Source organism: Tyto alba, unplaced genomic scaffold (genome assembly GCF_018691265.1).
Source record: "Tyto alba isolate M040663 unplaced genomic scaffold, T.alba_DEE_v4.0 Super-Scaffold_2, whole genome shotgun sequence".
Classification (NCBI taxonomy): domain Eukaryota; kingdom Metazoa; phylum Chordata; class Aves; order Strigiformes; family Tytonidae; genus Tyto; species Tyto alba.
In genome coordinates this window covers 27193032-27253979 of record NW_024881282.1, presented here as the reverse complement: position 1 = coordinate 27253979, position 60948 = coordinate 27193032, and the positions used below count along the sequence as shown (strand labels likewise).

General features: G+C 35.9%; 1 protein-coding gene across 10 annotated transcripts; it reads left to right on the top strand.

The window, feature by feature from the left end:
- Positions 1–4559: 4559 nt before the first annotated feature.
- On the top strand, positions 4560–42018 carry POSTN (periostin). 10 transcript variants are annotated; one of them, XM_032982891.2, is made up of 24 exons: positions 4560–4718; positions 6248–6346; positions 13040–13104; positions 14322–14479; positions 15112–15276; positions 16111–16257; positions 18810–18951; positions 20156–20368; positions 20528–20662; positions 21526–21674; positions 21986–22122; positions 22871–23001; positions 25834–25964; positions 26134–26236; positions 26605–26672; positions 27241–27286; positions 29468–29515; positions 32965–33060; positions 33670–33759; positions 35411–35488; positions 35900–35980; positions 38103–38189; positions 40203–40244; positions 40805–42018. In XM_032982891.2, exons 1-24 carry the CDS (start codon positions 4597–4599, stop codon positions 40837–40839), a joined length of 2568 nt encoding a protein of 855 aa, XP_032838782.1. In that variant the 5' UTR covers positions 4560–4596; the 3' UTR covers positions 40840–42018. The 10 variants fall into 10 exon arrangements, with proteins under 10 accessions (XP_032838782.1, XP_032838783.1, XP_009961776.2 ...); XM_032982892.2 differs by having other exon boundaries at positions 4572–4718; positions 35930–35980; XM_009963474.3 differs by lacking the exon at positions 29468–29515 and having other exon boundaries at positions 4572–4718.
- The last annotated feature ends 18930 nt before the right edge of the window (positions 42019–60948 follow it).

Genomic DNA, 60948 nt, shown 5'->3' with positions numbered 1-60948 from the left:
TGATAGGTAAGTGTCAAAAGGAAAGAAGTAGTTGAGATCAGCAAATATTTGCCAGGCAGTGATCTTGCCTTCAGTCACACCAAGCTTGATTTTATTCCTTTAAAAACTTTCTCTTAAGTTATTATTATCACTATCATTAATCACCATCACTATCACTATTATTATTATTGCTATTATTATTGTTATATATTATTAGGTATTTATAGCTCTGGATTTCTGTGTATAGATGTAAACATCAAGCCATTTACCCTCTACTCAATGTTTAAAACCCCCACATATTATATGAGTTTGTGTGGAAACCAGGCTGCATACGGTCTAAGCACTGCTGGGTCCTTCACTACACCAGGGGAACTCCCTTCTCATGGTATTTTGTGTCGGTAACCAGGCTTACCATGCTCTGCGGTTTTTGGGTTTTTGTTTTTTTTTTTTTTTTTGAAGTATCTGGTCCAAATCCCCATCAGGTACAAATTCTTACTGAATTAAACTGTTTACGCTTTACATCTTTATCTGCAGTGATTCTCTGTTAGATATTCTCAAGGAAACAGAAGATTTTCTACATGTTTTTTTCATGCTTTACTTGATGGGGTTCACAAGTGGTGCTGCAGTAAACCACCAGGTGTTAAATATTTTTTTTGCTGACTGCAGCTCCCTTACAACAATCCTGTAAGGCATATATGCAGAAAAACCACATGCCCTGACTGTGACTGGCATGGAACTCTTTTACAACTAAACCATTTACTTCTAAGGTGTATCACCTTGCACTTACAAACATTAAATTTCTTATACTCCTGTTAGCATCAACCTATTAGTTTGTCCAAAACAACAACGGGTTTCTTGGGTTCTTCTAGTACATATCAATGTCATTGCTAAAAACAAACTGAAGGTTACTCCAGATACAAATTGCTAATCTAAATGAAGTTAATGACACAAGTCCCAGATTTTCTGAATCAAGGTTTCCAAGGAAAACTAAGGATCAAGCAACAGCTGCAGTATAGAGGGAGTCTCTCTTTTAACCTTAAAAGTTTTTTGCCCATTTGCTCTTTCCACTGAGACCACATACACTCACACAACAGAAATGTAAGCACATAAACTAGTTATAAAATAAAGAAGCAGAATATGTATAAGAGATGACACACATTGTAAGTGATCTGAAATATCTGCAGGTTTTAACTGGGAATAGAGTATTTGAAGAATCTTTAATTTCTTTCCATTCTTATTTGCTAAATTTCTGCACATCATCAGTAGAATTACCTACAAGTGACTAGTAGATACTTCTGTTACTTCAATTTGATGTAAAGACACTTATTCAAACCCCTAAATATTTCAGTGCAAGGAGTCTTACATCATATAATTAGACTAATCTTCTTTAGAAAAAATAAAACAAACTGCTTTATCATAAAATAAATTCTTAGTGTAAACACAATGCAGCTTTGAAAAGACTACTTTTACAGAGTTTTCTCCACTAGAGGTCTCTAGAGAAATACAAGAAACAATTCAGAATAACAGATACCTTTAGAATTTTCTTTCTGACACTATTTACTTTTTGTGGAAGATGAAAATCAGCACTTGTTCTATACTTGTACCATGTATTTCTTTGGAAATGCTTCTTCTGCTGTGGATAAGAAAAATATCTGTTATTACAATAATAATTCACAGCCATTAGGTGTTTTATTGCATTTTATAATTAGCTCTTCAATATTTATAATTAGAATTTCAACATCACATTCCTTAGGAAGTGTAATATTGCACAAAGTATTTAGCCAAAGGGAGAAAAAACTTAAGGTGGCTACTTGGTGGCATAGATGCCTTGCTAAATAAAGAACAAATTAAAATAAATAAAGTAGCAATGAGCACAAGTGAATAAAGTACTGATTAATCAGAACAGTATTTTAGTTGGCAAATTAGAAAATTATTACTCTGGTGTGTTGTTCAGCATGCCATTATATCACAGGCAAAACAGAACCTGGCTTCATTATTTGTTTTTATATCCAGGCTAATGAATCATAAATTTGTGCAATTTCTATTGGGACGATAATTTTTCAAAAACTAATTTCCAGTTAAAGATGAGCTTTATCAATTTTAGGATCTGTGTATTTTTACACCACTCACCAGAACAACTCATTCAATGATTTAGCGATTTTTCAGAAAGTCAAGCTTATGAACATTTTTTTCTTCATGCTATTTTATTTCAGTGAGCTTTGTCTGCACTGACTATTTTTTACTAACATTTTCCTCATCAAATATGATGATGTCACCAGGGTTGCTATAAGATTTAATGTTGATAATCATTTCATTTTGTTAATTAAGATGGCTTTATATCTGCATATTTCTTCATCACTACTTTCTGTGCTGTCCTATTACCTCTGTCACCATGTTTGATATTAATTTTGACATATAACAATCACTCAGATCTTTTCTTCTATACCTCTGTAGTGGAAAGGGGAATTTTATAACATTAATTACAGAAGTGGGAAGCTGAATGGGCTTAGGATCATTATTTACTGCCATTATATCCTGCTCCTATCACAATCAAAGACAGGTGGAAACAGAGAAGAGTAAGGTATTATTAATAAGAACTACCAGTTTAAGAATTATAGCCTACTGTACTCTATGCAGAGAACAAATGGGGTTCTCTGTGATTTGAGAGTGGGTCACTAGTAAGAAAGCTGGAAAAATGTGGAAATAAAAATACTTGCCCTGCCCAGATTGCTCCTTTAATTGTCATGGATAGCTCTTTAAACAACAGGACCTCAGCAACAACATTAATTTCTACTAATTTTTTGATGCTATGTGGTAAGTGTGGAAGAGAAGAACATGAGCTATGCTAGGAGTTGAGAGACTCAGGAGGGAAGCACAGAAGACAGGTTACTGGGATAGTTTTGAGACTTTCTGAAGTTTGTCGAGTTACTTTAATAAAAATATTTTCTATTTTTTTTTATATCTGTAGATTGAGAACTGCAAAGTGCAATCAGCCGAGGCCAATTAGCAGCTTGAAATATCATAGCTAGACATTTAAGAATTTAGAAGTGATATTTCTCACTGTATCTCTTGCTGCAAAGACCAGAAATAGATAAAAAACTCTGAGAGTAGTAGGAGCTCATCAGTGACATTCTCCTAAAACTTGAAATACTGTATCACAGAGGTGACCCATCACCTCCATCAGCTGCTCTGATGGTGATAGTTTCAGGCATGGTGTTTTACTGAGTTCACACACAGTGAGTCTAGAGATGCTGATACTTCCATGAGCTATCTTGAGTCATTTGCAGGTAGGATGAGTGCAGGTTGCAGTAGAGAAGTCCACTGACCATTTAACCAAATGCCGCTGCTCTTAACCTAAGAAACCTTGAAGAGCTATGGTTATGTAGGACATGACCTTAATCATAAAATATAGTCTATATACCTAGTTACAATCTCTACCTATGGTGGTATATAGGAAATAGTCATTGTGTCTGCCTCCTCCATTTCTGTTTGTTCTATAGTGAGAGGCTGGTCCCAGTGTGTCAGTCCAATACTGCATCCATTGCCAGATATTCACATCATTACTCTCTCCGGTTTTGAGGAAGAAACTACAGCAAAGTACTGGCATTAGAACTCACCTTAATTTCATAAAGGTCTGAAATGACCGATAGGCTATACCCTGAAATTAGATTCATTTGCAAACACTTCTAAATAAATGGCAGATTTTTTCCTTGACATAAAAATTCCTGGATTATAGTCCGAGTGCAAACTGTTCCTGGAGCCTTAAACCTGCCACTTCCCTGGAGGCTTGAACCTGTCACTTCACCCTTCTGCCTCAGTTCCCTCATTTACAGCTCAGTGTTACATTTTCCATTTATTTCACAAGAGAGTCCCAAGGACTGTCTAATAAGTATAGAAAAGTATATATTAAAGTTTTCAGATACTCAGTGATTTTTATATGATTACATAAAGCTCTGAATAAAAGCATTATGTAATAGCAACTGTTATTATTATAATTAAAATTAACATTTAATCAAATACTGCATTTGATTGTGTAACTAATTCATAATTAGAATGTGTGTTAATACAGCTTTTTTTTCTCAAGACAAAATGCTATTCCAGGTTATTGACAACAGTATTGTTTGGAAATTTCATTAACTTCACTAGTCAAACAGCTCATAGCTGATAACTGTGAGGACATGGAAAACAAAGGAAACCAGTGCAGTTCTTAGGAGAACAAACAATATCTTCCTCTGGGTTTCAGCAAAACCACACGCAACAATCATGATCTCTGGATGCTTTAGTGCTATAAATATCAGATCATACTCATAGAAGTCTCAACTTCTCAAACTTTCTCTTCTGTTGTGTCAGCTGAATGAAATGTTAAGCCTTCTGTAATAAGGAAGAAATTAGTCAATTGGGGATTAAAAAAATGGTTTATATGGTTAACGTATGGAACTAATTTAGGTTACAGAAGCTGGCAGTGAAAGCTGCTGTTCTAAGGAGGGTGGTACGAAGTTTCAGGTTGATCCTGTGGTTCCCTCCCACCACCTTCCAACATGTATATAAATTGTCAGTTCTCCAGACCCTTTGCCAGTTCTCTCTCCTAGACTTGCCAGAAGCAACAGAGGACTAAAGATGAAGATCTTTTTCTTATTCGCCTTTTCAGGTTTTTTGTTGTCTGCTTTTGAACAAGCAGCTGCTTCTGCTCACTATGACAAGATTTTAACTCATAGTCGAATAAGGGCACGCGACCAAGGGTAAGTAACTAGGTTTTATTTCTATTTTAAAAGGGAGCTTGTTAATATTTATTCTCCCCTTTCTTGTCGCATTACATTAAGTGTGATTTTCCACTATGAATTCTTACTATCATTCGAGTAGAACTTTCCTTCTCAATTAATTTTACAAGAATTTTTCCTAAATAAAAAATTTTCCAGGGAGTTTCAAAAGGAGACGGAATAATGTTAAACTTAATAAAATGAGGAAAAATCTAAAATGACCACTTCTCAATGGATAAAACAGGCATTTTAGAATCACTGAAGTTAATTATAGTTCACAATTAATATATTGGGATATCAGATATGTTTAATATATGTTTTCAAATGTTTGAATAGAGTTGGCACCTATGACACAGTATTTGCTCACTTTATTCCATCCTGATGAAAACCATGAACTCCATTTAAATGCTTTCTAACATGGGAATATGTACTGCAAGCCCTTTGTAAAACTTCCATTCACACTAGAGCAATGCAGCAAGCTGCTCAGCAGGGTACCCAAAAGACAATGCTTAAAAGCAAGGCTGCTCAGAGATGTAGAAATAATTTGAACAGCTGGTGTCAAGGAGGCACATGTGTCTAAAGATATTTTCCTTCAGTCTTTTTAAGTAAAAAACATTTTGTGAATAAGAATTGTTTACCATCCTATCTTCCTTTTGTTAAATTCCCTCTGCCTGCTACACACACACACACACACACACACACACTGAGATTTTTCAAACAAAAAAGTTCCCTGGCTTCCCACTGATGTAAAATGTATGTTCTAACGTTTGAATTGATTAGTTTTTTTAATTGTAGAAGTATAAAAATTAGTGACAAAATGCCGTTGCTCTATGGAATTTGCCCTTAAGAAATTCCTCTTCTGTACACTACCATGCTAAGGAAAAAATATTCATCATTTGAAGTCTGTGACTCCTTTTATTTACATGACAATTTACCCTTTGGTCCCCAGTAATTCCGAGAATGTTTGCTTAGGTGTCTGCGGTACTCCAAACAGTTGGTAATAAAAATAGCTGATTGATATACAGAAGACAGGGTTTCCTTCTATATAAAGAACAAGGCACTTTTTCTTCCTCATCTCCCCATGACCTTCAGCTGCACAGATGTGTACAAGACAAAAACTTTAATGAAAAGAGCCTGATGGCATTCATAACGTGGTCTCTGGTGGCTGGTAATTAATTCACTTTGCAGGCGGAAGGGAGAAATACAAGACATGTTGAGACTTAACTAGGCACAGCTGGCGATCACTGCCCATCAGAGACAGAGGGTCAAACCAGAACTGAGGGGAATCTTCCATCCCTGCCGGGAGGGTGGCCTTGCCAAGGAACCCAGCTGGGCAGTCCCAGGATCATGCACTGTGGCTGCTTGAAAACACACCTGCCCTGGGAACTCTAGCCAGATGTTCATTTCTTACTCTCGCTCAACAGAAACAGTATTTGCTGCTATTTTATATAAAAGTTTTCCAAAGATGTACAGAAACTTATTTTTAAAATTTCTCTCACTCCCACCTATAGTCCAAATGTCTGTGCCCTTCAGCAAGTTATGGGAACAAAAAAGAAATACTTCAGCACCTGCAGAAACTGGTACCAGGGAGCCATTTGTGGAAAGAAAGCGTACGTATGCTCTGTTTCAAAACTATTTCTCTTTCATTGAGAAAATACAATGTACAATTAGAAAACTATCATTTTGTCAGAGAAAAACTGTTTCAAATGCAGACACAGGTAGAATTCCGTTCATAATTTTACAATGATACAGCTTCTCTTTAGCTGCTTCTAAAACCACCTGAATAACTGATCCAGTAACTGTTGCCAAAAAAATAATCACAAAAGGAGTGGAAAGTCTGAAAATTACAGCATAGTATATAATATTTTTTAAATTTAAGAGGTTTCAAAATATTAGTTTCAGCAATACTTCTCTGAGTTAAGTATTCATAGCTTTATCTTAAACACAGAGATAGGAGGTTAAGTGACCTATCCCAAAAAACAGAGGAACAAAATAGGCCAGTTGTGAAAAAAACTCAACACTACCCATCAGAGCTGTGTGCTCAGACCATACCTCTCCACAAGAAAAAAAAAATATCAAAATGTGGTTCTGGATACAGATTAAATCTGGGTGAGTTTGGCATTCTTTTGGAATCTGTGTGTATATTTCAATTGTCATTTCTCACAACGCAAGCAATTGTTTTCTCTGTGACAAAATGTCTAAGTCACTGCTGCTTTATCAGCCATAATGCAGCTTCAGAGTGTGAATACATACAAAACTCCCAGTCTTGAAATTTGTCTGCCTCACTTGTATTACCATTGTTTACCCAACACAATAAACTAATGCTTTTCTCATGTACCACATTTTCTCTTGCTCTTATACAATTACTTGGATAAATTTTTCAGCAGTTGTCACAGGAAATAGTTATTTTTATTTTCCCATTATTCTCTTACAGGGTCCAAATAGGTCTGAGGTAATGTTTTCAGAAAGGCTTGAGTGAACAGGGAGTCCAGGTTTCAACTGCAACTCTGTCTTAGGGTATTAGGATTCTCTCAGTGAAAGCCTATAAAACTCTTCCAAATGCCCAAGTAATATTTAAGCACACAACTCGAATAGTTACTGAGAGATTGCATGTCGTAAGACATAAAAATGTTAAGTTATATTGGTATCTGGTGCAAATTATGCGTTTGAGGAACTTAACTCCATTTAAAGTAAGATCTGTATTTAAAACTTTCCTAATGAACATCAACCACTGTTTTAGATGTCATTGTAATGTGGAATAGATATTTTTTATTTCTGTGACAAAAGCTTCCTTATCAGAGGTTAATATGGAAGAAAAATGTCCACAGTGGTAGCAGCATAAGCCAGTAGAAGATGACTCCCTTTGTAAAGAAACTTTAAATTCTCTTGAAAATGTTTTTCCAATCAACAGTAATTCACTAAATGGACTAGAAAGGAGAGCTTGAACAAGAAATGACTAATAATTTGAGATTAGTCATATTTTTATTCTCCTGATTGTCAAAGTAATGAGTAAATAGGATCCACATTTTCCAGTCCATTCTTCAAGCTTTAAAAAGTGTTTCTAAATGTAGAAACAATGATAAATTGAAGAAAAAAATAATAGATATATTTGACTTTAAACAATTTCACATAGCTCACATTGAATCCAAGTGAGCTTTTACAAACAGAATACTTTTAAGTTCAACTACAAGACTTTGTAAACTTGTATGAAATCAAGTCAGTGGTTCTTTACAGAAAGTCAAAGAATTCTGTTCAAAGAATTCTATGCTGACAAAAAGTTAGATGCAGTTGCAATCTGGGTTTGTTCCAGGGAATGGGGGGGAGCACAAAAAATCATGTAGTGTGCATGTATCACTAGCAGTGCTAATATGGCTACAGTCTCTCATGCTCCCTCCAGTCCATTGACAAATATGACAATTCATAATTAAAAAGTATTCCTTTCCTATTTATTTTTTTATTTTTCTTCAAATCCATCTTTACATTTTGTTTAGTTTTTTTTTAAATTAAAAAAAAAAAAAAAATAACTGGTTCAGCTGTCCTGGCTGACAAACAATTGTATTAATTGTTCTTCTTGAGCATGATCCTTATACTTACTTATATAAAACTGCTTAAGACTTTGAAATTATTATTTATGTGAGGAAAATGCCTCCAGTAATGGTTTTCACACTGTTAAAATGTAAATCAGATAGTAGTCAGGCAAGGACTTGAAATGGGCTTGAGTTGTGGTTTCTACTTCTGCTGTTGCATGTCAGAGGCTTTGCATTTTTTGAGATTCCTGAAAGATGCTACCTGTCATAACACAGTGTTGGAAAGGATCTGTAGGAAAAAGACAGAGGGAAGATGTAGTAGGAGGAAGTTTTCTTCCATTTTATTTCTGAGAAAGTGTTCTCAGTGCTCTGACAGCATACCATAAATTAATGGAGCTGAGTTACACTTCTGATACAACGAGACATTGATTCTAACACACAGTCTTGCCTTTCAAGCACTGCCATGGCTTTGACGTCTCAACTCTAAAGTCAGTCTAGACATGAAGAATGATAACATAACCCCACCAGAACCAAGGGGAAGACCTGATTTTCATGGGCCAACCTGTGACCCTAAGTTTTCTGCTATTGTGAACTTTATTAGTTACTAAATACTTATTTAAGGAGGTGGAAGAAAGTAACATCAGTAAGTTAGAGGGGGTGTAGCACAAATCGTAATGAACATCCTACCAAGACAAGAAATCTGATTATTCTAAATCTCCAGAAGGTTCTTTGGAATGTAGTTGACTGTCTGGAGTCATAAACAGTCTCTCGTTTTGATTTTGTCTTTATTTTTATAAGCAAATCCGGACATCTTAAAACTATTTTTTTTTATACAGATTGCAGATTTGTGTGCATTTGATGATGGTAACAATGATCAATTTCCATTCAGACTAGATTCTGTGTCATCATTTGCCCTACCTCTACCTTTAGTTTTTTCAGGACCTATAGGATTACAGTTTTTATCAGAATCTTTCCTTCTCCTCCAGGTGGCATTATAATATTGACTTCCTTTTTCCTTCAGTGTACATGCTGCAAGTCCTCCAAAATACTTCACCTTCTGAGTAAAGTCTGCCATACCACTGACTTCTTTGGCACTACAGAGTTGGGTTTTTTTCCCACTGCAGACACATTAGGAAGAAGGGTATTTCCTGAAAATAACTTAGACTGAAACTTGGATATTCTCAAAGTCAATTTTGGAAAACAACCTACTACTGTGGTTTTATTCCTAGATAGATGTCATGTCTTCCCATGAGAGAAAGTCTGTTCTCAGCACAGATCTGTCAGGGAATCAATTATTTTGAGTAAAATGAGTTATGCAGTGATAAATACCTTCCTGTGTCAGGAAAATAGTTTGAAATAATAGGCAGTCTGGACTCATTGAACTGAAGTCAGGTAGTGACTTTCTTCTCTTCGCTGAGTAGAATTTAGAGAAATGTAAGCTGTAAAACATTTTACAGAGCCCTTGTAAGGCCCTCAGCAAGAAGCTTGCTACAGTCAAACAGAGGAAGACATTGAGCAGTGGGCCTAGGTAGATTTGGGCATGAGACTCTATACAAAAATATGACCTGCCTTCTCCTTCTTCTTTTCACACTCCTACTATTGTACAAGCATTCAAAGGACAAGGCTAGAGGGGAAAAACAGTGTATACGAAAGTAAGTTAAAACATATAACTCCTGAGGATTTTTTGTGGCTGTAATAGAGGATCTGGTATAACAGTCTTAGCTGTTAATGGGAGTTTTACATTCTGTGTACTTAAAACAGAAATGTAGACATGACTAACGAGGTTACTATAATAAGAATGTTAAACTAAAAGACAATGTCTCTTCTCATGTTAATATCTCCATGTTAACAAGTCCTCCCTAACTTGCATATATGATCTATAAAATGATAATTTAACAATGTTTTTATTTTTCACAATTTCTATCCACTGCTGTAAATTTCCAATTGGGATGCAACTTAAAGATCTGCCAAAATCCAAGTCTATTTGACCAGAAGTCATTCCACTGTTTCTCTGTAATATTTGTTCTCCATGCCAGCAAGGAGTAGAAACAGATGAGTCACAGAGCTGATCTGAATAAACTGAAAACTGGGTCTGTCAGCCAAAAATAACAAGGATGTAAGGTAGTGTTTCTCTGCCCCTTTTTCCTTTGGAATATACTCCTATGGATGAGGTCAGAATAACTTTGTGCTAAAAAAAATCCAACAACCAACCAACCAAAAATACCCACCTCAAAACATAAAAAAAAAGAAAAACCACAAAAAACTTCCCCAAACTCAAGAATATATCATTGCTTGTTATCTGAGTAACTGCTTTCTTCACTTGGGCACCATCTTATGTTGAACTAGTAGGGACATACAGGTGAGGATAACTTATGTGTGAGATGGTACTTCTACTGTATACTGGTGTCTATACACCAGTGGTGCTGAGGAACTGCATCTTGCAGTTTTATTTGGTTCTCACCTTATCATGGGATCCTCCATACAAACACCTTTTCTCTCATTCCATCTTTCTCACTACATTTTGAATACAGCTGATACATGGATCTTCTAATTGCAGTGAACTGTAAGGGAACATGAGTACTGTAAGTAGGAACTTACAGTAACCCCCGATTACTGAAAAAAAAGCCCTGCCTGTACATAATAAGTTACATGGTAAAAAAGGCACTGATCTTGCAATGCTTGGCTGAAAAAGCATCTTCTTTCTTAACTATGTTCTCCAGCCAATTTTCTGCCTTTCATTAATTGTGTCATTGTTGGATATAGTAAGAAGACTAAACTTGCCATGTCTTAATCTATGCTTATAACAGCTTCCTTTTTCCTTTTCCCAAAAGCTAATTAAGACTGCAATCTTTCAAAACTGTTCATGGGGTGAGGGGGGAGAGATATTTTCTATTCCATGGAACAAAAAAGTATTTTCTCATGACAAAGCAGTTCACACAGTTGGGAGAACATTCTGACTCTTGTTCTGCTACAGAGTTTTCTTTAATCAGATTTTTTTTTTTTAAATTAGCTTCTGACAAGGTTTCAACAAGGAGGAAGACTATAAAGTTAATTTTCTTATTAGTTAGAAAATCTGTAGACTAAACTGTATGCTATTCTTTAATTCCCAATAAATAGTCATTCAGTGAATTGCTTTAAAGGAAGAGATATATTAAAAAGAACTATACAAATACTTTCAATATCTGGCTTCTCAGATGAAAAGATGCACATGGCAGAATATGCTGTCCGTGTATATGTATATGAGGGAATGGAGACAAAATATTTTAATAGCACAGAGAAATTAATGACTATGTGATTTTTAAAAAAACTCTAATCTTCACCAGCTCTATCAGATTGCTGTCAATTATGGAATTATAATCCTCACTTTTAAAAGCATGACTTGTAATGCTATTGTTCGTACAATCTACTTTAATTTTTTAATCTCTTCAAGTAGTTCGGATGTTGAAAGTCTTAAGTCCAAATTTTCATTTGAATGAGCTCTTCATTTTAATGTGTTTGTGGTCAACATTTTGTCATCTTTATGAAAAATAACAGAAGTGTACTCAGCTGCCACCAAAGAGTCAGCAAATTAAAAGCTGGAATGTAGTGGTAAAGACTCAGCAAAAACTTTCAAGGAATTAGTGTTCAGAACTCTAGCATTGCAAACATCAGCCACATCTATAAAAATAAATTTATTATGTAAAACCGTGATGGCAATGTTTCCTAGTCATTCACAGTGTATCATAATTCGAAAAGTAATATCTGTAGTCTAATGTCTTAAAGTTTATGTTTTAGACTTTGGTAAGGTTGTATAATTTGCTGTCATTCCCTCTCCCAAGGAGCCAAAATCAACTCTGATAACTTCAGTGAACTCTCACTTTTATGTAAGAGAGGAGAATTTGTCAAGAAGATCTATGGTAGAGCTTTTATTTCTCTCATATTAATTAAGAAGACAGTGTATATTATAAGACCATCAATGCTAAATTAAGTGTCACAGTATAGAATTATCAGTTAGCCTTGGTTTTCTCTTATGTATAGCTTACATGCATTCATGAATGATAAAATTTTGTTGACCTCATTATATAACAGTTCCTGGTATTGTTAAATTCAATATATGCTGTGATGACATACTCTTTTATCTCTGCTTGTGGTTTCTTGTAGTCTGTTTTATATCCTCATTACATTTACCACTGAACTTTTCGCTTGTGTCCATCCATCCAGTCTTTAGTGACTTCCTTCTCTATAACCTGCTTTATGTCTGTTCTTATTTTTTTTTCATTCTCATTCTTGAGCCTCTTTAGAGTCTTCCTTAAAAAATTGAGACTCTGCCATCTCACTTTCTATCACCATATAATCCACAGGACCTTCTCTTAAGTATTCATTTAGTTCCTATATCCAGTATGTAGGTGACCTCATGTAGTTTTGTCATTTTAATTTCTCTTCAGTTTTTTTTTTTTTTTTTTTCTTTTTCCTTTACAACCCTGCTGCCACCAGTTTCACTCAATGTCCTCACATTCTTTATTTTTTCCTTTCTTCAATCCAACCTAGTCTTTTCAAAATAGACCTGTTACATTTTTATTCAGCTGCTGCTCTAGTCACATCATGCATTTAGTAAAATACAACCAATTTGTAGTCTATATATAAAAGGTTGAGTGATAAAAAAGAGATGAAGATCTGGACAGTGTGTACTTAGCAATGAAAAATGAACAATAAAAAGATTAAAAAATAGACTCAGCTAAAATTATTATACACTTGTCCTGTATATTATTTAATTGTGCTTTTGTCTATAATCCACAGAACTGTCTTATATGAGTGCTGTCCTGGCTATATGAAGATGGATGGTATGAGAGGATGTCCTGCAGGTACAAGCTCATTTTCATATGGATGAGTCAGTATATCAGAAACATTATAACACTTTCACAGGTGGTCATCTTGAGAAATGATTGCTTCTTTATAAGAATTGCTGTCTGAGAATACATAGCTTGATTTGCATACAGCCAACACACTTAAATATCAGCCAGCACTGAATTTGATCATGCAGTTTAAGTTGAATTTCCCAGCTCCTTCCAGCTGCTGGATTGGAGAGGACTAACAGTGTCTTCTGTTTCCAAAGCTACCAAAGAAGAGCTTTTATTCCTATTCCTATCACCCCCCAGAATAACCTGAAGCATACCAGTGGGGTCAGAAACCCAGGACATGAGGTGCAGCGTTATTCCTTTTCCTGAGAAGACTTGAATCTTATTTACTAAAGTAGTGTTGTAGGCTTTAAATAAACTAAGAAGGAGTGAAAACAGACAGGAATTCTTGATTTCTCCTATTTGTGCTATTCTGTTTTGCATAAATAAAATCCATTGCAGCAGAGTAATCTGAGAAGGAATATATTCCATAACTTTAGATCCCTATATCTGAATAAATCGCTTTACATTCAATAATAAAGATAGGCATATCTAAGACAGAATTCAGTTTGTTTAGATGAATTAATCTCACTTTAGATGTTTACATTAAGGTGAGGTCAGCCACACTCTAGAATTATCTGTTCCTCTCCATGGAAAAAAAAAGAGCCAAGAACAACTAGCTCACATGCAGATGCCTCACTTCTAGACACCTAGAATTAGGAGAGATGAATCCTGTTCTCATGTAGCAGTGTTAATCACACACAGGAAGAAGAGCCAAAGGCCTCATAAGAAGAATTCTGGTCTACCACGACCAAATGAGACCCCTTCCATTGAAATTTTTATTATTATAGATGGAATTTACTCCTGTCTTCAGTGGATAGCTTCTCATTTCAGACTGAGTTGGTACAACAAGACAACTCTTCTAAAGAAAACTTTAAAATAGTCAGTTTTGTTTGATCTAATTCTTCATTAAGCAAACCAAAAAAACTGAATAACAAGCAGATGTGTTTGTATGGATTTTGAGTGTGTTGACAGTGGAATTTTGATCCAAGCACATTGTTTTAATATTGATTTAAACAGTTTCAGAAAGGCAATATTATTGTCCAACCAAAAGAAACAAAGTAGGTTTGATTGTGAGAAACTGGATGACTGAATGGTTTACAGTATTCTTATGTTTATTTCAGTCGCTCCTATTGATCATGTATATGGTACGCTTGGTATTGTGGGAGCTACCTCCACACAGCAGTATTCTGACATATCAAAGCTGAGAGAAGAGATTGAGGGACGAGGATCATTCACTTTTTTTGCACCAAACAATGAAGCCTGGGAACAATTAAATGCAGTAAGTGCGTATGTGTGCGTGCATGTCTTAAAGTGTGTTTCTCTTTCAGCTAATGCTGTTTTAGATGCGACCGCTAATAAGGTAGACTAGAAACAATATTGATATTTTAGGTATGAGAGGACATTACACAAGTTATAATAAAATAATTTGCATGCTTAACATGCATTGCTGAAGCTAAAAATCTGAATATATTTTCAGGAGTACTAAGCAACTATAAGTGTTTCTTATTTAAGCACTTGCATGACAAATATTAATATTGTTAGTGTTATTAGCATAGTTTTGGGGAAACTGACAGGAATTCCATCAATTGTATGAAATAAAGTATAACTGTACTGTGTCAGTGATTCAGGTGTCTTTCTTTTAGTAATGCTTTTAGTTAAATAAATACCGAATCTAAGCTCCTCAATGACTTGTCTGTGATGAGACCTCTTGTCTTCCATTTGTGAACATAACAGACTAAGGCATCAGTTAAGTAGATCCAGATTGATAGGTATCAAAATCATGTTACCCAACAGAAAATATCCATTATTGAATATATTGAAAGCATATGTTAAGGTAAACTAATATGCAGATCTTTCTGACTGGAATAATGTTTTGAAGCTTCTAATTAATTAAATTCCTTTCTTCTTCAGGAAATTCATAGGAATTTGGTTGACAATGTAAATATTGAACTGTATAATGCTCTTCACCACCACATGGTAAACAAACGCATGTTGACAAAAGATCTTAAGAATGGCATGACTCTGGTGTCTATGTATAATGACCAGAAATTGCTTATTAACCATTATCCTAATGGGGTAAGTCTATTCTCTTTTTTTTTTTTTTCCTACTACAGTTATTCAGTTATAGCTATTACTCTGTCCTTTATTTCCTTCTATAGCTAAGAAAATAGGTTATAGAAAATTCAACATCTAGGCAGTCAGTTGCCACTGACAAAAATGAATTTTCTCTTAAAGAAATTTTGTTTGCTGTGTAATTAATCACTAAGAGAGAATTAATGAATGTGTGCTGTTTACTGTTTAGAAGTTAAGGTTCAAATAAGAATGAACTTTCTTCCTAAAAGACAAAGACTTTTGTGGCCAAAATATATGATTGTAATAAATCTGAGAGCAAAATCTACTATTAATCTTCATATGTTTACAAAATAATCTTAAATTGAATCTTTTATTTGAATTAGCGTGCACGGTAGAAGCATTTAAGATTGTAGGGGACACACATCTATTACTGGGCCAGAAAAAAAATAATTTTTATAAATGTTATAAATCTACTGGTTAAGTTACTTATCTTTGTTGCTTTAAATGCATCAAAATGTTGGACTACAGATTACACCAGTAAAGATCCATACAATCACCACATTAACCAGAAATGGAAAACAAATCTGAATAATTACAACAAAAAATAAAACATGAATATGAAATCAATGTAGCCTGTATAAATCTGCTGCTAGCTTTCCAGAAGCTTGCAGCCTTTCAAATCCTACAAGGTTTTACTTAAAATTTAAAATAAAAACTGGAAGAATAACAGTGAATTCTTAATGTACAGTCCATATGTTGCCAATCTGTAAGGATCAGATACCAAGTATATGATCAAATTAATGTTTAATCTTCTACTGCTTGATTCTTCATATATAGGTTGTTACTGTTAATTGTGCCAGGATCATCCACGGCAACCAGATTGCTACCAATGGTGTTGTTCATGTCATTGATCGTGTCCTGACTGCTGTTGGAAATACCATTCAAGATTTTATTGAAGTTGAAGATGATCTTTCATCTCTTAGAGTAAGTGGACAAAAATAAAAGGACTTCTCTGGTCTTTTAGTTTTTTTTTTTTTTTTTTTTCTTTTATATTTATGTATGATACCTGGAATTAAGAAGAGTTAGTTCAGTAAGAGACATAAATCAATTAAATTTAGAACTCCAGCTAATATTGCAAATCTAGCTATATAAAAAGGCAACGTATATTTTACATAAGGAGTCTTCTTCTGTTATTTTGTGGATCAAATAAGACCACATCAACAGGACACAATGTTGCCCTGTATGTAAAAAATTGTGTCTTCTCATCAAGCACTGAGGTAATGAAACCCGTAAGCATAAGTTACAGTGTCTGGTGCTAGATAAATAATTCAGAAATGTACAATAGAAAATGCTAAAAAAACAGAACCTAACTCAGCGAGTTTTAGAACACAGTAGATACATGCAGGAAGGATTTTTCTTGTAGAGAGGAAGCAGGTCTTTTTCTGTCCATGTTTCTAATTTTTCCTTCTTCTAGAAGATGTGCCTGCTTAATCTAATGGGATTTCATGCTGCACATGTCTAAAAAAATATGCCATGGTTTTACAAATAACAATTGTCCTTTTCCCTTCTCCATCTCCTCAATAAATACAGAAAAATCTTTTAAATGGGGAAGCACAAAGGTGGAAAAGATCCTCTGAATAAGTTAAATTCAGTCCATGACTGCTATAGTCAACCACATCATTTAATCTCTTTAAAAAATTGAATATAAACCCCAACTCTTTCTAGTCCCCAGTTGAAAAAGAAGCCCCCTAGTTCATTATTTTCCTGAGCATTCTTTCTTGCATCTCTTCTATCTGGGCTTAACTTTTCTAAACTCTAAGCAGATATTTTCATCTAATCCTAGATAAGGTCTTATCTATTTCCCTTATATTAACTTGCATACCTCCCTAACTCTGAAAAAAAAGCTGGTTTCCAGGGTACATGCTAACATCATGCTAGGTTTTGGTTTTTTTTTTTTTTTAGTTCCATGCAATTGGACTCTGCCTTTCTGACTTTTCAAAGGATAAAGTCTGTGTTTATAGCACACATACCTGATAATTCCTGTGTGCATGCCTCTGCACTTCATACTGCTTTAATGACTTTGGCTCCAAAAGTAAATGTGCTAATGAAACCATTAAACAAAATCAGCCTGGAGACTCTAATATGACATTTCTTTTAAGATGGTCATTCTCATCTTCCAGATCACCAGTTTCATAAGCACTTTATCTTTCTGTTTTAGGTTGAGCTAATAGTATTTCATATTTAACTGAGCAAATTCTTTACTCAAGTACAGATGTATCCAATTTTACATGTTCTTTTTTCTAGAAAACCTGTTCATAATTTATATTGGCATACTCTATCATATTACCCTTTTAATCCATCATATATTCTCACAATATCTCTGATTACTTTTCCTGTATTTTTCTTTTTCTTCAGTCTTTGAATCTAATGAGGATAGGTTTCAGCCACCAAAGAAATACATATTGTTTTCTTTTAGGATTAATCCAGTCATGAAAACAAACAAATTGAGAGATTGTACACAGATTTATAAGCAAGTTGAGAAGATTTATTTAAGGAATAAAAGGGAAATTATATTTATTTGAAAATTAAATTACTGAATTGGGTTATATTCAATTCAGACTGTTCACCTCTTCTTCATTACTTGAAAGTAGAAAATTTTTCATCAACTGTGTTTAATTTAACTTTTTAATGTCAGTAGCTGAATAACATTTTAGGGATTAAAAATCTGGAGATAATTTTTCCTGGCCTCAAAGCCTGAGATAGAATTGTTTAGTTGGAAGGGACCTACAACAATCATCTAATCCACCTGCCTGACCAGTTCAGGGTTGATGAAAAGTTAAAGCATGTTATTAAGGGCATTTTCAAAATGCCTCTTAAACATTGACAGTCTTGAGGCACTGACCACCTCTCTAGGAAGCCTGTTTCAGGGTTTGGCCACCCTCTCTCTAAAGAAATGTTTCCTGATATTGAGTCTGAACCTCCCCAGGTGCAGTTTTGAACCATTCCGATGCCTCCTGTCCCTAGATACCAGGTAAAAGAGACCAGCACCTCCCTCTCCACTTCTCCTCAGGAAGCTGTAGAGAGAAATGAGGTCACCCCTCAGCCCTCTGTCGTTTTTCAAACACTCCTCCTTGTATTTAACCAAATTAGTCATACACCCGTAATACATTTTTATTGTTTCAGGGGCAAATTATTAGGTTTGATGGATTATTGCCTTGATCTAATTTGTCAAAACCTATATGTTCACATTTTTAATTTAAAAATTCAGGCTATAATAATAAAAATTTCTGGCCTATTGTCACCTCTATCAGAATGTAATGATTACTGTGTGCTAAAATAAGAATGTAACTCAGCATATCAAGACACATTTTTCCCACAAAACTGATTTTCTCTTTCTTTTTATCAAATCATTTTTTATATACCACTGATCTCAGTCTAGCATGAAAGTACCTGTGGGCATTAGGTGAAACTAGAAAGATAATGTATTTTGATAATATTTTAAATAACCAACACTGAAAAACAAATTTATTTTCTAGGCTGCTGCCATCACATCAGATGTCTTGGATATTCTTGGAAGGCCTGGTCATTACACACTCTTTGCTCCTACTAATGAAGCTTTTGAGAGGCTTCCAAGGGGAGTCTTAGAAAGGATCATGGGTGACAAAGTGGCTTCTGAAGGTATGTAACCTTGTTTTTGCAGATCAGAAATACAGGTGAGCAGATCAGGAGGTAGAAACTACATGATCATAGTAGCTCTGAAATTAAGCACCTGTACTTTCATACACACAAGAGGAGTTCTTTCTTCTGTCTCCAATTTTTCTAGTTACCTAGGGACTCAAAGTCACTGAAAACTTAGTTTCCGAAACAGTTTTAAGGAAACTGTGAAAATATACTCACAATGATGTTTCTAATAGTTCAGCTGCATAGTTCCGATAGAGATTCCTGTCCTTAAAAATACAGGGCTCTGTGAATGTGGGATTCTCTCATAGCTTTTTCATGAACAAATTTTTCATACAAAAATTACATGTTCTTCTAAAAGGCAAGTTCTACCCTGCAAATTGAACTGAATTTATACTATATATTCTGACAAAATGTCACCATCAGCACACATATTCTTCTGAGAACTACAATAATAACTGATTCAGTCTGTAATGTGGACAGTACTGTAATGGACCACTAAGAAACAGAAAGCTGCATTTCAGTTCTCATTTATGAACTCAACTTCACTAAAGAACTTCTCCATCATTTCATTATAAGCTGATTAAGTCATTATGCAGTATCTCAATGGAGAATGGTGAAAAGAGGGATCTGGGTTAATTTTAATGAGACAATGACTAAAAATGGAATCCTGAAAGAACATGACATTTTTGTTGTGGATTTTTAATTTTTTTTTTCAGATTGCCTTCAGGAATGTTTTGCTGATTCTTTTCATACACACAGAGGATAGTATACTTAATCTCACTTACATAGTAAAGCATAACAAAATATATATCTGGGGCTGACTTGCCATAGACTATAGAACTTTGTATTGAGAGGTCCATTTGGAACATTCCATCTACAGTCACCAAGTTATATACTCTGTTACATGCAGATCACAGTGTAACCAGTATAGTTTTCATAATATAAGGAATGACAAAGATTTTTGACCATAGATGTTGTTTAGAGGCCTATAGTATCAATTCTCATATAAATAACTTTCAGTAAATAATCTGTGAGTGCAAATTAACACATATGTTAGATAAACTAGTAAACTATTAAAAATAGTGTGGACATAATACTTTATCTCACAACTATATGTGAATTATATATATATATATATATATATATATGAATAGATGTATTAAAACACCTATAAATGAACTTTCTGCTCTTTTCTCTACAGCTCTCATGAAGTTCCATATTTTAAATACTCTCCAGTGCTCTGAAGCCATTACAGGTGGAGCTGTCTATGAAACCTTGGAAGGAAACACAGTTGAAGTTGGTTGTGATGGTGAAAGTCTGACTGTGAATGGAGTGAAGATGGTGAAACACAAAGATATTGTGACAAGCAATGGCGTTATCCACCTCATTGATGAGGTGTTAATCCCTGATTCTGGTCAGTGATGTGTATGAAAAGCTTCTTACACTGAAGATGTTTTCTACAATCTTATCTAGATTCCCTCAGATATTTTGTTATAGATAAGCATGGAGAATCCAAATCAGGAAAGGAATAAACTGTGTGTTAAAATATCTTTTCTTATTCCTTTATTGGCAGCCAAGCAAGTCATTGAGCTTGGGGGTGCCCAGCAGACTACCTTTACAGACCTGATGGCACAGCTAGGACTGGCATCTTCCCTTAGACCAGAAGGCCAATACACTCTCCTGGCACCTCTGAATGGTGCTTTCTCAGGTTAGTAGACTTAAAAGATTATACTGTGAATATCAAAAAAAAAAAAAAAAGAGTATATGCTACCCTGACGGTTTTCCAAATAAGCCCCAGTAATTAGTCCCAAGAGAAGAGGCCAGAGAGAAATGGAGATACTTCATCCTTTCAAAATACATACCACGCAGAAAGACAAGACAAGCCTAACCACTAAGCTGCATTTTTATTGGTATCATTTTTTAATGGAAATAGTATCACTAAAATAAGATACACAATATACACTGACAGATTGTAGCAAAGGAAATATATTAATCAACAACCAGTTCCCTTAATCTTTGCATTATTTGCATTAGATTCCCAATTTATTTATTCTCAAAAATGTATACAAGAAGGATGGTATTTTCCAGTATATTAAAGCAGAGAGAAACTGATACAAATATACTATAAGACAGGTGTTTGTGTATTTACAGAAGTTCCCACATGGGCATCCTACCCTTCCACCAAGAATCTGAGTGTTAACTTACAACCACCGAAGGAAATCTGGAAAGGTTTTAAAGTGCACATGCAAAAAGGAAAAGTTGTAATAAGAACTTCAGCATTAATTCAGAAGATGGAGCCATCTCACATATAAATCATCAGCCTTATCATTTATAACAATTAATCAGGGCTATGTCAAAATTTCATGACTGAATTTAAGGAATGGCACTTTACAAAAACAACTTAACTATTCATTTTCTGTGTACACAGATCTGTGCAAGACTTAACTCGAGCATTTCAAAGAATGATTCAGTGTTTCCATGGTCTTTTAATACAAAATACAAAGTTAACTTTATTTGAATGAAAATTCGATGTATAAATCACTATATATTAATATCTAAATGGCTTTGTAGATGACACCTTAAGAATGGATCAACGCCTTCTTAAAACAATCCTGCAGAATCATATTATAAAAGTGAAAATTGGACTCAATGAACTGTACAATGGACAAGAGCTGGAGACAATTGGAGGAAAACTGCTTAGAGTCTTTGTATATCGCACAGTAAGTGAATGGGGCTTTCTAAAAATTAAAGCTAGTTTTTAGAACTAATTAAGAACCTCATCAAGGGAAACAAAAAAATCAAATTTGAAAATATTTACACCAAACTAACTTAATCCAAATTTTGTTACTTTTGCTTTCTCAAACAATACCAGATTTCCTGGCAAGTACACACCATTTGACTGTAGGAAATACATGTGAATATTATTTTTAAATTTAGGAGACAGTTGAGAATTATGCATCCATCTCATTTTATCAAATGTTTAAATGTGTATCATTGTGTGAATATCAACATTCATTTCTCTTTTAACCAGGCTGTATGTATTGAAAATTCATGCATGGTCAGAGGAAGTAAAGAAGGAAGGAATGGTTTTATTCACATCTTCAGACAGATCATCAATCCAGCAGAAAAGACATTGCATGAAATGCTGAGAAATGATAAGCGTTTTAGGTGAGTAGCAGTTTCAACAGCACTGAGATCTACCTACAGAGGATGACTGAATATACCACACAGCTGGTCTGAGAAATAGTTGTGGACTGTGGGTTGCTGGATTTTGGGAGACAGAAAAGGGGTTATTATGTCCTAAAAAAAAAAAAAGAGGGGGGAAGAAATGGGGGGAAAAAAAAGAGTGTTTTCCTCCAGCTGTATGCTGAAAGGTCTTCCAGACTATGCTAGAATGGTTATTTACAGCACATAGGAGTCAGTAAAACACCGGAACGAGAGGAGTAAGAGGATAAAAAGGATCAAATGATACACCTAAAGCTATAAATTCACTGGATGTTTAATTAATGACTGGATAATGACTGGAGTCTGGAGGTTTAATTAATGAGTAGTACAATCCCGTATGGGTGCAGCATGATTGCATACCCTTCCAGTACATATTTCTGTTACCTTCCTGCAAGTATCTCAGTATCTTAGAGAAAACAACTACCTTGGAAACCCACCTTAATTTCTTTGATCTGTGGGATTTTCACTCGATGAATACTGCTCTGATCTGGGCTGCCAATATATTATTTTTCTCAAATCTTTTCCCTCAGCCTGCTACTCTTAAGAGCTGTTATTTTTCTTATTTTCCTCCTCCACTGTATTTATTTCTGGGAAAAAGTGAGAGTGTTTGAAAATTGATACTCTGGGGTAACTGAGTGCCTGGACCCTACACTTCAACACAATATATTTGTGGTTTGTCTATTTTAAACAGTGTTTTCCTCAGTCTGGTGAAAGCTGCAGATTTAGATGATGTCCTGTCACGGCCTGGAGAATGGACTCTGTTTGTGCCAACTAACGATGCCTTTAAAGATTTGACTGATGATGATAAGGATGTATTGATAAGTAAGTAACATAAGAAACACAAAAATATAAGCAAAGGTAATATAGATGGGAAAGGTGGCTAGTGCATTTCTTACACAAAAGATGTCTGATAAAACAGTTTACCTTTTGCATAGAGTGGGTCATAAGACTTCCCTAAATTCCTTGGGGGATATAGAAAATAACATTCTGGGAAAAAGCGTACAACCTGAATTTGAATTTAAAATTCAGTTTCAATCCTTGATATATTATTCCAAGTTGTAATTTCCTTCCAAGTTAAAATCTGCATTCACTTAATTAGCTTCAACTTTTCATCATTCAACCTTGCTTTAGATTTTTTAAACTGAAAAGTGTCTTCACTCACTTTTCATTTCTAGTTGTGACCATCTAACTAAAAGATATGAAGCATTGACTTTCTTATCTTTCCTTTCCTTTCTCTTCTCTGCCTCCACCCAGTGATCTCTGATATCACCTGTGCTCTACAAGTTAAATATTGGATATATATTGCTAACTGCCAACTTATGTAATTTCTTTCCATCTTACACTTTTAACTTTGGAATTATATAGAGTTTTCACAAGATTAAAAGTAGTTTCTTTAATGTCATGCTTTATTTCCACAAAGGAAGAAATGCAGAGTGAATACTGAAATCTCCTACAGAATTTTCCACCGGGGGGGGCAGATTGTGGCCACAGTACTATAAATATTTCTAGTTTATTTGAGAGTAATGTGTATCTGGCCCATATACAAGTGCTGGAGGAGTGGTTGCCTTGAATCCCACATCCAGAAGGTCAGTTACATTTTCCATTCCTGCACTTTTCAGATCAAAGTTTAAAGACATGAAGCCAAATCCCATGAATCCTTAATGACTTCAAAGAGTCCAGCTCAGAGCACTGATAAGCAGCAGCCTCACCTCTATACAAATTTTAACTCACCAATGAGGCACTGTGAATTTGAATTATCTCTTCAGCCATTTAAAGTTATGATAGTGATCTAAATTATCTTCTCGTGTGGTGTGTCTCTAGTGACTAACAGTAAATTAACAGGTACTCTAAATTACTAACATTAGATAGCTATAAAATTAAATGAAGCTTGTCTCAAAGCTGTGAACTGAAGTAACTGGATAAATGACATTGTTCTATTTTTATTGGACTGTATAGTTATTTTATTAATTAAGATTGAGTTTATCACGTCTATTTTTGTCTTCAATTTACAACTTGACATTGTACCCAAGGCCCATGTAATTTTGGATTATTTCTATACTTAAGAATACAATTATATTTGCCATTCTGCTTTTCAGGTGGCTTTATGTACTATTATTTCCTATCATTGTGACTCAGTTTCTACTTACTTTCCTTGACAGACAAGATTTTAATTTACTGTCATTATTTTCTTTTGCAGCAGAATGTTAATTTTTTGTGTCTGATTACTTTCTGGAAATTTGTCTTGGCTTTCTTTTAAGATATTATGTAATTTTCTCCATAAAAATTCAACCTTAAAATATGTAATTTTTTTAAGGAATATAAAGAAATACTTTGATTATCTGTAAGAAAGGCACAAAACAAATATTGTTTTAAACAGTAACTATTGTGGCATAGAACAAAGGTATTCTGCTAGTTGTGAAACCAACTTTTGAATGGTCATGTTTAGTCTTTGTATGTAACTTGATGTAATCTATGAATGGTCCAGCCACAAAATCTTGGTATTTAGTATGAAGAAAAAGAGCATTTAATTACATTTCAGTAATAAAGTGAATTGCAGTAATATCAGTCATCAAAGCAAAAAGCAAAAAGCAAAAAAAAAAAAAGGAAAATATTAACTGAAAGACAAACCAAGGAAAAATTATAACCAGACAGTATTTCCATTGCAATTTCATCAAGGCTGAAACTCCTAATTACAATCAATATCAGTGTGTAGTGCTAACATGAAACGTGTAACAGAATGGTTGATATTCCATGTATTGGCAAGCAGATGTGTTTTAAAATTGCTCTACTTCACATTCTGTCTCCTGGGAAGCCCATACTATGACTCTGAACCTCCGTGGACCCAGAGCACAAGAGTCCTGTCAGGACACTAACTTGGGCTCCAGAATCCATTTGCTTTTTAAGACAGTCTGAAAATGTTGGCTTTTTAATTTTTTTTTCCCAGATAAGAGTGTCAAACTTCAAAATATGGAAATCATCCATAGAATAGTTTTCCCCATTCCCAAATTCTCCAAGCTGCATCTGTTCCCTAAAAGAACAGACAAAACCAACATTTCAAATGATTCCTTTTCTGCTTGAAGTAAATAGTAACTTTCTCCTGCCCCAGATGGGAAAATAATTGTGTATGTAAAGAGTTGTGAGTTACCTCCAGTCATCTCAGAAGGATGTTGTCACAAGAGAATAATCATATTATCGGCTCTGGTTCCCTTTAATTGCAACAGTGTTAAAGTTGGAGTTTATCTAGTAGATTTGTGTAATTCGATATTGCCTACTGCTTCGTGGTCCTGAAATTACTGTGTTTGCAAATGATTTGAGAATCACATTTAATAAAAGGGGGGAAAATTATGATTAGAGGTGCAAACAAGTAAAAGAAAATAATACAGAAAAATAGGAAAATGCTGGCCGCTTTTCTGTTCTTCTGTATAGGGGTTGTCCTAGCACATTTATAATTATGTTCTGAGTGTATTTTTGCCATATGGTTGTTTTTCTCCCTTAATCATCATTTTAACACATTCAGAGTGTATGTGTTCATGGTAGTTTTAGTCATACTATACTTAATTCTGGCTCAAGCCTGTGTGAATCCTTGGAATTACCAGAAAAAACTATCCATTACGATTTAATTTTTCTTCCTATTTTTCTTTTATTTTAAAATAGGAGACAAAAATGCTCTCAGGAATATTCTTCTTTACCACTTGACACAAGGAGTTTTCATCGGAAGTGGCTTTGAGCCTGGTGTGACAAACATTCTTAAAACCATCCAAGGAGGGAAACTCTACTTGAAAACAGTTAAGTGTTGAAAAAGAAGTCTCCCTGATATAGCCTTGTAACAGAGATTTGACATTCCGTGTCCATCCACATTACAGAATGAGATACATTTCTCTGAACATTATATTAGGATTTGGGGCTGTTTTTTATGTCCCCGATAACTTCTGTTCTCTTTTCATCCTTTACCAGGTGGATGATGCCCTTCTGGTTAATGAACTAAAATCAAGAGAATCTGATCTCATGGCAACCAATGGTGTCATTCATGTTATTGATAAACTCCTATATCCAGCAGGTGAGTATTTGTTCATGGAATTTATACACAGTCTTCTGAATCTGTTTATGTGTCACATAAGTGCAATAACTTAAAAAAGTTAATTCATTTAAAGGACAATTCCTAAGTGGAATAAGAAACAGAAAATGTACCTCACTACTCATTTTGTGGAAGAACCTTGCTTGAAATCATTGCAACTCTTTGAAAATCTGTGACAGTCAAATATATGGAAGACAAGATGCTGTAGGCTATCTTTTCCACTAATATGGAAGAATATATATGTACAAGCATATGCTGTGTGAGTGTTTGAGAGTGGTTACAGCTGATTATTGTAAAAAGTAAAATGAAGAGATATGTGTTTCCTCTTATGTGACTATTTCTTTTGTCAGATCTGCCTGTTGGAAATGACCAGTTGCTCACAATCCTGAAGAAGTTGATTAAGTACATTCAAATTAAGGTACAGTTTAAATAATGATCTCTGTCTTTTTTGATAGGATCTGTGAGACTGTGTACATTATAATTCATAAGTGATTCTCTGGTCCTTCTGTTTCTTCAGCAGACAACACATTCAATAACTCCCTGTCACCCAGATATAATCATGAATGATACACTGCACTCAATAGTTAGAATTTATGTTTTTCAACACCAAATAGTTGTAGAATATTTGCATTTAGATAACTGCAATGTGAACAAGACCAAACTTGCTCTTTGGTTCAGGTATACTTTATAACTTCAATAAAATAAATCACTTCTAAATCCTTGAGACAATCCCTCTGAAATAAATATTGAGTGGCTAAATTTCTGTGTCACTAAACCCACCAGCCTCAATAGCCATCCTTATGTATCTCAGCTATCCTCTTGAGATTACATTCTCCCTCAACAATGAATGAGAAAAGTAGGCAAATAGCATAGCCTAACTTTTAGGTCAATGAAACAGTGAATCTTACCCACACTCATTAGGAAATTAGAAGGCAAGTCCTCTTCTCTTTCTTTTAAAATTTAAACCTACTTTTCTATATTTATAGTTTGTTCGTGACAGTACCTTCAAAGAGATTCCACTGACATTTTACAGTAAGTTCATTTTAAATACTTCCAGATGGGTTTGATATTGCTTTTTAAATGTTGCCAATTCCGATCTTGAATTGTAGATCTTTTTTGAATCAAAACAAAAGCAATTTCTGGGAAAGTAAAATGTGCTAATGAAGCACAGGAAGAGAAAGACTCAAAGTAAAATGTTTCTTGTTCTTGTGCCACTGTATGTATTTTTTTTCCCTTTACAGATGTGTGACAGGAAAGTAACTCTAAAGCAAGCTGTTCAAACTCTTTGGAATAGGCAAGATATATATGGGAAAGATTGTTTTTCAGTTTTTAGTGAAGATTCAGTGCTTGGTGCATAGCAGAGTTGTACTGCCTTTCTCTTCAAGACATAGATAGCATAGTACTGTACTGGCTCTTCAAGATGTAGCATTGATCAGACTCTGCATTGAGACACTTTCTTTTTCAAAAATGCATCCAGTGGGTCAGCGTGTACCTGTTCTGCTTGTTTTCCATATGTGCATATATGAGGCTTGTATGGGAGGCAGTTGTTCTGACCATTTTCTCTTTAGGGAGTAAATGTAAAAAAGGAACATTTTTTGCTCTCTCCCAGACTTTCTCAGGCTTTGGATTTAGTTTCTGCATGTAAAGTAGAACCTTTTGAAGCAAATTGTTAAAAGACAAAGATCCTGCTGAAGCTTTGGCTTCTGAGAGAGTATGAATTTAGGTAGATGATTGAATTTCTATAGGATTTTACCCACATTTCTCAGTAGAAATGGAGACCACAACATTAGGCGTTTGAAAATTGAGAATGGACACACTGAAGTTAAAAGACTTTTGGAACAAAAAATGGAATAATCTATCTTGCTGAAAAATTGAATACGAGTCAACAGTGTGCCCTGGCAGCCAAAAGGGCCAATGTCCTGGGGCCCATCAAGCACAGCATAGTCTAGGGAGGTGATTGTCCCACACTACACTGCACTGGTGAAGCCCCACCCCAAGTACTATGTGAAGGTTTGGTTACCTTAATATAAGAAAGACATCAAACTATTAGAGTGTATCCAAAGAAGGTTGACCGGGATGATGAAAGGTTTTAAGGGCAAGACTTATGAGGAGCAGCTGAGATCACTTGATTTGTTCAACTTGAAGAAGAGAAGGATGAAGGGTGACCTCATTGCAGCCTGCAAGTTCCTCCAGGTGAACAGCAGAAGAGGAGTTGCTGATCTCCTCTTTCTGCCAATCAGTGATAGGACACAAGGAAATTTAATGAAGCTGCATCAGGGGAAGTTCAGACTGGACATTAGGAAGAGGTTCTTCACTGAGAGGATGGTTGATCACTGGAACAGGATCTCCAGTGAAGTGCTCATGGCACCAAGCCTATCAGAGTTCAAGGAGTGTCTAGATGACACTCAGTCATATGGTTTAGTTTTAGGTAGTCCTGTGAAGAGCAGGGAGTTGGACTCAATGATCCTCATAGGTCTCTTCCAAGTTGAAATATTCTATGATTTTATCTCCCGTGGCCAGTGAGACTAGCATGAGAAGCAATGCCTGTAAACTGAAGCAAGAGAGGTCAGTGTCAGATATCAAGAAAGTTGTAACTGCTGATTTAGTTGAACATGGGAATGGGAAAGCTGGGACCTCTGCCGGTGAAGACAGCTATACCAGTGAATGGTTACAAGTCAAATAACAATCTGTCAGAGATGTTCAATGAGTACTTGAGTCTGTCTTGGGTGTAGAAGGATAGCTTTATCTCCCAAGGGCACCACAGTCATGTTCTCTGTCATGTTCTATCAAGTGTAATAGTTCTGAATATCAGAGGGTTTCCTCTGTTTACCAAGTCAGATCCCTCATGAAAAGGGAAAGATTGGAATTTAAGATATGTCAGAGAATTATACAAATCTGTATGCAGAAAATGGTATGAACTATTATTGTTATGTACCTTACATTATCATGAGTTTCATGACCAGTGGGTTTCATAAGGCATGAATAAAGGCAAATAACATTTCAGCAGACTCTGTCTGCAAGTGACTTATATATACCACCATTTAGTAACTAGAACCAAGATCCGTACTCTGGATCCTTTTGAGTTATTTTTACATTCATTAATATCTGCGATTTTATCCACATCTTTATGACAAGGCTAAATCTAACTGATCATTACCATCAAGAAACTGTAAGAATGGAATGTGATTTATATTCCATTTTATATACTTTCAGAAATTAACATAATTGAAAGCAACGTCCAGCCTATCATCAGAAAGGAAGGTAAATGAGGCCCTTAGAATATATATTTCTGTATATGTTCATATACATATGCAAAATATATATTGTATATATTTCTTTAACAGGATGTAATTTGTACATAACTCCAAGATATTCAGCACTTTGCTGGAAAAGCAAAGATACAAATATTGCAATTAGAACTGGCTGAAATATTTTGTATAAAAAGATTTCCAACAGTTGTTCTCCCCAAATGGATTTTCTCCTTTTTCTGTGGGCATTTAGATATTATTTTTTAAATAATCTTTTTTCAAACCATTTCTTTTAGGTGCCCCAAATATTACTTTACTTTTAATGAAAACATTTTGGGTTTTTTTGTTTGTTTTTTTTTTTTTTTGTTTTGTTTTGTTTTGTTTTTTTTTGTTTGTTTGTTTGTTTGTTTTTTTATTAAAACACTTATTTTAAAAAATTAAATAGCTTTTTTTCTTATACTTTGAAGAAAAAAAAGTTCATTTTTCTGTAGTTTCAATCAGTTCTAAATACCAATATCTGTCATATGTCTGGAAAGGACAGTTAGCCAAGTTTCGTTTTTCAGGTTCTCAAGTCAAAAGCATGACTTAAAGATTAGTGTTGGTACTGAAAAGAACAAAAAATGGGGCTGGGATTTTCAAAATCACATGTAATTCATAACTTAACTAAAACACCCATTGGTTTCACTAGCCCAGGTACACTGCTAATGAGCACCAGTTTCCCATTGAAACAAAAATGCTTAAAGGAAATCTTATTGAGCTCAGCTGAGTAAAAATACAGTTAAAATGTCTTGCAAATATTTTACCCAGACTGATCAATCATTCTTGCTGGGAGGACTTCCTCCCAGCAGAAGTGACATGAGCTTTCTTTTTCAGCAGTTTGTCTGTGCTTCAACCCATTTAGGATTGGAAACCATCTAGCATACATGATGACCTTTGTTGGCTAGTCTCCAGCATTAAATCAGATCCACAGAGCAATATAAATGGATATCTAATTCTATATGGTAATTCACCCAACATATTCTAGAAACCTTCCTATGATGAAGGTGAATCACTCTCTGAAAGCATCTGTTCTTCTATGTTAAATCCAGAGGCAGGGTATATAGTTTAGGTAATTTTACATGATGTTAACAAGTTGAAATTTAACTGAAACAAAACCCTTTAAAATTAAAAATTAAATGTCTGAGCACTTCTATAATCAAATATACAACTAAATATTATTCACCAGAGAAAGAAAAAATAAATATATAAGTTCACAAGTATTGAAGAGTTACTCCTTTCCGTTACTAGTACGGTGTTTCTGCTTTGGTACACACTCCAGGGTGATCCCTGGCCAATACACCCTTTCTGCTGATGATTCGTAACTAGACCAAATAAAGCCAATTCTGGCCCTTCTGAGCTTGCTAGTAGTAAGAGTAGTGAGCAGCAGCTCCCATCAAAACCACATAAGCCCCCAATTTTCTGTAGAGAAAAGCTGGCAAAATTGCATGTTAATTTTTGCAACGTGTCAGGAAGTTCTAGCAGATCATGATAGAGAGGAGATTTCAGTAAAAGAAAAGCCACCACCACTCCCAAGTTTAGAGAGTGATGTCTGCCCTTTCATGTCTCAATGCTTTCTATTTGAGTCGTGCTTCCATTGTCCATATGTAGACAATTAAAGGAATCTAAAAAGTTAAACCTGATTAAAACACAAATCTTAATGGATTAAAAGTTCAAATGATAGGTGCTAGACTATGTGGTATAGCAAACAATGGCTTTACCTTTTGTTTTACATACATCTGCTGTATCAATCACATAGGAAGGTACAGTGATTTAGAAATCTGAAAAAAAAATGAAAGGATTTATATACATTCAAAAATATACCTTTGACACATTTTCATTAATATTAAACATTTGTATTAATGTATATTGTTATATAATAGATTCTCCACATGATGCAAAAATGCCTCTAAATTTAAAACAGAAGCAAGTGAATGAATCTTGTAAGACTGTTTCTTTAAAATATTTATGAATGTTTTTCAGACAGACTTGTTAGAAAAGAAAAGAAAAAGCAATGGGTTGTTCAGCTATTTAAAAATCAATGTAGATGGATAGAGATCAATAATAACTGGGCATCATTATGATCCTATCATGTCATTTCATCTGCAGCAAGTAAGTGTATTGTTTAGTTTTAACATCAAACTTATACAATTATTTTCTGCTGCAAAAGCAAACAATAATATATGCTTGGAATTGTTACTATTGAAGGACACTAGTTAGCCTGATCTGTACTGCTTTCAACAATTAACACCAGGCACACATATTAAAAAGGTGTTGTTAAATCCTAATCAGAAAAAAAAGAAAAATATCTATGCAGTATTGACTTCTACATAAATTCATATAAAGATTTTTAAGGGATTTTAAAGGAAAGGGAGAGAGATAAACTGTGTTAAGCTTCCAGCTCTGAAAAGGGAATAAAGAAAGTGTTTGTTACAGCAACTTATTAAGTAGAAGATGTTGCCGTAACACTTGTTACAGAAGAACCATGTCATTCCTATTAATTGACTGCATCAATGGTATGTTCCTAACTTATTTATTATCTGCTACTCCAGCTTGTCCGACAGAGATACATTTGGATCAATGTGGTCTTTAGGGATTGAACAGGATTAAGAGGTTTGTTTTGGCTATTGAAATCAAGATGAACTCTCCCATGCAACTCAAGGAATGATAGCCATTAATGCTGACATATATCCTTAAAGCTGTTCCAGTTCGTTTCTGAAGTTCTATTTATTTTCTTTCTTTAAGCTGGGTGACCACTGGCCAAGTCTTGGTAGCTTAAAAAAAACCCCAAAACAGCCAATAATAATAATAAAAAAAAAAAAAAAAAAAAAAAAAAAAAAAAAAGAAGAAAACAAAACAGCAACTAAAAAACTCCAAAACAACAAGTGAAAAAAACCCCAAAACAACATAAGGGAATTCTGATTACAAGATGTAGTTTCCTCTTGGATATCTATACATTTAGTAGGAAATAAGATGACAAACATTTCCCACTCTAGTTCTTTTCTAAAACTTCACATAATAGTTTGCATGCAGCTCACGACCAGAAAAATAGCTATAAGATTCCAGCAATGCTGCAGAGTAGGCTTCTTACAAATCTACAAAGAGGAAGACTTCCTTTCAACTGCTGAGGATCTGTATTTTGCCTGAGACTTGTCAACAGACATTAAAAATATCAAATACACAAAAGCAAAAAAAAAAAGATGTACATAGTAAGTGTACAATAGGACCTAAATTTAAGATAGCATGGGAGGAAGTGCAAGATTATACAGCATTGCTGAAAATGTCTTCTCAGATTTAAAAAAATCCTCCATCACAGTCATCTGGTTTATTTAAGGTACAGGGGATAATGCTAGCTTCATCTCAGCCCCATGGAATTCTATATTTTCATGACTATTTGTAACGTGTTGTTTTTTTCCTATGTCACAGACCCATCTATCACACAGCTCACTAAATTAATTGAAGGGGAACCTGAGTTCAAAATAGTCAGGGAAGGGGAAACAATAACTAAAGTGATTCATGGAGGTTGGTATGCTTTCAGCAACTCATTTTGCATTAGTTAAATTTTGAATCATTCACTGTTTCCAGGCAGTTTCTAATTTATGTAGGTGATTCATGTGATATGTTAGACAACTATTCCGTTTTTAACATGACCTTCTGGAAGTGTTGTAATTTCATTGCATCGTTTCATTCTCACTTATCATGCATTCTAAAAAAATGGGGGTTTTGCCTAGCTGTGTCCCGTAGTCGAGACAGTATTAGAAATGCTCAGCATGCTGACATAACATCTGTCTCAGTTAAGAATTATTTGCTGGTTGTTGCCCTGCAATCAAAAATGCAGTATATGATTGTTTGATATAACAGCAATTTTATCAGACAGGGGTAAACTTTGCCTTCTGTCTTTGCTAGGGGCATTGTGAAATTCACATCTAGGGTGCTTTTAAAGGAAAAACAGCATATGGACATCCTAAATTTGGAGGAAACCTAGTTCTCTGTCTCCTCTGAACATTTTTATTTTTCATAAAATATGTTATTTCCTTGTGTGCCTCAGTAATAAGCTTCAGCATCTCAAAAAGAGCACTTATAACACTATTTATCACTTGATTAATGTCTTCAATTTAAAAATCTTTGTAGAACCAATTATTAAAACATACACCAAAATCATTGATGGGCGACCTGTGGAAGTGACAGAGAAAAAAGTAACAGAAGAAAGAATTATTCAAGGTAAATTATGCTGAGCTATTCATACTTAATAAAGTTCACCATTATGTACAAAAGTAACACAACCTAAGTTCTGTTCTAGTGTCTAAACTGCATTCCCTGGACAGAAATGGCTAAATTGCATTTCCTGGAAAGATTAATTTTCCCTAATGCTTCCCACTGCCAACATATGGCTCAAATTCTGGCTGTATTTGCTATACACACATGTACAGAAATGGTAACAAGATTTTAATAACATGAGAAACAATGAAAACTTGTCTGTGTTTTTTTTTTTTTATTATTATTTTTTATTTATTTGCAAAGTGTCTGCTTTTGTACACTTCTTATTACCATTTCAGGATGATACTGCTTTTATTGCATTTTTTTTAGTCTGGCTTGTTTTAGAAATAGGACTTCTTTTCCTTTTTTTTTTTTTTTTTTTTTTTTTTTTTTTAACTTTTGGGTTGTATATCTCCATATAGATTTCATTTGACCAAAGGTAGACATTCAGTGTGTAGATACCTATCTTTGCATGTCATCCCAGGCTCTCTTGACAATCATTTCAGAAAAAGAGCTTCTCTGTTTCTCTGTAAGAAGGGGCCTTGATTGATCTGACATACACAAGTTAGATATTTGTATTCAGCTAATATAAGATGGAATTAATGTGCATCTATGACACTTGATCTTCTCCCACAGTAACTTTCAAACTCTGACCAATTTCAATGATATTTGATATACTATAGAGATATTTCTTTAAGAATCCTAGAAACTTCACAGAAGTTGAAAAGTGGAGTGAGGGGTATTTAAGCAGTCATAAATTCTTTGCTAAAACATTTTGATCTCCTTGATTAAATATCAGTTTGAATGCTGCCATTAAAATTCTGTCAGCCAGACTAGTTGTAAGGGAAAGACAGTGTTATAGGAACATGTTGACTTAGCAGAAAATCTTAATATTCAATTTACTTAGAAAACCTTAACATTCAATTTAAGAAGTTGTTCAAGCAAGAGAGAAATAAAGAACCAGTCTTAAGTTATTCTCATACAGTTATTTACTATAATGAAAATAGCTGAATGAAAAACCTTGGTGATTTCTGAATAAAACTGAGACTATTTTTCAACACAAAATTTCTGGGCAAGAAAATAAAATATCATTTTCTCACTTCTCAAATTCAGGTTTCAATAATATCCCACATAAAATGGTCAATATGATGTAAAATGCCAGCATTTCAGACCTGATATTTCCTTCTCTTCCCTCTGTAGTAGAAACTGATAAAGAATCTCAAATGTTAAGCTCTCAAATGATTCATATCAGTAATAAAATCAACAATGTCTGTTTACAACAGTGGATCCAGACTCTTTTTGCACTTAGGAAATATTTGTTCTATGACCTAACACAAAAAACTGTTCAAAACTGTGCATTACTTTATGAATGTGAGAAGATATTTACTGTAAGTATGTTAAATTTGACAAAGTACTTTCCTGAATAGCTCTTTATACTATTTATAACCCTCTTTCAGTTTAGTTTGGGACACAGTGAATGATAAAATGGTCATAAAAGCAAATTAAAACATGTTAACCATGGAACCATCCTAAGTGTTAAATAGGAAAAAATAACTTAAAAGGCAATGTTGCTATATCGGATTAAAGTCACTGTCTTACACATCTTTTTTTCTAGGTCCTGAAATAAAATATACCAGAATTACTGCAGGTGGCACAGATAATGAAGAGAAGTTAAAGAAATTGCTTGAAGAAGGTTAGTATCCTTGTTTTCCTTCCTTCCTTTAAGAAAAAATAATTTAAAATTGTATTAAGTAATTACTGAATGGGTACTCCAGGTTTTCAGTAAAGGTGCTCATACTGCAGAATCATACCCAGAGATTAAACCTCAGAACCTGAGAAATGTCCAGATCTAATGGTCTGGTTTGAGTCTCTGATTTTCACATTTCAGTCAGCTTGAGTTGAGGCTGCCTGGGTTTAATATATAGTATGGTGTGTTTGTCATAAAATATGGTGTTTTCAGTGTTTACATGGAATTTAATATCATAACAGATTAATTTTTTAATTAGCAAAATGCTATGACAGGATTAATTTAATAACATGCTATTATAGGATTGTCAAATGTTTTCTGTAAATCAATATTTTGCCATAACCTGTATCCTATCAGAGGTCACCAAGGTGACAAAATTTATTGAAGGTGATGGTCATTTACTTGAAGATGAAGAAATCAAAAGACTTCTGCAGGGAGGTAATTCAGTGTATTAAAACTAACCTTTTTGCAACAGGCCATGATAACTGAAACCCCTCTCAGATATGTCAACATTTTAAAGACTGACATAGCAGAAGTGTAATTTTAATGGGAGAAAAAATAGAATGCCATATATGAAGTGCCCAATGTCTGTGAAATGGAAAAAAATACCAAAGTTTGATTAATGATTTTTTTTATTATGTTGTTCATTAAAAAAAAAAAAAAAAAAAAAAAGGATTTTTTTCAGTCTTTAAAAAGTTATCTAATCAAAACTCAGGGGAGCAATGAAGATTTATTCCACTTGCTGTGATTTCTTTTTTTTTCAGTAAATTTAAATCTGTGAAAAACACTTACAAAGTGGAAAGTATTTTAATAGGCCAAATTCTTCTTACTTATTAGTTCTTCAGAAATGAATATTCATTGCCCTCAAGTTAATAATTAGAGGCATGTTTAACATCCTTCTTTCAATGCTTGCAGGTGACAGATATCAAGGCATTAACTTTAATTCTCTTCAAATATAGCATTCCAGTGAATGGTTTTCTTTCCTTCTTGTTAATTCTAATTTGGAATGTTCTCTGCTTAATGTGGATTATAAAACCTATCTATAATAGCAATGTGGAATAAGAACGAGAATTCAAGTGTTGTATTTTAGTAAATGTTCATGTAAACCTGAGTCAGAAGCTGAAAAATATGTATGGAAGTTTCTCTTGGCATAAATTAACTGAATCCACTTCATTTTATGTTCACTTTTTAGTAAGTTAGAAACTTGAATACCATTGAAGTACCTCACTGCCAGTCGTGTCTTCACTGAATGAAAACTTGTAGTCCTTCAAAAGGACTATTCTATGGATTTGAATTAAACTTCAGTTAAGTAAAAAATTTAGTGATGGCTGAACAGCTGAACCACTTTCCATCAGGCAAAACCATGCTAGTTGATAATACAGCTAGTCTTAGAGAAAAGCCAAGGTATGGCTATGAATACTGTTGACTCTATTTCTTTCTTCCATTTGAAATATCTAAGTCTTAGTTTTACAGATCTAAACCAGGATTTGCCTATAATCAGTGGAGACAATTAGAAACTTCCAGAGGGTTTTTCATCTTATCCTAAGTGTCTTAGATATGTGAAAAGACTTGCTCTCTGGAGATGCCTATTTCTGTGTTAAATATTTAAAAAGAAAGTTGAAAATTAAGGAAATTATAACAAGAGAATCCATCTGTATACTGGACTATGTTCTATTGGTGACAACCAGGCAATGAAGAACAGGATCAAACTTCTTCTGTGGAACTGTTCAAAATTCTGGTGACAGGTCTGATGCCAGAATCTAACAATTACAATTGTAATTGCAATCATCTTCAGTTACAGAAGTATACAATTAAATAGACATAATCTGTAGAGATACATTTTACAGTGACACTATAAGTGTATGGAAAAGAGATAAACGGTTTCTCTGATGTAAGTTTGTAAAAGTCAGTGTTACCTCTTGAATTCTTACTATTTTTCCTTGCTATTATATGTTAGTTTGCATAAGCATCCTGCTTTACAGAATTGACCAAATAGACAGATTTGTCTCTTGTTTTAATTTGATTTTTCTCTAACTTTTACATGATTTATCCAGTCAGCTACCCTTGGCTGCCATGATAACACCTTACCATTCATTTAGCCAATAAAAGCAGATACATATGCTGCTTTGTGGCTGTTGGTGATAATGACAATAATGCTTTATGGCCCTCTTGCCTACATCAAATTATTTCTGTTTTGCTGACAATTTCCTAAGCATTTAAATCTGTCACAAATTAATGTATTACCTCTGTCTTGGTAAATAATTACCAAGAATTATTTTATATGGGCTATAATTCTATTCATACAATATCCAGCACTGCTCAGTACAATTGGTAGTCTTTGCTGAAACAACACTTCAAGACAAAATTGCAGTGACTCTCAGCCCTAGCAAATATATCACCTGTGGCAGGGCCAAGGAAATCAGCAGGACCTTATGTCATGAATAACATGATAGCCTGCATACACCTACACCCCCCAAAATTACTGCCACTAAAGACTCCTTGCATATGGAAAAAAGTGTTATGCCAGATTTAACTCATTTGTTTTTGATGCTTACCATAGCTGGAACTGAGTACACCAAGGTTACTAAAGTAATTGAGGGAGAGCCACAGATTATCGAGAGAGAAATCAAGAAAGTCCATCTGGAAGGTTAGTTTGTCTAAAAATTCAGTATCACTCAGACTTGCTTTGTCTGAAGTGATCTTTCCAGGTGGGATTTTGTAGTATCTATTCACAAAAATGACTTAGGTCTGAAGCAAATATTTTAGCAAGAGGAGTTTTATAATTGTTTTGGGAAAGAATTCTTTCAATGATGTTGAAGAGAAAAATGTTGAAGCTTATCTTGTGGCTAAAGTAACTAAAACATTTGGCAAGCATAGTAGACAAGAGGATGTGTCTAACCATAAAGCATAGGTTGAACATTTGAAGGAACATGTGCCATACGAATTGCCTTTTCTCTAAGCAGCACATCCAGAAGACCACGTGAGTTGTCTTTAAGTTATTTCTTGTCAGTGTTAATGTGATCTGTTGATGTGAGGGGTTCTCAACTTGGTGAAGGAGGCATAGGGTGGAGGGTATATAACCTCTGGGGTTGAGTAAATATCTCACAGGGTCTTGGAATTTCTCTACCCCTTACCCTCTTGTTAAATGAGGGAAGCTCTTTGGTTTGGAAAAGCTGAACAGTGTCGAGGTCCAAAATGAGTCTCTTAGAGAAGACAAATGCTATTCACCCTGACCTTATACCGATACTTCATTCAAAGTTAAGTAGCTTGTTTAGGGTTTCTTCTGTGTTTGTATATGTGTCCTTTTCCAATTCTAATTCTAATAATACAGAATAAGTTATTCTGTCAGCCTTTGGACTAAATTCATAGGAAAAAATATTATGGCTTGTGGAGGATGGAGTTAAATAAATATGTTTCTACTTTTTAAATGTTGAAGTCTATGCTAAATACTGAAGGTATACCATGGTGTTTGCATACCTTCAATGTTGAGTAATACAATGCATGCAGGGAAGTCCACTATTGCCCCAAAATTACAGACAGGTGTGATCTTTGACCATGAGGTTTACCTCAAACATAATTTTTGGACAGCATGTAAGTATGGAAAGCATACTTTGGATAGACCACATTCTCTCCTTGTCAGGGCAGTGCAGAGCATGAATTTTTCTATCACCTTGGTGCAAATATCCAGTCTTTAGCCTCAGCTGTAATGAGGTGAAGCCTGTATCTCAGTACAATGAATTTATATATCAGGATGAAAAGACAACTGACTGCAGCTGGTTAAGCAAAGATTCAAGTACTTCAAGATTGTAAAGGAAAAATACCACAGTAACATTTCTGTGACAGTAACAGAAGAATTATCTCTTGTACTTGTGAAATATTTTTCCTCTGAATGAGGAGACATCTGGTTTAAGAAAATGTCTCAAGGTTTGACAAGAAAGAGGAAAATGTGTCCATAGTTTCAGTGAGTCAGTATTTTCAAAAAGAGATATATCTGGTAATGAGGGTTGTACCTATCCAATAGCCCTTGCTCTACTCTACCTATTAAAACAGAAGTCTGAGAAAATTAACTGAACTCTAAATGTGGAATCATACTATGGACTCACAATACAATTACACATCAAGCGCTGAACACAGCTGGAAACGTGGCTGACATCTTGTGATGGTTGAGTTTCAAGCATATCACTTATAAATAATTCCTAAAATAATGTCTATACAGCAGACCTGGACATCCTCTGCCAACAGCTGAGACTGTCCTGTTCTGGACATTAACCTGGGTTTATATGTCATTGGCAGTGTCAGATTGTGTTTGCTGAACAAAGAGCAGGGACAAAACATCCTGGCACTTACCTACATCATATAGAATCTGTAAGAGATCAGTGTGAATAAAAGATTAATTGATACTGTTAAAATGTAAAAGTACTTTTTAAATGTTGGTAAGATTTGGTGGATGACTGCCCATGACAGAAATGTGTGAATTATATTATAAGCATTTATGTTTCAGGTTTTTAAGTCAACATGTTATGGCACAAAATTCTTAATTTAGTGAAAACCTTAAAGAGCAAACCTTACAAATCAGAAATGGGTTTATAACATTTCTAATGAGTTTTAATTTGAAAGGTTCTTACAAATCACTTCTGATTGCAACATTTCTGTTTTATAGAAGCACCTGTACGGAAAGTACAACCAACCAGGAGGACACAAGGTAAAAGCAAAACATATATTTAAACATTTTAACATGCATCAAATATTATTCTCAGTTACGTTAAAAGTCAGGAGGGAAAAAAAATACCCTTAGGAAAAGAGAGTTTGAAAGGAAAGAGTTGCATTCATGCTTTAAAAAAAAAAAAAAAAAAGAAATTTTAACAAAGCTCAGTATTGTTAACTACTGGGTTTCTAGATTTTTTCTTTATCTATATTTCTATCTGAAAATTATTTAGATTATATGCTTTAGTCAAACAGTGTTTCAGATTAGAATAAAGATGTCAAAGTGAGGTCTGACTCTGGAGTCTAACACTGTGAAAATGGCACTGTGGTATTCCCTACCATGAGATTTGTAAATCACTGATTCTACATTATTGTGATCAGTTAAGAAGCTAAGAGATCATTGTAATTTCCTAGCTGCCAGCACAAGAGTTAAAGATTCAGTGTCAGGCTTCATCTTTCCTCTTCACATGTCTGTTTCACAAGTAAATACAGTATATAGTGTAACTATATTATATATAATTATAGGTAATGATTATGTTTGTTTCCATTTTTTCCCAGGAGCAAGAAGAAGGACAAGACTAGCTTATTCCTAAAAGCTTTCCAAGATAAAATCTACAGAATTACAAACTAACAACATGGTCTTTGAGAGGAAGAGAAACTGTTTTTTAAAAAAGAACCAAGAACATTAGAAAACTATATTGTTTTGATAATATAATGTAAACTGAACCATGAATCCACAAAAAGATGTGAAGCTGCAGATACTGCTAGCACAGTGCTCACTGGGAGTAGTCATCTATTGGAGGTGCTTTAACTGCTCTTGATATTAAATACTATGCAGGGTGGGATCCTGGAACTGCGGAAGGCCATCAACTTCTGTAGAACCAGGATTCCTTCTTATGCTGGCTAGTAAGTGTTTGCAGCATTGGATTCAAAAAGAGAAGAGAACAATACAGAGTGTATTTTTTTATTATTATTATTTCCACTAATAAGAAATATAAATGAAATTAGATTATTTCTAGAAAAAAATCACTTCAGGTGACTTTTAGAGTAATCTAAGGAAATATGAGGTGTTGAAATAGCACTTTTGGTTCAGTAGTATTGTATGCTTTTTATAAATCAAAATTCATCATGTGTTTAATGTCATAATGATACCAGTAATGTTACCTTTTCTAAACAAACAATTATGCCATATATTAAATGTATCATTTTTTTGCTCTACATTGCATATCCAAATGCCTTCTAGTAACATGGCTAATTGAAGCTCTTAAAAAGAAAAAAGCAAACATTATGAGCTTCTTGAAATGTATTTGAGACCATGGTGACTTCTTTATTTATAAGAAAAATCATTCCCATTAAAGGAATCCTATACCAATACGTATACTGAGATTCTTAAGTATTTTTCCACTTTTCCCTAAATGTGCCTTTTGATTATTAAAGGAGATTTTAAAAGGGATAAATAAAATGCATGCAAACAGTTAACTCAGCATGGAAAAAGGTTTTATGAAAATGAGGCTAGATCTGAAAGCTTTTATATCAAAACATGCTTTGCTAATGAGTGATACTAATGTGGAATTGTCTGTAAATTGTGTCAATTTTATAACTCTAGTTTTGTATTCATAAAAGTTGTTTGACTTTATTAACAAAAGTTGGAAAACAATTCTTCACAGAGTAGGAAAACCACGTTCAAAGTGCCTTAATTTTGCAGACCAAAGTTTCAGAGGAGTTATCTAATGTGCTTTTATACTTCTCTTTTGAAACAAGTACTTAATAAAGAATTTGGCTCAACTGGGCTTGCTTTCATTTATATATTTTTTTTTTAATAGTAAAGTTTAAATATTCTTAAGCTTTTAGTATAGTTCTGAGTTTAAAAATATGCTTTCACAGAAGCAATCTGATGCTTCCTTTTCTCACTCAGCACATGATAATGCACTTAAACTGCAACACTCTCCTTAAACACAATTAAAAACCTTCCCTGATTCCATAACCGCATACCATGAGTGCTACTCCCTGAACGGTAAAGTTATCTGAGCATTGGGGTGATATATTGTGTAGCCTTATGGGGCTGTCACTCTCTCAATAAGGTGACCTCAGTATCTACTGTCACAGTGTTTTGGTGGAAGGACAGCTTTTAACCCTAGCAAGAGCTAGAGAGATTTTAGGTGAGAATGAGAGCTCTTAGGACTGCCTAGAGGGCAGACTGTCATTAAATCGTTAATTTTAATCTGCTTTCTTCGCTACTGTGCCACCATGAGCTGTCAGTCAAGTAGGATTTTAAAGGACAGTAATTATGTTAGGGGAGGAATGTGCCTGTGCTGTCCCCTCCCAAAAAAAAAGAGTGGGAGATGGGGAAGAAAATGGAATGGAATTGACAGATAAAGTATGTACAGGAACTGGGGAGGAAGCACAAAGAGTAAAGAAAATGTATTAAAACCTATCCTGTGGTAGGATATTTTTAACTTTTCAAGTAGGAATAAATTTGTAACATAGTAATTTTGGTATATTTTCTGCTTTAATAACATTTCAAAACCTCTGGTAGTCACTAAAATACCTTTCCATGATTCACCCTTCGTTAATATAATACAGGTGAAATCCAACAATATATAAAGGGCACACCTGCATGAACACTTGTTTCCCTGATACGCTCCATCCCTTTGAGTCCTTCCTTGACCACAGAAGGTATTTTCCCAGCTGCACTGCACACTGACATCTCTTTTGATGGAGTGGCTTTTTCTATTTATCTGAACAAGAATCTTTCCACAACCAAATATAGAAAGAAAATCAACATGTTATTTTAATTGCTTTACATATAAGTGACTTCTGTCTCCACACAGCCAGTCTTTTACCAAGGAGCAGATTTGGAGAACTTTTAGGACTACGACTCCTCCTGCCCCATTATCTATTTCGCCTCACCTTATAGTAATTTAAATGAATGTAATGTGATTAAACAAAGGTTTAACATACTACCAAGACAGAATGTTTACTAATAATAGAGAACTCTAATCTTTGGTGTTTGCTTATAATCTCTTTGGGATTTATAAGCAGGGATGCCCAGTTGAGTTGGTGATGGAATTCTCAAAGCACTTTATCTGCTTCCTTTGGTATAACTGTATGAAAAACTGATGCCTGAGAATTTCTAACTGGCAGTGCTCCCAAATCTGTCACTTTTGCAAGAAGTAGGTGCACATAAGTGATCTATAAGATCACTAAATGTTCACGTCTGCTTTAAAAATCCAATTATCTACCAATTTAATAAACCTGAAAATAAATAATAAAAAATCAAAGACATTCTTTAAATTTTAGCACATGTATTTTGATATTAATTTTTAGTAAGAGGAATATTAAATAGAAATAAAAATAGCTGTTCTCCTGCTTGTAAAATACAAGAAAGTTAGTTACTTTTTTTAGTCAAGAGATCTCCACACTTTTTAAAAAGAAAAATTCAACATCATTGTCTGTTTTACAGATGAAGATACCTAGTCACAGAAAAATGAAATCCTCTCTTCTGACATCGAGTTCATTTCACCATTTTCCAGATCACACTTCTCTGGTTTCCTCATCACTAGCTAACACTTGATGTCAAAATGCTATAAAAAAAATGACAACTTGTTATTCTTGTGGTGGTACATTTTGTGGTTTTATGAGAGCAGCTATACTAGTAGGAAATTGGTAGAGGTGACATGCCTCCTGATCTTCTGCTTTTGATCCATCCGAATGCTCCATGGCTATTATGCAGACTGCCTGCCCCAGCATGCTTGGCAGCAGATTATATCCTTTAGCTGGAGAGATTTTCATCAGGCAGGCCTACATTTCTTTAAGTTCTTTGCCAATGGATGACAGATAAACATTAAGTACCTCCACATGCCACTCAAAGTGAGAAATATGTTCACATATATAAACTGGAGAAGGGAGATGATACTATGGCAGTGTCAGAAAGCTCAGTGTACACAGTACTACTGCAGAGGAATGGGAGAGTACCAGGCTAATACTTACAGGCGCCAGGCTAATACCTACAGTTGTGTCTATGCTAGCAAACTAAAGAGAGAAAGGAAACAAGCTGAAGCACTGACATTAGGTTCTCCATGTTATTTAGCTGATAGTATGCTCCTTGGACAGGTTTTTGTCTATGACAACCAGGCAGTGCCTGAACATAGTTCAGGAGACAGTGAGAAGAAAGAACTGTTCCCAATAGGAAGCATAGATAAGGCCATCTTGATTTAAGCAGGATGGAGTATTGAGGCCCACAGAGAGCAATAAAGTGCCACTTTTCCCCACAATCAGGAAACTGGCCTTCATCTTTTTTACTGGCTTGTATAAATGCTGTGTATAATACCAGTCTTGTCACCTATTCTGGGCCAGTTGGCCGCCTTCTGTCTCTATTCCTCTCTTTAATTCCCTCCTTTCAGTGTTTCAGGAATCTGAAATAACCTCTCTACCTTAAAAGAGACAGAGACTGAGTAAGAACTTGTTTGCACTTCCTTTCCCCCAACCATAGATGTACATTGCTCTTCTTAGCCAAGTGCAGGAGCTGAGCAGAGTTGTTGCTTCTGGAAGACCAAGGTGCATTTTTGCTCCTTGGGAAAGGAGAGGTAATATATTTTAAGAATAAAATTAATCACCTCTGACAACTACAAATGGAGTTTAGGTTCCTCTCACCTAGCATGGAGTGTCTATAAGGTATATTACTACATCTGAGGTAATTGGCAGAGTTTTCCTCTAGTGTCAGTGGCAGCCCCAGTATAGTCAACAGGATTTAGCAATTTAGGTTCATGTGAGTGAAAGTAAGCATCTGCTGCAGGGTAGAGGGACTGTATCTTAGTCTGTCTGAACATCCATTGCATAAAAAGGATTGCTACATTGGCAAGCTCAGACATGGACTATCTTTACATTGTATCAGGTCTCTCTTGGATGAATAATGTTGACTGAGTTTTAAGTCTGAAAATCAAATTTCTTACATGCAAGATTATTTCTTTTGCAGAAATAACTATAAAAAGCTACTACTTAAAATTAAATTGATAGTTTGATTCTTTTATAAAGACAATGGTGTGAAATCCTAAATAAAGTCAGAAAGGATGATTTACCATTTCCATTTTGATAAATGAAAACATGTTATGCAAGTGACTATCTTCGATGTAAACCTAATATCTCTTTCCATGTTATTCATCTGTCAAAAGATCTAGAATAGTAACACTGAATTAATGAATTCCACTCTTTGTCCCCAAAGTATTTTAGTAAGATATTTGGAGAGCCTTGACATAAATTTGTCTTGTGATTCATCTTTTTACTGTCTGAAGCTCAGAATTGTTAAACGCCAATCACAGACAGAGGATATGAGTAGGGATACAGAAGTTTAGGCACAGCTCAAATGAAAGAAGACCTGATTCCTTTGAGTATGGAGATGCAGAAATTCCTGGTGACACTATGAGATGCATAGGTCCTCCTCTTTGTAATTAGACTGTGTGAAATGCATGAAACATTTTTGAAATTCATGATGGCATGGGGCTTCATGTTCAATTATTAAAGGAAGGTTTGCCTTCGTTTCTCTTCTGCATAAACCACAAGTGTGAAGATTTCAAAAGCTCACCTTCTCTCTTGTGTCACCTTTCTCCACAAGTATTTTTTATAGCATTTCAAGAAAATACAAGTGCGAAAGTATAAAAGATTTCCAACATTTGCCAAGAGCTGTACTTGTTATAATAGATTATAGCAATAATCTATTTTTGACATATACAAAAATTCTCACATATGTATATTACCTATTTTTTAACCAGCACTAATTAAAATTTCTGTGATATACGAGTTTTATGTTTAACTGCTAACACAGAAGAGGAAATATTAGATACAGGTTATGCATGGGGAGGAGAATAATTCCTCATGGTACAGTAAATTTGTAAAAGATCAGAATGACACTATATCATTAGGAACCCAGCACATTGTTGATTGACAGGTAGCAGTACTTTTCATTCAGGATACTTTTCAGTCTGATTTTCAGCCATATAGATTAAAATGCTTCTTTTCTTGTTCCTTTAACTGCCATCTTTTAAATACCACAGAGTTCAAGCTTACTTTCATGGATTTATTCCTTGTTAAACAGAAGTAACCTCTGTGATGGAATGTGCAACTCAGAGGAATGTCATTGGCAGTTACACTTTGGATCATAAAGTTCACCCATCCTCATGTGTTGGGTTTTGTATTCATGCTTCATTTTCAGCTCTGATACATCTCTTGCTTGCTCAGATTTCTTGATTTATGATGTTAATTTCCATATCTATATTTCTAAATAAAAACAGAATTAGAGACTTTTCTTGTGTTTGGATCAAGTAGCACATGTAATCTGCATCCACACTACACAGCACTTTGTTCTCAGCTTCTTTTAGCAGCTGATGCCTCTGTGGTCTAATGTTATTGTCAGGGGCTGGGGGGGGAATGCTTTTTTCCCCCCTCCTTGCTTTAAGGAGTATGAAATATCATGATGCTTTTGAAGATGCTGTTTTAATATGACAGAAGTTTTGCACTGTATGCAGTGTGGTGAAGTGTACAGGAGTTAACTGAGTGGAAAGCCTGCTGGGGCAGGGTTGGAGGAAGAGAGAAAGCAAAAACTGTGCAGCCTTGTCTATGCTTTCTGTTGGAAAATTTCCTGAAATCTGTTACCCACAGATTAATGCATGGGATTGGCTCAAAAACTGCAAGCTGGTGGGGACGAAAACTGCTATGGATTGCTCTATTAGCAGAGTACTGCGTCCAGTACATTGTACTATTGATAGTATAGATGTAGCTATGGACTAGGATAGTTGGAATTCCCTCTCTTTATATACTGTACCTCATGCTTAACTTCATCTGAGCCAGTGTAAATTAGGTGCTCTAATATTTGTATAGGTCTGATATACTAAAATGTATAAGGGGAAAAAAAACAACAAAAAGATTACTAGTTTCAGATATCCTTTTATCAACTGCCCTGACATCTTTCTTTTTAATTTCCAATAATTAACTCATCTCTGATAAAAAATGTATGAAATTCAGCTGTGTGAGAGATGATCACTTTTATCTACAAATGATATCATTTAGGTTATTTGTAGAAAAAAATATAAACTTTATGTTTCCCCTGGACATCACAGAATCACAGAATCACAGAATGGCTGAAGATGGGAGGCATCTCTGGAGATGAACTAGTTCAACCCTGCTGCCTAAGCTAATGCAACTAGGGCAAGTTGCCTGGGCCTGTGTCCAGTCAGGTGTTGAGTATCTTCAAGGATGGAGACTCCACAATGTCTCTGGACAACCATTTATAGTGATTGACTGCCTTTACAATAAAAAACTTTTTTTTAATGTTTAAATGGCATTTCTTGTATTTCAGTTTTTGCCCATTGCCTCCTGTCCTGTCATTGCTAACTTATCAGAAAAGCCTGCCTCAATCTTTATTATACTTTTCCTTCAGGTATTTATGAGTTTTATGAGATCCCTCTGAGCCTTCTCTTCTCCAGGCTGAACAGTCCCAGCTCTCACAGTCTTTCCTCATTTGTCAGATGCTGTAGCCCCTTCATCATCTTAGTGTCCACTTGCTCTACTCACTACAACAGCTCTGATTCTCTCTAGTATCAGAGAGCCCTAAATTGGACACACTCCAGGTGTAGCCTAAGTGATGAGTAGAGGGGAAGGATCAGCTCCCCTGTTATGCTGACAATGGTTTTTCTAATGCAGCCTAGGAGGCTGTTGGTCTGCTTTTCCATGAGGGCACATTACTGACCCATGGTCAATGTATTGTCCAAGACGACCCAATGTCCTCTTCTGCAGTGCTGCCTTCCAGTCAGTTAGCCCACAGCCTGTACTGGTGCCTGGGATTATTCTTCCTCAGGGACATGATTTGGATTTTTCCTTTGCTGAACTTCATGAGATTCCTGTTGGCCAATGCCTCCAATCTGTCTTCTGAATGGCAGAACATTCATCTGGTGTATTGATCACTCTGCCTCGTTTTGTAGTCTCTCCAAACTTGCTGCAGGTACACTCTGTCCCATTTTCCAAGTCATTAATGTAAATGTTAAATGATATTGGGCCCAGTACTGACCTCCAGGATATACCACTATGAAATGAAAGATGCTGCTGGTCATGATGTGTCAGACGTTTAAGCTATGAGGAGTGCTGCTTACTGCATGCTTGCTTTATAATCATTAATTTCCTTAAAACTCCTGCTGATACTTTTTAAGGTTGTTTTAATAATGTCTAAGTCAAATCACAGGCATTTATCCTTCTAATTGCTAGTCCAATTATCTTTTATATTTTTTTTCTCAGCAAAGTATTTAACTTTTTTTTCAACATCTGTATTTCCCACAATGGAACATGTGGCCTGAGTCAGGGCCACATTGAATCCATGTGATGTGAATGTGGTGCTAAGGAGAATTAAAACAGCATGTTTATTAATTGAGAAAAATATATCAATGCAAAAGAGATGGGGATATTTTCAGGGGCATAGACAGGAATGACTTGAGGTATAATTTTCAGAAGTTTACCACAGGCGGTTGACTGTACTGTAAATGAGGTCTAAGAAACCTCTTAAGGTTGTCACTGTCCCTGCAATCCTGCAGAGCTCAGATGCCTGCCTGTCACTGTCAGTCTGTCAGCATGATCTAGAGCAAATCCAGACCCCACAGTTCTCAATGGCAAGTACAGATCCATCCATCTACAGACACCTAGATCCATTTGTCTGGAGGACTTAACAGGACTTATTTCTGTCTTTTATGAAGACCTTGATTACAAAGTGATCATATGGCAGTGGAAGATACAGCTGAAGTGGTCAACCCCCTTGTTCCCTCTCTAGAAAAAAGTAGCTATGATTTAACTGGGAAAGACTGTTCTTTCCAGGAAGGGCAGAAGGATAACTCATTTCTGGATCCCAGCTGGTCAGCGACAGGAAGTACACTAAATACAATTTTTAAAGAGGAATCCTGGTAAAGAGATTTTAAAAATAAGATGTATATTGCTGTATTGTTTTCTTTTGCATTTTTATATTAAATTGAGTATGGATGAGGTTGTCTTTGGAAAGGCTTATTTTGTAGTGACAAGACCTTGGCAAAAGTGCATGTGACCACTGCAAGGCACACACCTCCTGTACAAGTCTGCAGAAACCTCAGGAGCATTTCCAAGATAGTGGATCTTCATGTGTGTCCCAAATGTGCCCTAGCTCTACTGGGACAACACCTGAATGTGTACTCTCCTCCCTCTCCAGTGCTCAGAAAGGACATGAGCCAGGGAGATGTCATACCACAATCCAAACAGAAGCAAGTCTGGAACAAAGCAGATGTACATCAACTGTGTATTTATTATTTTTCCAGCTGCAGATCAGAGACATTACATATGGAAAATTCTTATTAGATCATGTTATCAATCTCCTTGCCAAGGCTGGATTGTTCCCCACTGTTACAGTCCATAATGCTTTGCCCAGGCGAGTGATATCTTCCCACAGTCATTCACACCTTTCTCAGAGCCACTTTCCCATATTTTGCTCCCCTTTCTGGCTTAGCTGCTGTCAGACTAGGAACACATATTTCATCAAGTACTCCTTCAGCAGAAAAGAAAGATGTTTTAGCTATAACAAGAATGAACATCCCTGTTAATGTGACAGTAATGAACTTGCTCATACTTTCCTGAAATATCTGTACAGTTGGAGATCTATTTTGGTGTTGAACAAACCATTGGCTTTGACTGAGTTTGTGTATGGCCTCATAGGTCTGTCACTGTTTTTTTGCCTTCTTAATGATATCATATTAGTTCAGGATATGTGGTTCACGAAATCACAAAATGTCTAAGGTTGGAAAGGACCTCTGGAGGTCATCTGGTCCAAATCCCCTGCTACAGCAGGTCAACTAGAGTTCTAGAAAATACTTAAAGACTCAGATGCATTTGTGAAATTTTTTTTATGAGCTGGAAATGCCCCCATGTATTTCCCTCCTCCTGAAATCAAATACATTTTTCAAACACCAGTGAAATGAGAAAATATTTCATGTATTTTTGGCACTCCTTGTAAATCAAGTAATTATGTCAGTAGAAGTGTGGCAATGGATGGCTCTAAAATTCAGCATTCTTTTCAGTTTCACTGATAAAAATCTTACTGGTCTGAAAGTCTTCATCCCTTGGCAGCCAGGCTACCAGTGTTGTCCCCAAGAATCAGGCAGCAGATAACCATGTCAAGTCATTTGGTTCTCAGCATCTAGATCCTGAGAGTCAAAGTTCAGAAATCCCCTAGGCTTCTGGTTTCACAGCCAGAATTTCCTGTGAGTAGGAGTACAGCTGACTGAAATAACAAGAGAAAATCAGGCTGTATTAGCTGATTATAGAGAGACAATGTCATATGTGCAAAGTATATGCATCTGCAGTTTGTTCACTGGAAATCTTTAGATTGTGTTTGCCTCCTCTATCTATACAGAACATGTACAGTCACCATGCTTTTACCACATGAATAGTTTTGTGCATTTTGTAACTGTGTACTCAACTGCAAATGCTAAAATTTGAAGCCCAGTTTTATAGAATGAATCAAATGAGCTCAGGACAGAACCAGCCACTCTGAAGAGTTAAGTGGAAAAGCCTTTAAATTTTATATAAGTGACCAGAGTCAGATGCTACTTATGTGCCGGTAGTTTAGAAATGTTAAAGAACCCAACTAAGCCATTAATCATGGACTGTCCTCTTTCTGCTCAAGGATGGTTCAGTGGTAGAGTCAGTTTTAATCATTAAAATGCACGACACTGAAAATGATGACACCTTCAGCACTAAGATCCTAGACCCAGTGATAAACATCCAGTGCTAACCCAGTGCTTCTGGATCTTTTGTTTTCTCCCTATCCAAAATTCTAGGTCAAAAAGGATTATGACAGTGCTCAGCTGGTGACATTTATGACTCATATTCTATCACTGCTGACACATTGCCATCTAATCAGATTGTGATCTTATAGTCTTTTTTTTGTTGTTGTTTTTTTGGTTATTTTTTTTTTTGTAAATGCTATTAAAAATATTTTTGCAGTGAAAAATTGCTATGTAAGGAGTAACAAATGTTGAAGAGACAAACCAGACTTTTCGTATGTCTTCTATTCATGGGTGACTAGGCACTATCAGAAGCTGACCTGACTCCATTCTTCCTCTTGGTCATCACATCCCCCCTCAGGGAAATCAGTGTGGGGAGAAAATCTCTGTATGATCTAGGATCACCTGAACATGAGAATGATGGCATGACATGCACAAGCACAGCACCTTACAAGTAGTCTCAGGTCACAGAAGAACATCATGATCAGGTTAACTAACCTCCTCCCTAGTACATGGCAGAGATTCGCCTACATTCATTTCTCTTTACTATTCAATGTGGCAAACCTTTACTTCAGTAATTTAATTATTTCAGTTTCCCTCTATGATACCATTATTAGTTTTTTATTCTTTGTCACTTTCAACAATATACAGGAAAGAGGCAATTTTTCTTTGGCCAATGGCTATAGCTGCAGGTAAGAAACAAGCTTTCAGGTACACAAGCCCTTCATCAGGGCTGAAGTGGATTAACTGACCCACACAGTACCAGAAGGATAGGTCACTTCATAAGCTTAATTTGGGAGATGCAAAAAGTATGGCTGGAACAAAGTTTTTACCAGCTGTTTGATTAGAGACAGTAGGTGGGTATTATCTGGGAGGAGACATCCTACCCCTGCAGACACCGGTGGGAGTTTTGTCATTAATTTTAGTGGAGAAAGGATTACACCATAGTCATTTTCCTTTCTTTTTGTACTGTCTCTTCAATCTTAATTTATTATATTACCTAAACATGAGGATCTGTGACTCTGAATCTGAATAAAACTTTTAAACACATGGTGTCAGCAGGTTGATATTTCAGATACTTTTGCTCCCAGCAAAGGAGCTGTAGGTGGGAAATCCTGATGGGTGGGTGGTTTGGATCTACATCGCTCTCCTCTTGGACACAGAAACTGAGGTAGATGCCCAAGCCTGTCATTTACTCTATGGCAAATAGACAGATTATGGTTCTTGGTCTCTACAGCATCCAGGAAAAAGGAAGGTCTGCAGTTATGACCATTACCTATACAAAGCTGCACTAGTGACTGGCATTCAAATACGAGTGTGAGAAATGGAACATTTGGGTTATGGTCTAAGATGCAGTTAGTTAAAACACAGCTTGATGTAAATAACTCATGTTCAGGGTTTTTTACAAGGGAATGACTTAAACATCAGTGTAACTGGAGAATCTGATTTACTGATATTGCTTCTAACAAAGAAAGGGGCTTTGCTTTGGATAATGGCGTTCCAGAGATCTCTGAATCAGGTCCAGTTAATTCACTCTTAGGATTTTTTTTGAGAAGGACCATCCTTTTCATCACATCAGATATCCTTAGCAGGTTGGCAATACGTCACTTCTATTTTTAAAAAAAATATTTGTAAGATGTTAAGGTGAACATAGATTTAAGCCAGGTGACAGACATGGAACTATAACAATTTATGACTACTGTTTGCAAACTTGTTATGGGAAATTTTATGGGGGGGTTATGTAGGTTGAATGAATGATGTTACTGAAGCAGAGAAAACAAACAATACTTCAGGATAAGGCATACTTGAGCAAACATATAGCGATCATTACAGGATATCTGGAGAGCCACTTGAAAGCAGACTATGAACTGATTGTTTTGTATTTCTATGCAATCAAAAACTTATCTCAGCAGGTGTTTCTAAGTTTCCTGATTGTCTGTTGCATATAAGTGTTAGCCTACTCTTAGAGTTTCTTTGGAATGCCCTCTAAGACAAGAATTGGCAATCACTAGTTGATAGTTCACTCTAGGTCCTCAGTTCATAGGCACTGTGGAGCTGGCATACAAGGTGTGTCCTCTCTGTCCTATGTGCAGACATCCAGTGGGTTTTCCATCCTCAGTCCCTCTTACATGATTTCTTACCATAGCCTACGACATTCAGCACCTGCTCTTAGTTTCATGACACATGCTTCTGCTGGGTTGCAACACAGACTTCATGTTGGTTTTGACACTCAGGACTAAAATGCACAGACCCAAGAACTTCAAGGTTGAGAGAAAGCCTGGATTCAGGCACTGTGTGGATGAGTCAATCTACTCTAATGGAAGTTGTCTCTGAACAACATGGATGCAACAACTGTCCTCATACAGCATGGTGTTCCTGAAGGAGATTCATTCACTTGTGTATAGCTACTAGCTAATCGAATAGTCAGAAATCCTATGGACTGAGAAAACACAGGTGCTCAGACTTGATAAGAAAGAAGCACAAGTCTGTTCAGGCAATCACACAAGGCCATATAGAGCTTCTTGTGGAGACCTGCCTGGTTAAACGTTACTATCTACTACAGATTTCAACGCAATAGATGTTTGTCCAGCTATTTTTTAACACTGTTCTCTTACATTAGACCTTCTTTCTACTGTGTCATGGTTTGAGCTCAGATGGCAACTGAGCACTGTGCAGCTGCTCACTTTCCCCTTCCCCCTCAGGAATGGAAAGGGGAAAATAAAGCAAAAGGCTCAGGAATAGAGATAAGGACAGCGAGGGGTTACTCACCTATTACAGTCAAGGGCGAAAACCAGATTTGTTACAGGAGGAAAAAGAACATCAGTTTAATTCAAACACTAACAACAACATTTAACAGACAGAGTAGAACAATGAGAAGCATTACGGAATCTTAAAAACACCTTCCCCCACCCCCCACTTCTTTCAGGGCTCAGCTTCACTCCTGAGTTCTCTACCTCCTGCCCCATAGAGGTGCAGGGGGCAGGGGATGGGGGTTGTGGTCAGTCCTGCTGTTTTTTTCCTCCTCAGGGGAGGACTTCTTACACTCTTCCCCTGCTCCAGCATGGGGTCCCTCTCACGAGAGACAGTCTTCTATGAACTTTCTCCTTCCCACAGGCTGCAGCTCTTTCTGAGCTGCTACACTGTGGGTTCCTTCCACCCTCGTCCTCTTTTTTCCACTGACCTGGGTATTTGCATAGGTGTCTTTCTCACAACTCCTCCTCACAACTCAAAATACTCCTCCCAGGTTCCCCTTCTTAAATATGTTATCACAGTGGCGCAGGTGATTGGCTTGGCCTTGGCACAGAGGCAGGTCCAACTTGGAGATGGGGGACTTTCAAGTAGCTTCTCACATAAGTCCACCACTGTAGCCCCCTCCCACGTTACCAAAAACCCCCTGCCATGCACAAAAAAACAACACATGTTGGGTTGAGTGAGTAGTGGAGTTTTTTTGGTGGCAGGGGAAGGGGCTATAGGGGTGGCCCCCTGTGAGAAGCTTCTCGAAGCTTCCCCAGCTCCAAGTCAGATCCACTTCTGTTTGGAAACTGATTCCATCAGCTGCACCTCTGCCATAACATATTTAAGAAAGGACGAGGTGAGGAGGAGTGGGACTTGTGAGGAGGAGTTAGGGCAGCTGCGTGAACACCAAGGTCAGTGGAGGAACAGAGGAAGAAAGGAGGGGGGAGGTGTGCCGGAGCAGAGACCCCCCTGTATCCTGTGGTGAGACGGCAGGGCGGCCCCCCCCGCCACCCATGAAGATTGACGCTGGAACAGACACAGATTTATGGCCTGTGTCTTCTGTCTGGTTGATCAAGGTGCTGTGCCCGAAGAAGGCCGGGGTCTTGTGGGAAAAGGTAGCCCCCGCTGCTGTAATTCAGTGCTGGGAGGATTGCAGCATGCGGGGGTGTCCCACACTGGAGCAGCTTGGGAAGGGCTGCATCTGTGAGAGGGAATCTAGTCAGAGAAAATTAGTGATCCATGTGAGCAGTGTGGGGAACGCTGTGGCCCGTGGGAGGGACTCATGTTAGAGAAAGTTTGTGGAGGACTGTCTCCTGTGAGAGGGGGACCACAATGGAGCAGGGGGAACAAGTTCCAGGATCTTCCCCCTCTGAAGGTGGAGAAAGTGGCAGCACTGACTGCACCCCCCATTCCCTGCCCCTGCACAACTGGGGGGAAGAGGTAGAGATATCGGGAGCAGAACTGAGCCCGGGAAGAAGGAAGAGGTGTGGGGAAGGTGTTCTCAAGATGTGGCAATGCTTCTCACTGTCCTACTCTGTTACGTCTTGTTAGTGTCTGTAATAAATGTATGTTCTTTTTTTCTTCCCCTAATGAGTCCGCCTTTTGCTCGTGCCCATAAAGGGGGATTTTTTCCCCACACCAGTCCTATCTCGAACCCCAAGCCTGGCTCTCTGTCCCTTCTTATTGCCAGAAGAGAAGTGAGAGAGAGCCGCTGCTTGGTGGTTGGCTGCCCACCAGGCCCAAATTACAACAACGTGCTGTTAAAATTAAGTAATGCTTTGATTTGGAGAATATCATACATATACTAGAACTGGAGAACCTGAGAGGGCTTTCTTTTTCCAGTCCTGAGGGCACATTTGTAACACTGTTACTAAAACTGGGACAAAACCTGAATATATACCATCATCTCACAAGTCTAGGTTTTCCAATAGACAGAAACTCAAGTACATGTGCACAAGAATAGTGATGTGCTGTATCAGGTAAACTGGTGTGGACAAGCAGGGGACCAAGATTTTGAGAAGACCACAGATCCCACCCACACAGTTAAAATACATCTCTACCCATAAAATCAGGAAAAGAAGGTTGCAGGGATGAAACATAGCTGAGAAATTTATGTGACCAGAGCCTGATCCAAGGATAGGTGAATCATACAAGTCTGCACCAGAAGAGATGAAGACAAGTTCACTTGGTTACAGGGGTACTTTCAAGCACACCATAAGGTAGTTAGCCAGATATGTAGTAAAGAGACAAAACATCCCAGATAACCCAGTACAATCTTCACATGCAGGGATAGTTCCAACATACTGACAGAAAACTCTGGGATAATATTTTGTTACTAGTTTTTTTGCCAGGGTGGATTTTTAATACTGCAACAAAAGAGAATGAGGCAAAAACTATGGCCCCATCCCCAATCTGATCCCATCCTTCATGGCAGTTATTATGTGATGTATGTTCCCGTCACTAAAGCTCTATTTCCTTCCCCAAGCTTCACTTGTGAAAGATTTCTTGTCCCTCTAATCCAGCTCAATCTCGATATTGTTAGACTGCTGATAGTACTATAGTTTTTGTTAGTAGTTAGGTTAGACTCAATGAATAAATTGGTCTCAGCTGAAAATGCACCATACATGGTGCTAGATGAAATGGCAGTTTTGAGTGATTTTCAGACAGACATGAATGTGTTCATGTAGTCATTCTCCAAACCTTTTGAGTATTTGCATAAACCAGTGGAAGTGTAGCTGCTGGTGTGATCATCCTATGTGTATTCTGACTGTAGATACAGACAGCCTGGAGCACAAGAAAGTCCTTGGCATATGGCATACTAACCTTTGGTAATAATGTGCACAAATCTCCACAAGAGTGAAGCTCTCTATAGTGAATTCAATCTCCTTTTTAGTAAGTTGCAAAAACACTTGAGTTATCCAGGAGATATTTCATTTTTCTTAATTTGGAATTTGCTTTGTCTCACTTGTCCTGAGTGAATGTTCTTCACCCAAAAAAGGAAAAGACACTGTAATCTACATAAGCCTGTTGCACATGGTGCACAATATTCAGCTATCTTCATTAAAGTCTTTTAAGGTATCCAGTATCAGAATTAATCTTTAGTATTTAGACTTCATTGCCAAAACATTTAGGCAGACTGAATTTTTAACTAGCTGTAAAAAAATAAAAATGCTTGAAGAAGTGTTTATAATTTGAAATTGTATGAAGAAAGGTATCCAACAAATCCTATACACATGATTAATAATAATAAAAAAACCTTGTTTATGTTGTTTCTGGTAAAGAGAAATTATCTTCAATGTAATAATGAATCCTCATGGCCTCAAAAATACTTAGAGGTCATCGATACAACCACTTTATATACACATTACATGTGCAAAAATTATGACCATGTCTGGTTCGTTCATTGTCCTATGTTATTAAAAAAGGAAAACTATAAAAGATACTGCTTACTTTTTTATTTAAAGGAAATTCTGAACCTTTCACAAAATATGTGGTCTTCATATTGAGTAAGAGAGTAAATGCCACATGCAAAGAGTAAGGAAAAAAAAAAAAAAAAAAGAAATCTATCTATTGCTCTGGAGAGAGAAGCCAGGAAGTTCCTAATGTATTTTCTTAATTGCCAGCTCTACCATAAGGAATATTGGTTTAACAGAATCATAGAATCACATAATGGTTTGGGTTAGAAGGGACCTTAAAGATCATCTAGTTCCAAACCCCCTGCCATGGACAGGGACACCTTCCACTAGATCAGGTTGCTCAAAGCCCCATCCAGCCTGGCCTTGAACACTTCCAGGGACGGGACATCCACCACTTCTCTGACCAACCTGTTCCAGTTCTTCACCATCCTCACAGTGAATAATTTCTTCCTTATATCTAACCTAAATCTATCCTCTTTCGGTTTAAAGCCATTACCCCTTGTCTCACTACATGTCCTTGTAAAAAGTCCCTCCTTACCTTTCCTGTAGATCCTCTTTAAGTACTGGAAGGCTGCTATAAGGTCTCCCTCGAACATTTTCTTCTGAGCTGAACAACCCCAACTCTCTCATCCTATCCTCATAAAAGAGGTGCTCTTGATCATCTTCATGACCTTACTCTGGACCTGCTCGAGCGGGTCAATGTCCTTATGCTGGGGGCCCCAGAGCCAAACACAGGACTCCGGGTGGGATCTCACTCCAGGTGGGGTGGAGGGGGAGAACGACCTTCCTTAACCTGCTGGCTATCTTCTCTTGATGCAGCCCAGGATACAGTTAGCTTTCTGGGTTGCAAATGCACATTGCTGGCTCATGTTGAGCTTGTCAACCAACACCCCCAAGTCCTTCTCCACAAGGCTGCTCTCAATCCACTCTCCGTCCAGCTCGTATTTGTGCTTGGGATTTCCCCGACCCATGTGCAGGACCTTGCACTTGGCCTTGTTGAACTTCATGAGGTTTGCATGGCCCAGCTCTCCAGCCTGTTCAGGTCCCTCTGAATGGCATCCCTTCCCTCCAGCATGTCAACTGCCACCACACAGCTTGCTGAGGGCACACTCAATCCCACTGTCCATGCCATCAACAAAGATGTTAAACAGTTTTAAACAGTTTCTACAAAGATGTGAAAAAAAAAACCAAGACTGTATATAGAAACTTTAGTCTAAAGCAGATATAATGCATTGGTTTAGGAAATGAGACATATTGGTACTTTTTACAATATTATTTATGGATATGAATATTTTCCAAAGAGGAAAAATCTATTCATAGCAAATTTCTTAAATTATCCTCATGAGGACAGGATTGAAGTCAATATAAAAGGAAGATTCTGACATTTGGCTTTTCAGGACACATGTTTTGAAGGAATGCAGAACATTTAGGCACTTAGCTCTCGCTGACTTTTGAATGACAATCAAGCTCCAAGAAGTGTCTGTGCTTTTAAGGATAAATAAAGGAAGAAAAAGACTGTAAAGACCAAGATTAAATTTAGTTAAGATAAAAATATCAGTATCAAATTTTCTTCAGGTAAAAGTCCTGAGAACTGCCATCTGCAGATGAAAAAGCATGAGGCTTTCTCTGGTGGGATTTTCTTTGTCAAATCTGACAATTGTTCAGTTTATGTCCTTTAGGTATGTCTGACTGTTCAACAGAACATCTCTCCCCGCTCTCAGCTTCTCCCATCCTTGGGTCTTCACTTCAAATATCATAATTTTCCTCCATTCAAACTTGAGTACCCAGATTATCTGTGAGAGAAAATATAGGTAATTTTTTTTATTGAGCACTCTGACAATTCATCTCAAAACATCTGCAGTGATAATCAATGGAGAGATTATACCTCACGAGTCAAGGGTTCTTCTGGTGTGGAGCATTTTAGACATGGCACTAATTAATAGGATAACAAACAAGACACAAATTTCAACAAAAATTCAGACACCTGCAGTGTTTTGGTCATAATAGTTTCCACTATTATCAATCTTTCTGTAAAGAAAAAATGCTATAAAAGATGTCATTTAATTTATACTTTGTGTAATTTTGATTTAAATATTTTAGAAGTTGTTCAAGAAGCTTTAAAATAAGTCACAATGACTTATTTAGACTGAAACTAGACATAAAGATATCGGAGCTCATATGTTCATATAACAAGTCTGAAAGTTTCTGTTTATTCAATTAAATAAGAGGTGATCACTTCTTACACATGCACCTTCAGCCATATATTCACATTTTACTTGAAGTGCACACTTTGTTGCAAACTGATTTCATTTTCTGAATGACATTGAAGAAATTTCTCCAAGACAGAGGACAATTGTGCTGAATAGTTGATCTATCTATATTTTAATATTAACAGTCTGAACTTTAGCCTCTATTGTGCATTTAACTTTTATAGTTCTTATTCATAGTCACCCATCCTGAGAAAACACCTCTTTAAATTTAATTGGCCTCCGAGATTTTGAAATGCTTAAATAGTGTTTAGTAATGGAAAAGGACTTGTATTTACTTTCATCCAAGAAAGTTCTTATCATGTTTATAGAAAAAACAAGTTATTTTTCCCTCTTTTATCAGATCATATTCTTTAAACAAGATTTTTAATGATAAAGAGATCAGTTCTTTTGAATTAAATTTTTTCCTTTAATAAACTATAAATATTTAGCAACGAAATTAGTATTTCTTTACAAAATCACAAGATAAAACATCATCATCATTATCATCATAATAGAAAGAGGAAGAGGAAGAGGAAGAGGAAGAAGAAGAAGAAGAAGAAGAAGAAGAAGAAGAAGAAGAAGAAGAAGAAGAAGAAGAAGAAGAAGAAGAAGAAGAAGAAGAAGAAGAAGAAGAAGAAGAAGAAGAAGAAGAAGAAGAAGAAGAAGAAGAAGAAGAAGAGGAAGAAGAAGAAGAGGAAGAAGAAGAAGAAGAAGAAGAAGAAGAAGAAGAAGAAGAAGAAGAAGAAGAAGAAGAAGAAGAAGAAGAAGAAGAAGAAGAAGAAGAAGAAGAAGAAGAAGAAGAAGAAGAAGAAGAAGAAGAAGAAGAAGAAGAAGAAGAAGAAGAAGAAGAAGAAGAAGAAGAAAATGAAGAAGAAGAAGAAGAAGAAGAAGAAGAAGAAGAAGAAGAAGAAGAAGAAGAAGAAGAAGAAGAAGAAAATGAAGAAGAAGAAAATGAAGAAGAAGAAAATGAAGAAGAAGAAAATGAAGAAGAAGAAGAAGAAAATGAAGTAGTAGAAGAAGAAAATGAAGAAGAAGAAGAAGAAAATGAAGAAGAAGAAGAAGAAAATGAAGAAGAGGAAAACCTCTTAGAAAAGATGACAGCCAGCTGGGATACCAGGAGCTTCATGAAGCCATTGAGTAGCTTGGAGTGTCTCAATACCATACTTTTCTGCAACTGTTCATTATCTTATCCCTAAGATGTGCAAAAAATGGTGGTTCCTGGTCTGCTTTTCATGTCAGTACAGAAGACAGTAAACCCTACACCAGGCAGAATTATTAATTACAGATGACTACACACAGTCTCCCCATAGCAGTGAAATACACAGTAAAGGAGCCACCAAGCAGTAGTCAAAAATTGCTGAAGGAAATAAGTTTTGTTGCAGTGCTTCGTGGGTAGTAAGAGTCTATGTCCTTGACTTTGGCTCGGAAGGACAGTCATGTGAGGTACCTATATTCATTTTCCAGGAGACATCACATGGGATTTTCTCAGCCAACATATTTTGTCCTTGTGAAGA

Bases quoted from the DNA above. Each gene is read 5' to 3' on its own strand.
- POSTN (XM_032982891.2), top strand. From the start codon at position 4,597: ATGAAGATCTTTTTCTTATTCGCCTTTTCAGGTTTTTTGTTGTCTGCT. The intron at 4,719-6,247 runs GTAAGTAACTAG...TCCCACCTATAG, and splicing joins ATAAGGGCACGCGACCAAGG to TCCAAATGTCTGTGCCCTTC. The intron at 20,663-21,525 runs GTTAGTAGACTT...ATGGCTTTGTAG, and splicing joins TCTGAATGGTGCTTTCTCAG to ATGACACCTTAAGAATGGAT.